Source organism: Phaseolus vulgaris, chromosome 1 (assembly GCF_000499845.2).
Source record: "Phaseolus vulgaris cultivar G19833 chromosome 1, P. vulgaris v2.0, whole genome shotgun sequence".
NCBI classification, from domain to species: Eukaryota; Viridiplantae; Streptophyta; class Magnoliopsida; order Fabales; family Fabaceae; genus Phaseolus; species Phaseolus vulgaris.
This window is the reverse complement of record NC_023759.2, coordinates 29,588,195-29,660,283: the sequence shown is the minus strand read 5'-3', so window position 1 is coordinate 29,660,283 and position 72,089 is coordinate 29,588,195. Positions and strand designations below refer to the sequence as shown.

Genomic DNA, 72,089 nt, shown 5'->3' with positions numbered 1-72,089 from the left:
TACGTTAAACCCCTCGACTCTTACGCTCCTTTCACTGTTTCATTCCTTCTCTTAAGCATTTTTCAAACATTTCTACCTCTCAAACACTCTGTCTTCTTCCCCAAAACGCTTCGCCTCTTCAAAGCATAATTACTTAAAGGTATGTTCTTTACTCCATAACTGTCTTTGCCTGGTAATTTTGATATTCTTAATTTGCTTTAACTATTCTGGGACTGTTTATCTTTTTCTCATTTACGATCGCTGTTCTTCGTTTTTCTATTTATCTGTTTTCCTTTCTAGGGCGCGCACACTTCTCCTTCTAAACTTTGCATTTCTTCTTCTTCTTTGTTTTAGCTTTTCCTCAGAAGATGGATCAAGCAAACCCAACTCCTCCCTCCCCCGACTATAAATTCCTATACCGTTGGGCACCTGACAACCTTTTAGAGGAAACCTCTAGTTTTACCACCCATGCGAGCATAGTGACCTATAAGAAGAGCGAGGATTGCCATAAGTCCCACATCTTTGGGAGGGAGCATGACAAATTTGTGAGGGTTGTGCCTTGTAGGATAGGTGAACCTGTTTGCTGCGATGAGTCTTCGGACCCGGAGGGGTCATTCTGTTTTATCTATTCCACCATGTTCAAAAAACTCTCCCTCTGCTTACCCTTCACTGGCTTCGAGCGAGCCCTCCTCACCGAAATCAATGTCGCCCCTGCCTAACTACACCCTAACAGCTGGGCGTTTGTTAGGGCCTTCTCAATCCTGTACCACCACTTCGGCCATTCGCCGTTAGTGGATGTCTTCCTATACTTCTTCGAAGCCAAGAGCCCAGGCAAGAAGTTGTGGGTGAGCTTCAACGGAGTTGTTGGGAGAGTTCTATTGACACTTTTCCAGCAATCATATAAAAGGCTTCAAGGGGAAATTCTTCAAGGTTCGGTGCAACAGGAGAGACCCTACCCTCTTGGATGGGTTTCCCCTTTGCTGGGCGGAGAAGCCTAAGCTCAAGAAGCCCAAATTCCTCGAGGACTTACCCCCACGGGAACGAGAGGTGTGTGACTTCCTCTCCAGTCTCCAAGCGGAGTTTAGCACGGTTGAGCTACTTAAGCTTGAATTCAGCCCTGCACCTCTTAAGGGTTGCATTGGTATCCCCTTTTTCCCCTACTCCTGCTAGTGTTGTTCTTGCTTGTTTGGACTCTTATGTATTTTTATTTCTTATGCAGGCATGGTGCTTAATGCGGAGAAGATGAGGCATTTGGCTGTTGTGGCAGCTCAAATGAAGACCGCACCAGGCCCCTCTACCAAAGATAAGAGGCTCAAGGGAGTGGCTAAAGCAGCCGAGGTCGCTCCTTCCGAGGACGATGATACTTGTTCAGGCCTTGTCTTCAAAAGGAAACGCAAGGTTGATGCTACCGTTCCTGCGCAATCGGGCTCTGATGGTCAAGCCCCTTCTTACAGGGAGTGTCCTCCAGTGTCTCTTCTCCCCGCGACATCGTGGTGCAAGAAGGTGGGGGGTGACCATGGTGACTCCCTTGTTGATCTGCCAGCCTTCCTCCAGCGGGCGCTGCAATCCTTCCGATCCTAGGAGAGGCTGGAGAACTTGGAGGATGACCCCCTGCTGGAGCACGTGTCGAGGCACCTTGCGGAGACCCTTGTCAGATCTAAGGAGCTTAAACTTCGTGAGAATGGTATGATTTTAAAGATAGCGGAACTTCGCAAATCTGATCAAGAGACTAAGAAACTTTTGTTCGAGAAGTCCCAAGAAACTCTAAGGATTTATGCTAGGAACCTGATCTTCGGCTAAAGTGGATGGTCTGAAGGAGACACTTGGCAGTAGGGACGAAGAGGTGACCCAACTGAAGGAGAGGTTGGCCAAGCTAGAAAAGGAGTTGGTCCGCAAGGATGAACAATTCCTCCAAACTAAAGATGAGCTTATCCGCGATGCCGCTGAGTCCTACGCAGCAAGGTTTGAGGATGCCATGACTCAAGTTGTCCGTATGCATCCTAGGGTGGATCTTTCTTAGACTTAATAATTAATTAATTTTTTACATGTGTGCATTTTGTTTATAAAGTTAAAATGAAAATTGATAAAATTAGAATATAGAAAATTTATCGTTGACTTATTTCAATATAAAATCTTAAAAGACTGATAAGAACCCAAAAAAGTATGTTTAAAAGTATACACATTGAATATTTGTTTTTAATATTTCTCTTGCTGGCATAAGTGTGATCAGACATGAATAAATCATAATAAGTATCAATGGAAAACAATAAACGCCTTTTTAAAGTTTTTCCTTTAAATTAACTAAGAAAAAGGTTTATTTTTGTTGTAAGAAAACATTACTCATTTTTTAGATATAAAAATATTCTTATCAAATAATTTAAAGGCAGAAATTTTAATATGTTGATGCTTTACTTGAAAATAATAATGAGAGATATTTTCATTAAAGTATTTAATGTTTTATGTATCAAAGGTTTATTCTTTTAACTAATTAAGAAAATTATCATAACAAAGATAATATTGCTTTAAAGTATATAATTTTTTTTCTCAAATAATGTTTTTTGTTGAACGGATTAATAATAAAAGGATAATGTTTTTCGTTCAAATATATATGTGTCGATATCTATAAACTATTGTGTGTTAATTTTGGTCTAATTTATATTTCATTTCTTAAAAAATTACTATTTTATTTTAATATTAATAAAATGAGTTTTTTTTTATGTTTTAGAATATCTTTTTTTCTTTTCATCCTGTTAATTTTTAAAAGCTTATTTTAAAATAAATAAATAAATAAATAAATAAAAATTTATTTTAGAGATACAAAACCTTTTTGAGATATGTTGACGTCGTACATAAACAGAGGTAAGTAATTTTTTATTTTATTTTTTTAGCAAAGAATTAATAAAATTAAATTGAGGGATACTTTAGGGGTGTCCCAACCCTTTTAAAAAAACCAAAAACCAAACCTAACAGATAGATTAAACTAACCTACACAAACAAACATGCCTAGGCATCCAGAATAAACAGGCCCAACAACATACAAGACTAACTCCTCTAAAAAAACCTCAAACCACTCTACCTAAAGGTATCAGAGTTGCCCATCATTACCTTAAAAAATTCACACGTACACCTATACCACCCTCTTTTAACTGATCCTAAAAAGCATATACTCACCCCAACTCAAGATTTAGCTATAGATTACAAGGCACCTTCACATTTCCAAGTTCAGTAAAAGCCTTGCTACTTGGCTGCAGCATCGGGCTCGAGACTTCCTAAGCAGAAAGTCCAACTTCTTGTTTCGGTCAGATGAAAAAATTGCTGCAATGCCCAGCACTAGTCTAACACCGTTGGTTGACCAGAACACCCTACAGAGCCATCCAACTACTTAGATAAATTTTGATGTACCACAGTATCACCACAACATTCTTTTGCAATGATCTTTCATGAACATTCCACTTTTCGTAAATTCTTCTTTAAAACCTCTGCTTAATTCTACTTCCAGCTTTTTCTTCGGCATCATTCCAATATCTCCCAGAAAAAAACTCTTTCTTCCAAACCTTATGTGACGTTGTATACATGGGAACTACGCCTTCCTTCAAAGTGCTTTTCTCTCATCCTACTCCTTAACCGAAATAAATCCCTGCTCCCCACGGCTTAACCTGCATCAAAAAGAAACAACCTTCCCCTCCACACAAATCTAAAACAAAGAAACCAGAACAGCAAAATATGTATGAATTGAACACACCAATAAAACAAGTAAAAAAGCTGCACTTACCTTGTTACCATATTGACACAGGTTAATGGTGATAAAATCCAGTCTGAAAAGGAGAATGTGACTTTCTTATCTTTATGTTTCATCCAAACCCATGATTGTACTTGTGCCATAGTGAAGACTTCCTCTGCATCTACCTTTGCTTGGTTAAAAGTGACCCTATTTCTATGCTTCCATATACTCCATACAATTGAAACCCAAAGACTCTTCCAAAGTCTATTGCCTTCCTTGTTAAAACAAATACTAGAAAATTGTTCAAAATGATGATACAACTCATTGTGGTTCATCGAACTAATTCCCATCCAGCTAAAGCACATATTCCATACTTTACTTGATTCCCTACATGAAAGGAGAATGTGTGTGGTTGTCTCCTCTTCCTTTTCGCATAAAGCACATAAAGTGACACTTAGAGACACACCCCTTTTACTCAGATTATGTTTTGTCGCGATCCTATTCGAAAGGGCTCTCCACACATAAAACATAGCTGAGGGCAGAACCTTCAGACTCCAGAGAGAACCGAACACTGATTCCCCCCAGGCTTGTAATTAACTAACTTATTATAAGCAGATTTAACCGAGAAAGTGTATGATGGAGGGTCGTTCCATATCCTTACATCCTCATTTTCAGGTTGAATTATCACCAATGATATTAAAGACATAAAATCCTCCACCATAGTCTTCTCTCATTCAAACCATTCCCTTCTCTAGCTGAACTTCCACTCCCATCTGTCTGTGTTCCAACTGCCAAAACTTCCAATATTCTTATCTTTAAGCTCAGAATTGTTGTATATTCTTTCGTACCTTGCTTTGAGTTGACCAATTGTTAACCATTTATCTTCCCAAAATTTGATCTTTTCCCCTAATCCTATTTTCCAAGTTGTATTCTGATTAAACCAATTGTCGCCTTGGTCTGAGAGACCTACTTTACATAAGTCAATCCACCATCTTGATGTAAGCCTACTTCGTTTCGGTGCATGTAAGTTCGACAACCCCCTCAAATCATATTTGGATTCCAACACCTCCTTCCAGAGTCTGCACTCTGTGCAATGTAATCTCTATAACCACTTTGCCAAGAGAGCCTTATTAAACAAGTTGATACGTCTAATTCCTAGACCTCCCTCCTCTTTCTCTTTACAGATATTTTCCCAACTCGTCCAAACGATTTTCCTCCCTTCCGATCCCCACCCCCACAAAAACTTCCTCTGTAATTTGATAATTTCCTTACACACTCCAGTTGGGGCTTTAAAGAATGATAGAAAAAAGAGTGGTACGACATTGATAACAGATTTTATGAGACAGACTCTTCCCGCAAAAGACAGATTCCTACCCTTCCATACGAATAGTTTCTTTCTTATCTTAGATAACACTAGTTCCCAAAGAGCACACCTAGCTGGGTTGCCGCCAATAGGTAGGCCTAAGTATGTGAACGGTATATCCATTAGACTGCAATGGAGTATTTCTGAATACATTTTCACCTTGTACCTATCTACTTCAATTGCTCTAATCTTACTCTTATAGAAGTTTACTTTGAGGCCCGAGCTTAATTCAAAACATCTTAAAATAGCCTTGATGCACATAATATTCTGCACATTTGATTCACATACGAAAAGGGTATCATCCGCAAATTGTAGTAAATTCACCTCTACCTTTTTATCCCCTATTTTAACACCCGAGAGCAAGTTTTTTCTTGTCGCTTGTTTTACTAACCCAGCTAAGCCTTGAGCGACAATCAGAAACAAGAACGGTGTCAGCGGATCATCTTGTCTAAGACCTCTAGTTGGTTTGAATTCCTTTGTCAGACTACCATTTACCAAGACCGAAACTGTAGCTGATTCAAGGCAGGTTCTAATCCACTGAACCTATTTCCTGCAAAACCCTAGTCTTCCCATCATATAAAATAAGAACTCCCAACTTATCGAATCATATGCCTTCTCAAACTCAAGTTTCACAATCACCCCGCTTTTCCTCATTTTTTTCAAGTCGTCCACAACCTCATTCATTACGAGGACACTGTCTAACAAGCCTCTATTAGACAGAAAAGCTGATTGCGAACCATCTATCACATTCTCGATGACCTTTTTAATCCTATTAGCTAGCACTTTTGTCAGAATTTTCTACAAACAACCGATAAGAGATATAGGTCTGTACTCTTCAAGGGATTGAGGATTCTCTGACTTTGGGATCAACGTTATGAAAGATTCATTACAACCCTTTGGGATCGTCCCTTCTTTATGAAAGAATTTTACGGCCCCCAACATGTCTTTTTCTAAAAAACTCCAATTATTTTTAATGAAGCTGAAAGTTACACCATCTGGGTCAGGACTTTTATGACTATCACAATTCCATATGGCTTCCTTTATTTCTTTATCATCAAACGGATCTGTCAAGAACCTATTTTTAGATTCAGATATCTCCTTGAAAACCACATTATCTAACCTAACTCCAATATCTTCGGTAGCCGACATCTTATTTTTGTAGAAATCCAAAACCATCTCTTTTACCTTGTTTGGTTCTTCCACACAGTTCCCAGATAGATTAAAATTAACTCCTTTTATCTCATTCCTCATCCTCCTCCATTTGATCGAAGCATGAAAGAATTTAGAGTTCGAGTCCCCCTGTTTAATCCATAATGCTCTTAATTATTTATGTAAAAGGGATTCGTTTCTCTCATTTATGACCTGTAATTGGCTCAGAAGCTCTCTTCTTTCTATGATCTTGTTTTCATCCAAACCGCCTTCATCGTCTCTCAAATCCAACTCTTGTATTTTCCTCAAAATCTCATATTTTATCTTATCAGTAAACCCAAAAACATCTTTATTCCAACCTTTGAGGTCGCTCTTCAACATTTTCAGTTTCTCTTTTAGCACCAAGATTTCATTACCTTGAACCAAGTAATTGTCCCACTTACTTCTAACACAATCTTCAAACTCTTTATTTTCCTGCCAAATGTCAAGAATGTTGAACCAAGTGGTGTTCAAACTTTGAAGAATCCAAATCCTTTGAAGGATGTTGAACCCTCTGCTGTGCTTGATGTTGTTGTGCTGGTTTAGCTTAGTTCTGGGGTAGTTTATATGTTGTAATCCACCCTTTGATTAAATCAAAAGCATTAGTATTCTCAATCTTTGTGAAAGTAAAATGTTTTCAAACGAAGTTAAAACAACCGATTGTTTAGTCGAAACAACCGATTGTTTGTACTTAGGTGTTTTAAGAAAAAGATTGAAAACTGTTTTTAAAATGGTTGAACTATTAAGTACCAAAACAACCGATTGATTCGAGGAAACAACCGATTGTTTGTTTTGGGAGCATAACAAAAAAACTGTTTTCTGTTTGACTGAGCTTTAAATGATTTAACTACTTACGCTCCAGTCATTAAATGCTTTGACCAATCTTTTAATGCAATTTAAGAGTTTGTTAAGATTTGATAACAAACTACATTTTTGAATAAATTCAGAAAAACAGATTTGACAATTAATCTTTGACAAGTTTTTGCTAAGAGTTTTTGAGTTTTTCAAAGAGCTGAGATTGCTAAGAGTTTGTAATTGATCAAAGTGTATGGAATAGGATTATGCTTGTATTGATTTCAGATTATCTTCTGTAACAAGTGTAATCCTTGTACTCTGTTGAACAAGTATTCGTTTCTGTGTTTTGCTGAGATTGGCTGTGTGTTCTTGAGGGGATCAAGATCAGCAATCTTAGTGTTGGTGTCTTGACCAAGGAGAGTGTGTTTCTTGAGGTGTTCAAGGTCATTCTCTTGGTTGTTGTGTAAGTGATCAAGTGGTGATTACTTAGTGGATCTCCTCAGGGTTTCTGAGAAGACTAGATGTAGCTCTGGGTTTGGAGTGAACCAGTATAAACAACTGTGTACAATCTCTCTATCTCTAACTCTTTAAATTCAGTTTATTTGTTGTTTGCTGGTATAAACAACCGATTGTTTCTGCGAAACAACCGATTGTTTTTCTGGTACTACAGCTTTTGCTTGTTGTTTTGGCGAACTGAATTTCTGAATCAATTATTTCCTGAGATAAATTCATTATCCTATGTTTTTGTCTCTGCCATCATGGAATCAACTCCTCCCATCTCAAAGAGAGTCAAAACCAGGGCTGTAAGGTCTGGAGGAAGGCTAGAAGGCTGGTTTTCTGGAGACAATGATCTTATTGAGAAGTATAGGTATAAAACAAGTATCAAGAAGATAAACAACCCCAAGGTTGTATGCTTTGATTGGCTGAAAAGTCAAAAGCTTGATAATGTGAGAAGGCTGCTCAAGGATCAATCTCTCAGAAAGTTCCTGGAGATGAAGGGAAACATATATCCAGATTTGGTGAGGGTGTTCTACACAAACCTAAAGTTTGAGGGAAACAATCTAGTTTCTCATGTGAAGGGTGTAGAAATGGAGATAACTCATGAAGTATGGACTGTTGTTGCTGGTCTCAAGTTCTCTGGTCTTAGAATCAACAAGGGAAACCTTGGAGTGGTGGAGGATTTTAACAAAATCCAATTCTACAAAAGTTTCTTGAAGAATAAACATGCTCAAGTTAGTACATGCTCGGTTGGAGGTTTGAAGCTTGATGAGAGATTGCTTGCTCTCATTGTAACTTGGATTCTAACTCCAAGAGGGAGTAATCATTCTCTGCTAACTGAAGAAGATTTGGTTTATATCTTCTGCATCACCAAGAAAATCAAGATCAATTGGATCCATATCATCAAAGAACACATGCAAAAAGCCATGAGGTTAGGTGATTATCATTATCCATATGTTGTTTTGATATCTAAATTTCTACTCTATTTTGAAGTTAACCTTGAAGATGAAACTTCTGAGTTGGTCAAGTCAACTCAAGAGTTGAACAATGGATCACTAAGCAAGATGGGTTTTACAAAAGTAGGTGGAAAATGGATAAACAAGGATGGTGATCATGGTGCCTCATCTAGTGGTGCTGCTAATCTTGAACAAGATGAACCTGCTGATATGGATGTTCAAAATGAAAATCCACCTGAAGATTATCAAGATGCTGGACCTAGTGCTGGTGCTAGAGATCAGGAAGATGGAATGCCAACCATGTCTTCTTTTGAAAGATACATGATCAATAGGCTTGATACTTTTGGGGAGAATCAAAGGAATCTTCATGATATGTGTGTTAGCAACTTCCAGAACATTGATAACAGATTCAACAACATGGATGCAAGGTTCATGACTCTGGATGAACAGATTGAAGCTGTTCAGAATCAAATTTTTTATCTTTAGTTTGCTGATGAAGAAGAGTGAAGGAAAAACAACCGATTAGTTATCGGAACAATCGATTGTTTTCTTGCTGTTATATCTGGTTTTTAAATTTCTTTCTTTCTGTTGTTGCTTCTTTAATTCTGATGTAATCCAAACAATATCTTGTTTTATCTCTTATATTTGTCTATTTGTGAAGACAAATAGGGGGAGATATATGTTGTGTTTAAGTTTCTGTTTTTATTTGTTAAAACAGTTTGGGATATGTAATATTTTTTTTTTATATTTAGCTCTGAAGTTTATTACTGATTATCTGTGCTAACAAAATATCAAAAGTTCTATGCTTTGTTCAAAGTTCTATTGCGGAACTGCTTCAGATTTAATCAGGTACAACACAAGCATCAGGGATTTGTCTTCATCAAATAGGGGGAGATTGTTGAACCAAGTGTTGTCTAAGCTTTGAAGAATCTAAATCCTTTGAAGGATGTTGAAGCCTCTGTTGTGCTTGATGTTGCTGTGCTAGTTTAGCTTAGTTCTAGGGTAGTTTATATGTTGTAATCCACCCTTTGATTAAATCTAAAGCATTAGCATTCTCAATCTTTGTGAAAGTAAAATGCTTTCAAACTAAGTTAAAACAACCGATTGTTTTGTCGAAACAACCGATTGTTTGTACTTAGGTGTTTTGAGAAAAAGATTGAAAATTGTTTTTAAAATTGTTGAACTGTTAAGTACCAAAACAACCGATTGATTCGAGGAAACAACCGATTGTTTGTTTTGGGACCATAACAGAAAAACTGTTTTCTGTTTGACTGAGCTTTAAATGATTTAACTGCTTCCGCTCCAGTCATTAAATGCTTTGACCAATCTTTTAATGCAATTTAAGAGTTTGTTAAGATTTGATAACAAACTACATCTTTGAATAAATTCAGAAAAACAGATTTGACAATTAATCTTTGACAAGTTTTTGCTAAGAGTTTTTGAGTTTTTCAAAGAGCTGAGATTGCTAAGAGTTTGTAATTGATCAAAGTGTATGGAATAGGATTATGCTTGTATTGATTTCATATTATCTTCTGTAACAAGTGTAATCCTTGTACTCTGTTGAACAAGTATTCGTTTCTGTGTTTTGCTGAGATTGACTGTGTGTTCTTGAGGGGATCAAGATCAGCAATCTTAGTGTTGGTGTCTTGACCAAGGAGAGTGTGTTTCTTGAGGTGTTCAAGGTCATTCTCTTGGTTGTTGTGTAAGTGATCAAGTGGTGATTACTTAGTGGATTTCCTCAGGGTTTCTGAGAAGACTGGATGTAGCTCTAGGTTTGGAGTGAACCAGTATAAACAATTGTGTACAATCTCTCTATCTCTAACTCTTTAAATTCAGTTTATTTGTTGTTTGCTGGTATAAACAACCGATTGTTTCTGCGAAACAACCGATTGTTTTTCTGGTACTACAGCTTTTGCTTGCTGTTTTGGCGAACTGAATTTCTGAATCAATTGTTTCCTGAGATAAATTCATTCTTGTTTTAAAAGTTTGCGAAAACCCTCTTTAAACAATTCACCCCCTTCTAGTTTAAAGCCATCTTTTCTAACAAAGAAACCTAAAAGGTTTTGGACCCCAATCTGCCACGTTTGATTTTAGCACTAGCGCGCAGTGATCAGATATTTGTGTCTCTGTAATGTATTGCTTACTCCCTGGCCAATGTTGTAACCATTCAAAAGACAACAAAAACCTATCAAGCCTACTCTTTGCTTTACCATTAGGTCTATACCAAGTGTATTTTCTTCCAATACAGGGTATATCAACCAGCTCCATATTATCAATAAAGTTATTAAAACCTTGCATTTCTCTCTTATTGCCTCTTACACTATTAACCCCCTTTCGTTCCCTTTCATTTCTTATGGAGTTGAAGTCCCCCAATATACACCAAGAATTACACGGGTCCCTTTGTCTAATTTCCAATAGCTCTTTCCACATTTGCGTTTTCTCATGTAGAATACAGGAAGAGTACACATTTACAATAACGACAGAGATATTACATGGAATAATAACTTGACATTTTTCTTAATATATGTCATACATATATGAGTCACATGAAAATAAAAACTTGAAATAAAGTTTCAATCTTTTGATCATCAAAACTACAAAAATTATATTAAACTTAAACTTAAAATTAATAATTTATTCAAATGATATTTAAACTTATTTTTCAATATTTTATATATTTTCTTTCCATATATATATAATATATATATATATATATATCATTTATTTGTTCGTAATAATATAGTCAAAGTTTTTTTAAAATAAATCTGGTTAAATATGAGGGTAAATTCCCTATCTAGCATCATTTACACTTTTATTTCTCTATATAGCACCCTTTTGTTTTTATTCCCCTATCTAACACCCTTTTGCATCTATTTCCCTATCTAGCACCCTTTTATTTTTTATTTCCCTATCTAGCACCATTTCAAAAATAAATAAATAAAATAATAAATTAACTTTTTTTTATAATTTTAATTTTGAATGCATTAAAAAATAAATATTTTTAATGTTTAAAATAGTTAGAAATATAATTAATGAATAAAGAAAGGAGTTTTTATAAAATAAAAATAAAAAAGTAATAAATTTAAAATGTTTAGTTTAAAATTATTTTTTTTAAAATGAAGAAAAAAAAATTAAACCCTACAACAACGTAAAAGTTGAATCTATAAACATAAATTAGTATTTATTTGTATTATTATTAATGATGTAACATGTTAATTTCAAGTAAAAAATACAGGACATAATTATTAAAAAACCAAACACAATTAGTATTAATTAATAGTGGACACACAAATAATATTGAAGTGTCTACCCTAAATGCAAAAACATAAAAAAAAACTAATGCAAATGTTACACTTAATGCTTAAAAATGAGAAGAAAAAGAATGCAAAAATAAATAAGTCTAGAAAATAAAAACAGCAACAATAAAATAAAAACAAAAAACAGAAATAAATAAAGAATGGTAAAAAAAAATAATAATAAATCAAAACATAAAAGATATAAAATAAAGGCAAAACAAAATTAAATAATGATAAACGATATAAAAAAATCCAAATAAGATAAATATAAGAGATATAAGGCAATACTAAATAAGTATATGTTGATCATAAAAAGGAAAATAAATCAAAGATGATCATTCATTTAATATTTTATTCAATAGTGCGAAATGAAACATAATTAATGACGAGAAGTGCACAATCCAGTAATGTTGGGACATGTTCTTTATGTGTGTCCTAGTGTTTGACAATATGAACATTTTTTTTGTTCGATCATGTTGTTCTCTTATGTTCATATCAATCCTTATTCAACTTGATTTCTTTTATAATTATGTCTTGTATTTTTTACTTGAAATTAAGATGATTACATTATCAATAATAATAAAAATAAATATTAATTTATGTTTATAGATTCAACTTTTATGTTGTTGTAGAGTTTAATTTTTTATTTTCTTCATTCTTAAAAAACAATTAAACTAAGCCTTTTAAATTTATTACTTTTTTATTTTTATTTTATAAAAACTCATTTCTTTATTCATTAATTATATTTCTAACTATTTTAAACATTAAAAATATTTTTTAATGCATTTAAAATTAAAATTATCAAAAAAAAATTATTGTTTTTTTTTAAATGGTGTTAGATAGGGAAATAAAAAATAAAAGGGTGTTAGATAGAGAAATAAAAATAAAAGTGTGCTAGATAGGGAAATAAAAGTGTAAATGGTGCTAGATAGGGAATTTACCCTAAATATGAAGTTTAAACTAATTATTTTGGTCTCTAAAAATTGGTTTCTATTTCATGATTTTCTTGTAGGGTTTGATTCTTACAAGCCTTCATTAGGTATTATCTTATTACTATTTTATATATTATCTAATTATTATTTTATAAACACTTGTAAAAGATGAAATATAAAAGTTATAACTAAAAAAATATCGAATTAATTTTTAAAGAATAGTGTTGGTTAAAATGTAATTTTTTTAAACGTATATATTTGTTAAACCAACACTAAAGAATGTGATAAATTAACATTAAAGCAATGTGTCTGCTTAATGTTAGAAAATAATAGAATAATTTTAATTATTTTAACATGACATTAATTATTTTTAATTTATTTTTCAATAAATAAAATTATTTTGTGTTATTGTTAAATTAGTTTTAGTTTGATTGATGTTAACTAAAATAAATAAAGACAGATAAGAAAGTCAACAAATATGTTTAAAAATATTGAAGATTTGTCGACTCCACTTCCATCATGCAAAAACTACAGAAGTTTCTATCAACCGAAACCCCACACCTTTCCAAGTTAACTTTCATAGCAACCGAATTAATCAACACCCTCCAAGCCGTAAATGTTGAAGATAGGAGTTTTGATGTTTCAAATCCAAGATGAAGCTTGAAGCCTTGCTGCTTTTGGTTTGGGTATAGTTTAGAGTGTTTAGAATTTATGTAAGATTAGTCTTGATTCTCAAGCAAAGCCTATTTTAATTTGTTTAAAAGATTAAAGTGTTTTCCATGCAAAGGGAAAAACAACCAATTAAAGTTTCGAGACAATCGGTTGTTTGTCACTTAGCTGGCAAAGGAGTTTTTGTAACTGTTTTTTGAATCATTTGTATAATTGTCAAAACCATTCAACCGGTTAAATAGCAGTTTTAACCGACTGAATTTCGGTGAAGAGAGATCTCAAAACCAGTGAAAGGTAGGCGGAGGGAGATTTTTTTAAAGACGATTGAATAGATTAAGCAAAAGGATCCCTCCGATTCCGATGACTCATCACAGCATACCGATTCCCCTACCCTACTGAGCACTACCTTCACAAACCTGTCGTGCTCCTTCCCAAAGATGCGAGACTTAGGGCAATCCTCGCTCTTCCTATAGGTCACTATGCTCGCATGGGTGGTAAAGCTAGAGATTTCCTCTAAAAGGTTGTCAAGTGCCCAGCTGTATAGGGATTTATAGTCGGGGGAGGGAGGAGTTGGGTTTGTTTAAGCCATCTTAGGGAGAGAAACTAAAACAAAGAAGAAGAAAAAAAGAAGAAAAACGCAAAGTTCAGAGGAGGAAACGAATGCACTTCAGAAAGGAAAGCAAATAATTAGGAAAACGAAGAACAACAAACATAAATGCGAAAAGCATAAACAGTCCCAGAACAGTTAAAACAAATTAAGAGCATCGGAATTGCAAGGCGAAGGCAATTATGGAGTAAAGAGCATACCTTGAAATGATTATGCTTTGAGGAGGCGAAATGTTATGGGGAAGAAGACATAGCGTTTGAGAGGCAGAAATGTTTGAGAAATGCTTAAGGGCAGGAATGAAACAATGAAAGGAGCATAAGAGTCGAAGGGGTTTAACGTATAAGAGGAGCACAAGCGGCAATAAGCCTCGACCGTTGAATCTGGCCACGTGTACGCTGATAAAAAGGTATGGTGAAACGTCACTTCGGCGCACTTTGCACGTCCTGTCACTCATTCGCCATGTAGGTCGCCATGGGCGATCATTTAGCCTTTTCACTAAAATAAGTTACAGCTCGAGCCTGGGGGGCTTGTGTACTGGCCAGACCTCAGACATCGACATCAGACATTGACATCAGACATCGATGGTCTGGTCACGATGTTGGGCCATGTAAGCGGGGCCCTAGAAATAGTATGTATTGAAACCTAGATATCAAAAAGACCTAAATCACGGGAGGGTCCATACATGTGGTGTGTATAGTGTTGATTAAGAGTATCAAGTGCTTTGAAGAATCCAAATCCTCTGTGCTTGATGCAAGGCTGTGTTGTTGCTGTGTTTTGGGAGGGATCTGGGTAGTTTTATATGTAATCCACTCCTTTGTTGAATCTAAAGCTAATGTGTTTTAAATCCTTTTTCAAATAAAGTGTTTTTCAAACTAAGTGAAAAACAACCTGTTGTTTTGTCGAATCAACCGGTTGTTTTACTCTTAGAAGTTTTTGAAAAGTTTCCAAACTGTTTAAGTTTGGTTGACTTAACTGCCAAACCAAACAATCTGTTGTTTCATGGTTTCAACCAATTGTTTCTTTGAAAATCCTAACAAAATTTTGTTTGGTGGTTGAATGTGCTTTAAATGATTTCCAACTGAATACACTCCTTCATTAAATGCATTGACCAATCTTTGGAAAATATAAATAGTTTGTTTATGTTTTCAAACAATGTAAGAAACAGATTTGAGTTTTTCAGTTGTGAAAAAGTTGATTCAAGATTTGAACATTCACATCAAAGCTTTGGGTTTTCTAAGAGAGTGGAATAGGATTTCATTTTGTATTGATTTCAGATAGTTTTGTAAACAAGTGTAATCTCTTCTCAACCTTCTGTATTTCTGGTGTTGTGTTGCCAAGGAGTGTTGTGTGCTCTTGAGGAGGTCAAGATCAATACTCTTGGTGTGTGAATTGCAAAAGTGAGTGTGTTTCTTGAAGGGTTCAATACTCTTGGTGTTTATACTCTTGACTGCTTTGGTGGATTGTGTGTTGTAATCTGGTTTGATTACTCAGTGGATTACCCAGTGGTTTTCTGGGGACTGGATGTAACTCTTGGTTTAAGAGTGAACCAGTATAAACTGTTGGTGTATCTTTCTCTTACCCTTAAACTCATTTACATTTTGTTTTTAGTTTTTACTGGTATAAACAACCGATTGTTTCATAGAAACACCCAATTGTTTTTCTGCTACTTTGCTGTTTTATTGATCTTGTTCTTGGCTAACCTGATTTCTGTTCTGGATTCATACAAAGAATTTTGTTAAAGATTAAAAAATTTCAAAAAACCCTCTTAAACAATTCATCCCCGCTCTCGTTTAAGGCCATATATTCTAACATATAGTACATTTAGGCCTAGCACAAGCAAGTATTCCTTGAAGGCCCCTAAGCCCACAAGCGTTAGGCTTTCCAAGGAATGTTGCATGCATGACACGTGAAGAATTAGGGCACCTACAGAACAAATGAGTGCGCAACGTTGGTACATGAGTTGGTACCCTAGGCGCCATACTGTTAGTCTTTGCACTCCATAAAAGGAAGGTTCAGTGTCGCTGTTGTGTTAAGATTGCATAACAACGCATACGAAATGTCTTCCTAGTAACCCTAGTTTCACTAGAATAGAAGTTCTAGTAAGACAGGAAAGTTGACCTAAAAACAGCCTATAAAAGGGAGTTGAGATCCCTGGTAAAGGTACGTCGTTTCTAAAACTGAAACTGTTTTACATACTTATTGTTTCTTAACCTAGTACTGACTTGATCGTCAGAGTGCAATCAATAGGTAGGGGTTCCTCTGTTTCAACTGAGTCACTCTCTATCACTTGAAGGGAGAACAGAAACCACTCGAAATAGGAGGAGCCACCACCTGCCTCTGAAGTCTACAGCAGCTGAGTCAACCGACAAGAACAAATTTTAATTATTTTAAGAATTAACAAACTAACTATAAATTTAGCTTATTCCAACAAAAATAAATAGATAAAATATTAAATTTTGTAATAGCATAGCCATCTTCCAAAAAATGAATAATTACACCATATATGCTGTTCGTGCCATATTGTGTAATGCATTAAACCAAATCGGTGAGAGCGGGGACTCTCCCATTAATGAATGAGGTGCTTTTTGTGCACTCCTCCATATCGAGAAAAAAAGTTCGTAATGAACGGATCTCCGATGGTCAACCCGAGTGGTGTTAGGCTTTTTTTTTCTGCTTGCTGTTTGAGTTCTCGCCCTTTTTAGTTTGAGTTATGCAAAATTATTTTTTTTAATCTTTTTTATCCTTTATTACTTGAAAACCAATGATACAAACTGGGTACAAATACTTTTTCATACTGCGCTTCTCATTCCGAAATTTAATTTTTTTCTATTTAAATATCGACTTGGTAGTTAAAATTGAATTCGGATTTGTATATCAAATTATACAAACTGGTTTGTAGATGATAAAAAAAAGGATTTGTGTAATTTGATATACAACTTCAGATCTAATTTCAACTATTAAATTATACAAGCTGATATTGAAAATAAAATAAAATAAAAAAAGTTGTTCAGATTAACCTGTATAAAATAAGGTGTTCAGGTTTATATTTGACTTTTTAAAACTATATGAGATACAAAATTATAAGCATCAGCTGAGATTAGAACGTAATTAGAATGGATCAAATTAATACTAAGGGACAGAAAATAAATAATGTGGATCAAGTTCATTCTAAAAACACGCTTAATAAAGAAAACAAAAAGAAATTACGTAACTAGACCGATGTGAATTTTTTAATTATTTTAAAAGAGTAATATTGAATGGAACGACGCACAATATTTGTGTGTATTTTAATTTATTTTATTTTATTTAGTCGTGGGGACTTGGCTAACTAATAGTACGGGAATTTTACAAAGTGGTGTATTTTTTTTTTTATTTACGTAAATGGGCAGATTCAGAAAATATTACAAGAATGGGCATTTTTTGTCAAAGTTGTCAAGGGTGTAGACAACATAAATTAAATTCATTAACCCCTCTACTTTTCTTTTTTAATTAAAGTTTTCAACCTGATTGGCAACTTCAGTTTAAATAAAATTGAATACTGGGTTAACAACTTTAATTTAAATAAAATTGAATATTGGATTGAAAACTTCAATGTATTTTATCTCAAATGAAATTTCCAATTTTGTTGGCAAGTTTAGCTGATTTTTTAAAATAATTAATATTTTTTAAAAATGAAACATGTATATAATAATAATTTAAAAATTATTTAAATTTACATGAAGTGAATAAAAATAAGAATATTGAGAAAAATTGTATTTTTATAGATAATTAATATTAAAAAATTAAACTAAATTTTGTTTTCACAAAAAACAAAGTTACCTAAAATTAAGTTGGATTTAAAATAGGTTGTGTAATAAATGTAAAATATTTAGTACTTTTTAAATATTATTAAAATTAAAAATATTTTTGTTGTTTTTAAAAATTTGAAATTACGTTTGTGAAATAACGTTTATAGTTGATAAAATTATAAATAAAAAGGGTAGCGTTTAAACAATATTTATAAAATGATATTATACATGATTAGAAAATTGAAATATAGGAAAAGTTGTCATCTATGAGAAGCTGTGCCACATGGTGGTCTTCTTCGTTGTCTTCGTGGTCGTCCTTGTGGTTGTTGTTCGGACCGAAGGGTAGGAGGGGGCGAAGGTGGAATGTCATCATCAGGGCCTTCGATTTCATTGTCATCACTCTGATTTGCGGACACTTGTGAAGACATTGTTGGTCGATAATACTGCATAGATGACATTGGATTGTAGGCAGATGGGGGGTCATGGTAGAGGTTGCAAGGGATTTGACGGTCCAACAAACAATTGTTGTTGAGATGGAAATGTTGAGTAGTTGAAAGGTGGTTGATGGAATGATGATTGGAATGACATGTGAGATTGATCCCTATATCCGAACAACTGGGTCGGTTGAACACCTGGTGGACGAAAAGATTGTTGTTCAAATGATTGAACTTGAGAAGAAGACCCGACGTGATGTTGATAGTGAGGTTGTGTAGTCTCATGTGACATATCATACTGTTTTGAAAATATGTGTTAATTTTGGATGAGTGAATGAAGAATAATAAATAATTTTGTAATTGAACTTACATCATCATCAGACGATGACTGTATAGGCGTGATGTAGCGGATAGTATGGTTGATGTACCATTGCATGTATGTTGAGTTGTCATGCAAAAGGTCATTTCCGTTAAACTGATTTCCGTGAATTAGATGATTACGAAGGTCATTCCACATAGCTATCCATGCGACATGATATTGTGGCCAGTATCGATCAGTTCGTCCTCTCATATCCTCTTTGTGAAGTTGATCAAGGTTGAATGGGTCACTTGGAATACTCTGTCGAAATCCAAATTGACGTATAACCCTATCAACCTGATGAAATTCAACAGTTGCAAAACATATGAGAGGAACTACAGCCCGTGCAGTTGGGGAAACCTCAATAGTGATCAAGCGCCTAACATATTCCACTTGATATGGAGTCCAAAGAAACTGTAAATAAATGTTTGAAACATCAGTAATATGAAATATTTAGTTAAAATGATATGTTAGTTTATATATTTGTCACAACCTCTTTAGCTTTAATGCCATCAAATATTGCTCGTATTTGTGGAACAGTGGTTCCTCCTATGTGCGTCCTATGCATCCTCCGAGTCCACCTAACGTAAGCAAAGAAATATTAAGAACTTCGTTTTCTTATCTCGAAAATTAATACAAAAATAACATACCTTTTACGAGTGGGAAACCAACTCCTTGTTGAACTTCTTCATCGGTCAATGGTTGAAGTTGTGGAGAAATGCATGTTAGGCGTTCCCATGCCCAACACTGTAAAAGCAGCGTGCAACCTCCAATATTATCTTGATTAAAGTCTATTCCGTGATCGAGCGCACGATACAAAGAAGCCAATACAGCTGACCCCCAACTATAATTCCTTACGTTGTTCAAGTCAGCCAACAATAATAGATACATTAAATGTACCTTACTACCTGAAGAATCAGGCTTCAATAGACTCCCAATAAGTGTTAATATGTGGGCTCGAGCATGTTGAGCAATAACATCATCGGTTGCATTATGTGGTAGTTCCTGAAAAGTGTTGTTAAGCCAAGACAACTTAATTGCATTTCCTTTTACCACTGTTGAGGGTGGTATAAATCCGAACAACTGGTCACAGAAAGATACTAAATCACTAGTAGTAATCCCGGTGACAACCTGTCCATCAATAGGTAAACCCAATATTAATTCCACATCTTCCAAAGTAACAATTGTTTCACCGAGAGGAAAGTGAAAGGTATGAGTCTCTGTTCTCCATCTTTCCACTAATGCTGTAATTAGTACATGGTTGAAGTCAATGTGCTTAAATTTTAACAAATGTCCAAAATCAGAATGATCAATTAACCGTTTGACTCGTTGGTCAAGTATATCCTCATGCTTTAGTACCCAACTTACATGTCTTCTGGGTCTCAATAGTCTTTCATTACCTTCCCATACGTGTTTAGTAACATGTTTCTCTTGGACTCGCAATATAGACATCTTCGCGGGAAGACGATGAGATGCCATAAAATTCTAATAAAATGATTTCTGAAAATACAACAAATTTTTAGAATACCTTTATAGATAATTCCTATTAAAATGATATTATCAATAAACATTAATTTTCTTAAATTAAAGATAACTAAAAGATATTTACACATACTAATTAAAGAGTACTGAGTATAACATATTATAAAAATATTGATTGAAAGTAATATATTATGTACAAACAATAAAAATATAAGAAAAATAAAATAAAAATATATTTTTTAGCAATTGTTTGTCAATATTTAATATCAATTAATTATATTAACTTGCTTTTTTTTATAAGTTGATAATAATTAAATTTCATGTTTTAAAGTATCATTTTTAAATTCCTTTAACAGAGTATAAGTATTAAGTATTAAATATTGTTTGTGTGTGGATAACTATTAAAATATAAGTATTCAAAGTGGTAAATTAAATTTAATGAAAAATTAATGGTTATCTGTATATCTTACCCTCTCAGTTTTCTTTCTTTTTATTTTTTTGTTTTAACTCTCCAATAAAAGATTAACAGGTTTTGTTTCTTTTTGCTTTTGCACTTTCGTTTTTGGTCTATACTGAAGAAGAAACCGTGAACTGAATAGACAAGCAGTGCTATTTCGCTAACAAACAACGCTGGATTTAATATTCCATGCAATTCTAACCTAACACTCATGATAAGTCTTCCGCGACTTCATTCACTTTTGTTCCCTCACGCCACAAACCATGGCTATCACCACCTCCTTAACACTCTTCTTCCTTCTACACTTCTCCGTACATCTCTAGGACGTACACTTATGATGTTACAGTATGGTTGATGTTTCAAAGGCTAGAACCAAAGTAAAGGGTAAAATATAACCTATATTACATGTAACTTTTTTGTCATTTAATTCATTCAACCATATTCTTTTCTGTGCATGGATAACAAGTGGAGAATAGCATGGATAACTCTTTTGCCCATTGGCTCTTTCTCTGCTCCATCAGATATTCTTATTCTATTTCTTAAATAAAATACTTATTGTTTATAAAATACACTTACTTATTGACTATAATGAAGACATTGTATGAAAATAAAAAACAAAAAATATTAGTTGAGTTTTGTTAATGTTTTTAAAACAGATTTCAAGTAGTTAATTTTGTTTACAAATTTAAAGATATTAGTATATTAGAACTAAATTATTATAACTAAATTCTTTTACATGTAATTTTCTCTCATATATATATAACTAAATTTTAGTTAAAACAAAGATATAATTTTCTTCTGGAATGAACAAGGGTTCATGAGTAATGTCACCATGTAATACAAAAATACATACAGATCCATCCACAGAAAATACAAAAACAACTTATGAGAGCTAAAATATACTGATAATCTTTGTTAGCATGTGCATGTGTTTGCTACTACAATTAAATAAATAATTAAAATATTAGAGAGAACTTACCTTTGTGGTTGAATGTCACCCTTAAGCACTCTGGAACAATGGCTAAGCTTGAGAGTGTTTTGCATAGGACACATACTCTATTAAATAGAGTTGCTTGTGTGAGTTTCAAAAAATGAAAGCTTGAATTCAAACTTCATTTTCAAAAAGAATCTCTACCATGAAAAAAGAATCTCTGCCATGAAAACTATAGTCATGACATAAAGCTAGACACAAAATAAAGTATTGTTTGGTGGTGCACGAAATTGCAAATGAAGTTGCCAATGGTGTGTGAACTTTTTTCATTTGGTGCCTATACAAAGTTGTCACCCATGAAGGCAACTTTTAATATAAGTTGCCAATGGTGAATGCAACTTCTTCCAAAGTTGCCAATGGTGAAGTCAACTTCTTTGTTATGAAATTAGAAAAAATAAAAATAAACCAAGTGTAGCGTGGAGTGATGGCTTTCTGACACAATTACATGAGGACTTGACTTATGAATAAAAATTATTGTAGTCATACAAAACATTTGTTATATAATGGAACAACAATGCAACTTTCTAGCCTTGCATTCCTTCTTTGTTCTACACTTTTTCTTCTCTTGATTTATGCATCCAAGTTAAAAAAATTGAGGACAAGGTTTGTGAGATATATTATTTTCTCCTTCTAGTTTAAAGTTGTAAAGGTAATGTAAATTTTCCGTAACATTCTTGTTTATCATGTTTTTTTTAAAATGCAGATGGACACGTGGAATGTCAGTGGAACGTCACTAAGCCAGCATGAAGAACCAATAATTACAGACATCGTGGACGACATAAGTGAAGATGGATATAACTACGACTTTGATTTGGATGATGAAGATGAGTTCAACAGATCTTCACAATATATTCTGTCTGGCAGTCAATCCGGACATAACATCGATTGCGAACTCAATGAACACATGTCTTTCATATCAAAGGAGGCGACATTGAATGCCATAAAACGATACCACATAGACAACGGTTACAAATTTGTTGTCGTGAAATCAAAGCCAAACAGATATGTGGCTCGGTGCATACATGATGTAGGGTGCGAATGGAGATTATGAGCATCTTTTAGTAAAATCCGAAGTCAATGGGAGATAAAAAAAATTGATGCACAACATACTTGTTTGTCAACAAATCTTACGACAGACCATGTTAATTTGGATTCAACCCATATTGCGTCCATGGTGCTGACTTCAGTCAAAGCAAACCCTTCCGTCCCAATTAAAAGCTTAATTGCATAAATAAAAAATCTGCATGGCTATACTATCACGTATAGAAAAGCTTGGTTGGGAAAACAAAAAGCTCTTGCTTTGGCATTTGGCGATTGGGAACAGTCCTACAATGATCTTCCTAGATGGTTGGAAGCAGTAAAAGAAAGCAATCCAGGGACAATTATGCATTATATTGCTTCTCCTTGTATGGTTGATGGTATTCAAGACAATTCTTGTTACACGTTGGATCGGGTATTTTGGTCTTTCAAGCCTTGTATCAATGGTTTCAATTTTTGCAAGCCCATTGTACAAGTTGATGGGACATTTCTAACTGGAAGATACCATGGAACATTGTTGACCGCAACCGCTCAAGATGGGAATCGAAACATATTTCCATTGGCGTTTGCGATTGTTGAAGGCGAGACTCGGGAGGCTTTAATTTGGTTCTTCCAATTATTGCGACAATATGTGACACCTCAGCCGAATTTGTGCATGATTACTAATAGAGGAACCAGTATAATTTCAGCATTACAATTCGAAGAAGTTGGATGGGAAGGAGACGACCTCGTTTTTGTGTATTGCATAAGCCATATCACATCGAATTTCAACAAAAAAATTCAAAAATGCTGAGCTGAAACAGCAATTGATTAACATGGGTAATGACATTCCTTACCTTCTCTCACAGATAATTACAAAATTTTACCATTTAACTAATTTCATTTACTTCTTTATGACAGCTTATGAGATGAAACAACCCATAGTACAGGCAAAGCTATCAGTTATGCGATCTGAGTTCAAGCAAGCATTTTCCTGGATAGATCACATACCATTAGAGAAATGGACTCAAACATATGATGGGGGAAAGAGGTATGGTCATATGACCACAAATCTAGCAGAATGCATTAACTTCGTGCTTAAGAGAGCTCGTTCTTTGCCGATTTCCGCTTTGGTTAAGGAAACTTTTGAAAAAACAAAAACATGGTTTGTTGAACGAGTCTTCAAAATAGACACCATGTTACGCGCAGGTCATTATTATTCAGAAGATATCATAACCTTACTTAGAAAAAATCAACAAGATTCGTCTATGTGTTTTGTGGAAAGGTTTAATGCAGAAAATTCTGAATTTGATGTCCAAGAATTAGCCACCCCCCAACATGGTCGGTGACCTCAATCATATACAATTAGATTAAATGATTGGTGGTGTGATTGTGGCCACTTCCAAGCTCTTCGACTTCCCTGTCGTCATGTTATTGCCGTTTGTTCCTCTTGTCATTTACAAATGACGACATTCATTGATCCAGTTTACAACCTCCACACGATTAGAAAGGCATATCAAGTTGAATTTCACCCCGTTCGAAACGAGGATTATTGGTCTACTTATACCGGGCCAAATTTCATACCAAAACCCCACATGCGACGTAAAAACTCGGGACGACCAATTACGACTCGTTTGCATAATGAAATGGATCAGTCAATTCAGAACAAGACAAAAAAAATGTTCTTACTGTCGCAATGAAGGTCACAACAGAAGAAATTGTCCATTTAGACAGTAGAGTCATGCTTTGTAATGTTGTTCTCATCAAATATTTTAATATCATCTTCTTTTAATGACTTATATTGAATAATTTATTTTATTTTTAATACATTTATTTTACATAAATACATGTATATTATTACTTTTTACATATTATATAATTTATACTTTCATATATTATATAATCTAAAAATTTATACATAAATTATATCACATTTTTATAAGTGTATTTTTATAATTTATACTTTCATATATTATATAATCTAAAAATTTATACATAAATTATATCACATTTTTATAAGTGTATTTTTAACTTTAACGATATTTAAAAAGTACTAAATATTTTTAATTTATCAAACAAATCATTTTTAATCCAATTTATTTAAAATTATTGTAAAAAATATTCATTTTAATTATTCAACTTTTTATATCATTTTCTTAAATAAATAAAAATTAAATTTTGGTATTATTTATAAAATACTTTTTTTAATTATATATTTTTATTTTTAAAATATTAATTATCATTTCTTTAAAAAAAATAAAATCAATGGCAATTGAATTGACAACTTTAATTGAGATAAAATACATTGAAGTTGTCAATCCAGTATTCAATTTTATTTAAACTGAAATTGTCAATCCGATTAGAAATTTTAATTAAAAGAAGAAAAGTAGGAGGGTTAAGGAATTTAATTTATGCAACTTTGAAAAAAAATACCCATTCTTATAATATTTTCTGAATCTGTCCATTTACGTAAATCTAAACAAAAACTGCACCATTTTGATAAAATTCCCGAATAATACTTAATTTATATTTACTTTTTTTCAGCATGCATGACGACGCATATATTTTTATTCATATTTAATTTTTTTAATAGCGTAGGACTATCCTAACAGACGTGTTATATTTTTATTTAAATTTTCTTTTATAATTGCGTCTCTCGAGCTGCTTTTAGTGCTTTTTTATTTACTTTTTAAAAGTTATATATCTTTTTTTTTATTTTGAAAATTAATTTTACATAAATTAATTGATCTAATAAGTGTTAATTAAATTTAATTTTTATTTATTTTAAAATAAATTATTGATTTCTTTTAGATAATGTGAGTTTATTTTCTAAATTTGCATTTTTAAATTTTTAATGCATGTAAGTTTCACATTACATCATGTAATAAAACAATAATTACTTTCATTTTGTAATGTTAGTTTTTTAGTTTAAATTACATTAAAAAAATACCCAAATACTAAAAGGATGCAATAATTTTTTTTAATAAATGTTGATGATGGAATAAACAATCATGAAAGAGATGTAAAGAACTTGAAGATAGTGAATATAGTTGACATAAGAAAGTAGTGAAGAGATAGTTGAAGACAAGTCTTTTCATTAGCTTTTCCTACTCTTCCATTCCCAAAATGATATATGAGAATTTTCTGTTTGTAAACCTTATTTCATAGACAACCCACTTCATGCTCTTTCTAACTTCCTATCTCAATAATGCAATTCTTATTTAATCCTTTTAACAATAACTTAGCTTCTTTTTTTTGTTTTGAGTTGAATATGTGACTCAAAAATTGTTTGTTTCTGATTGAAGTTCATTTCCTTAACTTACTTTCGGAATAACCTCTACCATATGAAAATTTCAGTAAAAAAAAAAAAGTGTCTGCAAACTTGATGGACAAATAACTCACTATTATACGAAACCATATAAATATTATTCACAGTGCAACATTGTTTAATTACATGACAAAGTATACTAGATATGATTCAAATCTTTACAGTGAGTTGCATTACAGCTGATTCATATAATCCATTGCTTCCACTTTATTTTTTCTTCTGCTCTTTGGTCTTTTTGGTCAAATTTTTCATGCGTTAAATAGAAGACCTCGTACAAGAAGAATTGCTCCCATTCATCCTCAGATTACTGGATTCTTTCAGCAAATCAAATGATGTGAACGAACGTGGAGGGATTGTGACATTCAGGTCCTTCCCAACATTCTGGAGTCTACTCTGAATTGGCGCCACCTGGTTTCATAATAGAAGAATCAACAAAATCATAAGCTAATGTTTTGACATGGGGGTGAACAAGTTAGCTAAATTTTGAAAAGATTGGAAAGAGTGAAGCTTGATGTACCTTCCTGGGCTGTGAGAAGGAGTTCTCATCCATTACATTTCCAGATGTGAGCACAGTTCTTGTTGACCCAGATAACTGCAATGAATCTGGTTCTAGTCCTTCAAGAGAGATTTTGAGGTTCACCGCACTGGTGCCAAAATTCACAACCTGCAAAAGTCAAGTGATTCTGAGTGATGACAGTGCTAATGAAAGAATTTACAACAAAATAATTGTTTAGTTTGTTGGGTTTTTCTAGGGAAATACAGCAGATTTAACACCAAGAGTAATGAGTCAACCATATAAGAGATCATAATGTCACTTGACCCAAAACCTTAAGGTTAAGGTTAAGTGTTTGTGGATGTTTTTTTCCTTATATGTCAGTCAACTAAGTGTTTGAGTCTTTTTTCCTTTTATGTCACTCAACTTTCTCATTTTTACTTATTGCCGAGACTTTCAACTCACTTTTGAATTTGTTGCATACTTCTCTGCTCACCAAGTGTCTCTGGTTTACACTAGTTTTCCTAATTAGGCCCATCAAGGACACACATATACACACAATATAATAATGTGTCACTTATACGGGAAACAATGGAAGTTTCAATCCATTTCACTTTTAGCAACCAGTACTCCTTATGTTTAAAATATTTTTATGCTCAATTTTGATTCACGACTTCAAAAAAAGCATAATGGTTTACCATATGCCTTGACATTCCATACGTTCTTAAAACCTTTGACATTTCATAGCAATGTCAACTTCCAGAAAATATGGAATAAATAAGGAGATAAGAATACTTGCATTTTAAAATATAAATGTTTCTGGAAATTCAACGTTATGCCATTAACTATAACTGCAGAAATAGAACTGATTCTTAATTTTTTTTAAATTACAGAAATAAGAGTAACTGAAGCAAAAGTTGTTTGTTACCTTTATTCGTATGTAATTTTTCTTATCTACAGAACTTTGAAATGTTATTGCTGATGCAATGACTGAATTGGAGGAATTAGATTGAAGTGATGTATTTAGAAGTGTTGCTCCACTTGACTCTGAGAAAAATAATTGCACCCAATAGCTAGGAGTTCCATAGGCCTGAAAGGAGTTGAATACAATTGCATCTGGGTTCCACCTAATGACAGAAATAGACACAATCTTATTTTGGCCGTCAACGAGGAACAATTCAACGTAATTTGTTAACCACCTTAGCATATGAATTGAAAACATCTTTCTTCTCAGAATATTTAGAGCAATAAAATTCCTCTGAAAGCACCTTTTCTTTTCTAAATTTATTTGTTCTTCAAGCAATTCTTTAGCTGAACAAAAAATGTTAATGATCTACTTCATCATCCTTTTAGCTAAAAGGTTCCGTAACAAGTTATCTGTTTACAAGGAGAGAGTAAATACTGCAATTTATTTTTATTTCTAGCTTAATAGTGAAGGCTGATCTTAAAAAGAAAAGGTTCTAAAGCCAGTCATCTGAATGAAATCGCAAAACGGGGTGGGAGTAGTCCATCATGGGCTTCATTTTTTCACAACTACAACCATGTCTCCACGGAGAAATCAACAAAAGTTATGTCTAATTTCGGGTGGAAACTTTTCATAAACTTCTACTCAGAAAAGAACATAGTGCACAATAAGGCTAGACTAAAGGGCAAACAAGATGAAAAGATAATAGAAATTTCCTGGTAAAAATCATTAGAAAAATTACCTCCTGTCATTGGCATTTACAAAAAGTGGAGCATAGCTGACCATTTCAATAACATCACTGCGCCAGAAAGAAAAATGAAAATGGTGAGTACTAACTATTAAGTGGACTGGATCAGAAACTCAGATGTCATAATGCTAAGAACCAAATATAAAAATGTAAAAGAAAGATTTTATGCTCTGTGGCTTGTAGGACACTTGGACCTTCTTTCTATTAAATGCTATATTTAGAGTATGATGCAAGTGCTAAGTGCATTGAGAGTATAAGATAAAAGCTGTGAAGACACAAGTAAATGGATTAAAAGAAAAAGGGTCACCCTAGGCATGAAACTTCAACCTAATGACAGAGGCTAGATGCATCCATCCACATTCTTGCAAACAGAGACTACTTATACAGGATTTAAATCCGTTAATATTGAACAAAATATACATATATATATATATTGTGTGTGTGTGAAAAGTTACTTGCTAAGCATAAGGGCATCAGAGAAAATTCATTTGAAAGAAAAGTGACAGTAAAGCTTCAAGTGAATCTTGTTTAACAGATAGGTCAAACTTTTTTAACACTCACAATTGACTTGATTTACTTAATATATGTAGCCTGTCTGGGCTCAATTATGGCATTGCCAAAAGCCTAGTTAATATAGAAAATTTTACCAATATGCTTTGCATATTTGGTTTGGGAAAAAGTGCAAGATTTCAAGCTTGACCCTTAGATAAAATAACATCATAAGAAGTCCCATTAAACCTGTTCTTTTCGAGTCCAATAAGGAACCCAGCTTCAGCCAGAGCTGCCAAAAGGCTTCCTGTCCCAGCATCTTTTCCAGTCACAGCATACTCACTTACAAAAGCCTATAAAAGTGTCCAAAATAAATTGAGTACAAATGGAAATGCCAACAATAACTAATTAAGGAGAGGTGGTTGATAAAGATCATAAAACCTTTGGACCATTTCGTGATGTGCGATCAAATGCATTAGCTCTAGAAAACATGTCATTCGCATTTGTATAAACCTAAGAATAGAAACAAAGTATATGAGAGATCATTTTTTTAAAATCAAGTTAAGAATGTTATTGCATCACTATACAGGTTATAATTCTAACTAGGTTGGCATTAACTTGTATCAATCATATGCAGCATTCTTGATATTGTTATTAAGAAAGAGAGGGAAATACAAAAGAAATTGTGTGAAAGGATTTGTATTCAAAGACACGTGTGAAGACATTACATGATAATCGTACATATCAGCTGGATGATCTAAAGGTCGAGAAGAACCATCACAGTTTGAGATAATTTGGATATCTGGATAAGCACTTCTTATTGCATGATAGAATTTCAGGTAGTTTCCTGGCAGTCAAAGATGTAACATAAAAGGAAGTGGCATCAGATTACTCTGCTTCAATTAGAAATGGGGAAAAAATATGAAATCCAGAACTATCCATTAGAATGAATAAGAAAAATACGCATACCTTGATATTTCGGTTTTCCACAATCTTCATTCCCAACAGCAACATATCTTAGATCAAATGGCTCAGGGTGTCCCATAGCAGCTCTAAGAGAACCCCATTTTGAAGTGGGATCACCTCTTGCGAACTCAATTCCATCAAGGGCTTCCTACAATAAAAATTTCAAGACTTTTTTACATACATTTAACTCAGGTTTGTTTCAAAAAAATAATGGAAAAGTAATTGATAAGAGTGGGAAAAAGGGTAGAAGTGTGTAATAACATACTTGCACAAGAGGTAAGACCACAGATGTATCAACTTCATCATTATGGCTGACACCTAAAACGAAATATTCAATTAGAAAACAAATACAATTTTGTCCTTTCACCTTGTTAGTAAGAGAAACTTATGTTTGGTTTAACTATTTTGATGAAAATAATAGCTTATTTTTGGCAGCTTCTTGAGAGAGCTTTTGACAAAATGGAGACTATTTCCTTTAAAAAAGAAACCAAACAAGCACTTGGTTAATAGAGATAAACATAAAATTACCATTATTAAATACCCATATTGGTAAAGCCCCCAAGTCCTCTGCAAGCTGTTCAACAAAAATAGCAACAATAATAATAATATATCATTTACCAGTATAACAAAAAATTAAAGTAAATTCAACTAGATAGGAATAAATAATCCTTGGCTTGGCCACAATATATGAAAAGTGGCACTTACTTGGAGAAACTCAAAGTAGCCAAGTCCATCATCAGTCCAGTACATCCAAACATCACCAAAGTGCCCAGGTCTCTCCTCCCATGGTCCAACAGTTGCCTTCCATCGAAATGCATTTCTTAACCATTCTCCTTCAACAAAACAGCCACCTAATCCAATGTAATGAAATAGCATTCCCAGATGTTACTTATCTACAAACTTTAGTAAAATGGAATGTGAGATTGTCAAATGATGCTTACTCACACTATAATATGCACTAAAGAAAGTGAATAAATAAAACACCTTAGTAGACTCAAAAAGCTATACCAAGATCAACTGCCTTACAGAAAAAAATCAATGAAACATAAACCACAATTTAGTCTATTACAGATGCAAACTAGTTTACACTTTGACACTGGAAAAAAAGCAGGGTAGTTTAAAATACATTAATCTTTTCTTTATTTTGTATACTCTACCAAGTATTTATGAGTAATTATAACTAAACAAATTCCGTTTCTCACTTTTCTCAATCTGAACCACAGTATCCTTACCTGGAAATCTGATAAATTTGGGTTTCAAATCTGACAGCATTTCAAAAAGTTCAGTTCGGAAACCATGTCCCTGCATCATGTCAAGGTTGAAGATATTATTGATAGGGTGGGAGAACTGGATGGTACTTGCGTCATTGGAACTGATAATTAACTATTTTCATTATAAAATATTTTATTACGAAAGAATGGCTATCTTTTTGGTAGGAAAGATAATTCACATAAAGTGGTAAAGTCTATGTAAATATCTTTTTAATATTGTTAGAGATCTAGATAAAACCAATTTAAAGTATATAAGTCAGAGCAATCCTCACCTTACTTTTGCTCATTTTGTGAGGATGAGTTAATTTTGTGAGAACGATTTAGGCTTAAAATCACTTTTTAATATTTAATAAAAGTCAATCCCAAATATCTAGTCTCGCGTACAAGATGTATATGCCTCAGCGGTGTGTTTGTGAGGATAAATTATGCTTAAACTCACTTCTTAATAGATAATGTTCATGTCATGCATATGAAAAGGTGTGCAACCACGTAAACATATGAAGCGAAATATAGGATTTAGTTAAGGATGTTGTAAAATAAATAAAAAATTGAGGGAAGAAAACTGTAGATATGAAGAACCTAGATACCTAAAAAGAATTTGAGAGAACAATTAATTCTCCTTACCACCACATGTATTTGTGAGTAAACAAGGTTTTAGTATCATCAGCACACCTTAATGTCAATGATTAGAAAAGTAATGGTTACATAAAATCAATGCACTGCATAAAAGTTAAGTTTTGACGCCGATACCTAGTTGGCCATAAAACGGTTATGGGTTCAAATCAAAGAATATAAAGCTGTCCATTTACAAGGCTTCTACCATCATGAAGTTATGTGGCATTTGATATATGTAAACTTGCCCCAACGGGTGCATTGTGTGGAGAGACTATCTCCGCAAGTAGCACATGAGAAAATTTATCCTTTGTTCAAACACATGAAGAAAAGGATACAAAATAATTACTTTAATATGCACACAACTCTGTTAGGGTGTAAGATATATTTAATCTGCTAAAGGTAAATTATTTCAGGATGTAACACAACCTTATATGTGTCCAGTGGCATAGCAGACACTTGGTCCAACCATATCACACCTTTGGTGGTGGTCGTGAATTGAAGTCTTGAGTTATGATCCGTTGCCTTGGCAACCAATAAAGTCTCCTTCTTTGTCCAGTTTGAAAAATCAGCAGCATTACCGCTGAAAGATCAGTATCAATATCAATCTTAGGTGCATTATGATAGTTTATGAAATTAAAACTACAGCATGTAGAGTCTCTGTAGCAGTCTCTGCAGTACAAAAAATTGGAGCTCACGTGATTGTGGATGAAGCCAGGTTCCCTACACTACTTTGTCCAATCAATGAAACTGTTAGATTAAGTGATTCGGTTGAACGAACATAGAAGATCACTTTGTACTTCTTCCCTTGCTCAATATTCTGAAAGAAGATCAAAGTAGTAAATATTTTACTTGCAGTATCAGTAAAAATACAAAAAATCTCAACGATGTGACAATAGAAGGACCTAATAAAATTTGCAACCAAACAATTGAAATGAAATAGCAGTTTATACTTTAAGACTATAATTTGTTATTCCGTTATTTTTTCATTTGTTTTCCATTCAGCAAATATATGCATGTAGGATTTATGATCAATTAGATGCAAGGGTATCAATTAGCCTCACCATGCCCCAGAAACCAGGGTTATAAACACCAACACCTTCAGCTGGGCAGATGTTATCACCTTCACTGTCACATAACACCTCCAATCGAAGTGCAACCTTATTACGGTCAAAGCAAGAGGTACGATCAGTTTCAACAATTATTGATGATTCATTTCCAATAATTGTCCAAGGATCAATATTTGAAGGAGTGTTAGGGCCCCCAGCTTCAAATCCTATAACAAGAATTCATAATATTTAAGCTTTACTTTAAAACAGAGACCTACCTATAACAATAAAACAAAGTAAACAGCAAACCCTCCATTTCGTTTACATTTGAAGATTGATAAAGTAGTATCATCCATAATATCTAAAACAGAAACTCAAGAAAATGATACAAAAACACGTCAGGCCTCTCCTTTTCATCAAATATTAGGATTAGGATAGGAAGTTTGAGGGAACCACAAATTAAAAAGTGTGAGAATAAAAGGAAATCAATAGTCAGTTAAAATCATGATGAACTTTAAATCAAGGTAGATATACCTTTACTTGTCCACTTTTATCTCATGAATTCTATGTTCTCGTATTGTCTTCTATTTTGTTTCAGCTATTATCACGCTTCGTATCAAGTACAACTGATCGAAGGAATACTGTGCTTGTGCATGTGAACATGTAACTTGCATGAAAATACCAGAAATAAAAACCTAGAGAAACCTTCTACTGCTACTATTGTCATTAAAAAGTGTGAAGAATATGAAAATGACCTCTGTTGCTCACAAGCTCAGCCCATAATCCCCCAGCTCCAGCATGATTGATCTCCTGAAGATGAAATTCAAGAAATTGGTCATTTTCTGATATTTGCATGTCAGGCATCAATCAAATTGAATACAGAATTTAAGGTACAATAGAATCCCATAATCCTAACATTTGATTAATTGTTTCATGTTACATCTTCATGCTTATCTCTTAGAGCTCATGCATAGCACATGTTCTATCCTAGTCCATTTAAAAAAACACTCTCATAATACACCAGAAATAATAGAAAGGGAGTGAAGAAAATAAATGACAACAAGTGCTAGACACCAGTTTATACTCACCTCAAAGAAGATGCCAAAAAGTGTCTCTGGTATTGGCCTTCCAATTGCATTAGAAGCATCTACTACTAGAGTTGTTCTCGGGTCAGTGTGTCTTCTAGTAGCAAAGCATTGGAAGACAAGGCAAAACACTATGAACAATTGGAGCAGAGAAACACTGCATATGGCCTTGAATGAACCCATTGTTCACAACATTCAATCTATCTGCAAACTGAAACAACACAAGGTAACGGAAACGAACAGATACTTAGATTATAAAGGAGGAAAAGGGAAAAAAAATAAAAAATAAAGCAATCATTATATCAGGTAATCAGATACTGGACAAAAAAGAAACATGCAACAAACACGTTTACTATCACCACCGCTTGATCCTACAATATAACAATAAAAACTAACCATTTTCTCGCCTTTTTTTTTCATTGGGTGCATGAATATCAAAGCTAAGACTTATCCAAAATCTCACCCCAGATAAAACGGGAGTCAGAGATAGTAATAATAATAACAAAGAAAGAAAGACATCATATTTCAATAATTACACGGAACTGTTCCAGTCAACTTTATCCCAAAAATCCAAAATCGAGAAGTTCTTAAAGAATTTGGTTAATTTATCACAAAGAACACAAAACAAACAAAATAAGAATTTAGTAAATCACAGTAGGAAGCCTGAGCTCGATTTGAGGTTCTGAATGCAATTATTACTATGCCTTATGACACGTATTGTGTGAATTCAAAATAAATGTCCAAAAAACCAAAGAAATGAAGGGTGAATTATTGCAGGTAGCTGCACCCATGCCATGTTTTCTGATAATAGCAATAAATAATCCACAGATTACGAAACCGTTCTCACCCATAACACAATAAAGTTTTAAGAAAAAAACAAAAAAGAGAATCATTAGCAAGAGAAAGGGTCTTGAATTGGGTGGTTTGAGAGCTAAAAAACACTCACGGTTATGCTTGATTGAAGCAGAGTTAAATTGTGTGGAGTGGTTGGTCTGAATCTGCTAGTGTTTTACATCTCTTTATAGAGAAACATTGGATCAGTGAGAGTGAAGCAAAAGGGATGGTGCAAATATCTCGGTGGGTAATTTGCCTTTGCTTCCACGGTTGAAAGAGGAACTGTGTTGTGTTCATTTATGAGTTCTGAATCGATTTCTTTTAAGATTTTCTTCTGTGCGGTGTGCGGGACCCACCTCTGTGTGCCGTGCTAACATCATCGCGTGGCGTAACCACTTAACAGACAACCTCAATTTTTTTCATCTATTTTATTTTTTTATTATGTCGATCATTATTTTTTGAGCAATGATATATGGACAACTTACTTCACTATACAACTCTTTATTTATGATATAAAAAAAGGGTATTTTTGTCATTTCATACAAAAAATTGAAATTTTAAGTAAAGAAAGAGAGTTGTACAGTGGAGCAAGGTTGTCATTGTATCATTTTCCTTATTTTTTTCAGTAGAGTTTATCCACTCATAGGAACATACTGTAGCAGCCTTTTAATAATATTTTAATGTTCTGAATATTTTATAATATCGTATAGAAATCATTAGTTATAACTTGTATCTCATGTTGGCTTTTACAACAACTTTAATGTTATTTTTATATTTTTAAAGTATTTTTATTTTTATGATTCACTTTAATTAGTTTAGAACTGGCATAATTAATTAATAGGAATTAAAATTAAAGTAATAATAATTTTGGACTAAAATAATTATATTATTTGTGGGATTTAATTAAATAATATTTTTTATTTTATATAAATAAAATAATTAATTTTTTTTAAAAGTTTTAACATACCCGCACTAATTTTATTATAATTAATATATTCTTAATTTTATTCACTTATATGACTAAATAATTTTTTAAATATACACATATATATATAGTTTAATATATTACTTTTATATTACTCGTTTTAAATTTCTTTTTTTAAATAAAGTATTGTAAAGTTACATTTAGCATGTGAAATAACTATTTTATTTCCTATTTTATTTTATTAAGAGGGTTTTTATCTCCAAAGTGACTCCGATTTTTCGAATTCATCTATCCTTGCATAGTTTCTATATATTATTATTAGAATGCAATTTGTAAGCCGTGAGGTTTTAGTAGACACAAATTTTACATAGATAACTTCATTATTTATTTTATATTCTATTTCTTTAATATATACTAGTACGTTGCGTTGCACGAGAATTTTTCCAATATTTTATATGTAAATATTAATACTAAAATTAATAATTTAATTTATATATATATATATATAAATTATGAAGTTGATGAAATAAAATTAAATATAGTATAATAGTATAAGTTTACATATTTTTAGTATATTAATGAATTTAATATAACATAACATAAATAAGTAAAAATTAATGAATAGATTTTTGCTATAATAAAAACATTACAATACAATAACAATATAATACAATAATTTGAACAAATACATTATATAAATATTTATCTAATACTATGTTCCCATAACGTATTTATGGTGAAAATGAAGTCCTCTTCACTAACCTCATGCTGTAATTTAATATGAAAAAAAAACTCTTCAAAAAAATTATTGTAATTAAAAAAAAGAATTCATTATATTATACCAAGTACAATTATTGCAAAAAACTATCAGTAAATGTGTGTTTCTTCCCGAAACATATTGTAGGAAAAATCATATTAAATTATGAAGTCACCTTTTATGATATAAATTAAATTAAAATGTAATATAATACAAATAAAACATGATGAAATATAAATACAATGAAATACTATTTATATAAATAACTAAAGATCTTAAACACATATCATCAGGTTTTTAGATAAAAACAGTAACCATTAATACTTCAATGACAAATTAATAATAAACAATATACAAAGAATAAAATGAATATAAGCATTCTATAATATTAACACAAAATATATAAAATAAAAAATATGATCAAAGATTTTTATGACTTTAATATACTGACAATTGTTATAGCGTTAAGCATATGTAATAATGTCAACCTATTATAAATATACTAGATAATGAAATAAAATTGTAATAATTTATGTATTCACATTGCAAGAAATGCATGAACAACGAATATTACTAAACAGAAACATATAGTGAATATAATATAAACATAAAGAGTACCTAACTGTTTAGGTTTCCAAAAAAGTCTAAGCAGAAAAATAAATAGAAGTAGGTCATTATCCTATGAGAATAATAAAAGAAATTATGCAGTATAGCTTAAACTGTGAATAGAAGTAAGTAACAAAATCCTGATATGAGAAGAAGGATTTCTCGTATCACATTCAAAGATAATCTTGTCTCGTTCTCGAATAGAATAAAGACGACAGAAATTCTTCCACCCTTTGCCAAGTTTAATCCGTTTAGAATGAGACTTCCCTTTCAACACCTTGCATTCCACATCCATTAGTAGACCATGCAGAGTAACCTTATTGAATCTCCCTTGTCGAATATATTGTGAAAATGGAGCAAGAAGATCCTACAACAATATCGAAATAATAAGTAAATAGAAATGAAGTAGAATATAATACATGACATTTTTAAATAAATGAATGGTATACTAACCAGATAACTGAGTTTGATACTTAATCGAGACAACTTTATGGAAAAATGGTTAAAAGGACCAATGCTTAAGGGTTCCTTCCCTTCAATTTCGTCCAAATAACGACTTATTCCACTCTGAGGGACGTCATCCATATAAACAATTATATGGAAAGCGTTGTGACCCACATAACGAAATAAAATGTAGTTATCATCTATGAAACCATAAAAATCAAACAAATTAAACCATCCACTCAATATTTTCGGCCACAATAAATTTTCGTTATATTCCACTATATGGACGTTTCCTTCTGAATTAGCTAGGGTCCACTCCTGTCCAAGTTCTTTTTGAAACTCGATGGCGAAAGCCTGATCTACATAACCAAGTTATTGATTTTCAAATAAAGAAAAAAAAATGTCAGGAAATGAAGAAAATGTTTAAAAGAAGAAATTTTTGAAAAAAAAAAATATACATACTTCACCACGGCTGTTCATGCACCAAAAGACTCCTCTTGTTTGAAGTCTAATGATTTCTTCAACACTAGACGCCATTAAATGAGTAATGGAGAAAACACCAAAAAGAAAGTAGTAGAGCAGTAGAAAGAAAGTAGTAGATGAGAGAAGATTTTATAGAAGATTTAAGTAGAAAAGAGTACGGCTGTGAATAATAAAAAACACAACAATGTTATGACCTTTGGTTTGTCTAGGGTCTCTTTCATTTCAAGTACAACATTAATTAATATTAATTAATTAATAATCATTTAATAATATTAAAAAATAACAATTAAAATGAATTATAACAGGCATACTTCAATATAATAATACAGAATACATAATTATATAATATATATAATATTATATATTATGTATATAAAATTTATTATATTTAATTATAATAAAAATAAAGTTAAATTTTAAATAATATTGAAATTGAATTAAATTTTAATTCTATAAAAAAATGATTGTAGGGAAGTGAAATTTAAATTTAAACTATTAATGTTTAATGTTGAAATGAAATGATTATCTATATCTACCAAATCTGATAGAGAAGAGAAATGAATATTCTGAAAATTGTGTAAGAAAAACTACATTAGCCACGTGTATCTGAAAAAAAATAATACAAAATCAAGTATGTCAGAGTGAATCTAAAAAAGTACAAATCAAGTAGGTGACCGTATCTGTAAATTTCTGAGTTGATTGTTATCAGATATATGGAAAGGAAGCATGTATCAATAAATAAAGCCTTTAAATATTCTTTTTTTATTTAATCAAATTGTTTTATTTAATAAATGTTTTGGAATAATGAATTTGTTCATTTTTAAGAAGTTTGATGATGAGAAATATAACATAAAAAGAAGTCGCCCCAGAAAAAAAAAATCATTACAGACAACATATAATTATTTTACATAAATAATAATAATAATAATAATAAGTTGTAAATCCAAAGGTCAAAATTTAAATAATGTTTAAAAAAATAAATTCTGTAAAAAAATAAATTTGGAAATCCTATAATTTGGAATTTGGGATGAAATGATTACCTGCTTCATTAACTCTGCATAGAAAGAGTCAATTAAATTTCAAAAAAAGTGTAAAAGGAAAATACAAAGGGCACACTCTATCTCAAAAAGAATAAAATAAATTATTAAGTTAATTATTTTGACACCTATTTAGTAAAACCATGTATCAATAAACAAAAGCCTTGAAAATAAGAAATGATCTACCTTGTATCTTGTATGATCTACCTTGTATCTTGTTGAGCATAATGTGGATATATACTGACCAGAGTAACTTATATAATGCATTTAAGGTATAAGTTATAAGTAATAAAAATAGTGCATGATTAAATAACAAATCATTGTTAGACATAGCATGCAATTTGTCGTAACAATATTCTATTCAATTTTAAACCATTTAAATAATAATTTGTTATTCAATGTAGTACATGTATTTGAAGAATAAGTATAAGGTAATTGACATACTTGTAAAGTTTCTAATGACAAACAATGTTACCTAAAATTTTCATAAAATTAATTTATTATATTATTATATCAGTTATAAATAAAAAATTGATTAAAGTAACATTTTAACTCCAATATTTTGTTCAATGATGAAACCAACACATTAAACAAAGAAATATTAAAGAATAATTCTACTAATAAATCAAAATATGTTCTCAATAGAAATTAAATAATATGTACTGAGTAACGAATATAAACTAAAACTGTCCAAATAGTAAAACCGCTAAAAATTAATAAAACACATTGTTATTACTAATAAAACACATTGTTATTACTAATAAAACAAACTGTTAAAATGTACACAAAAATGATGACAATAAGAGAAAATAATTTTATAAAAGTTATGAAAAAATCATGAATAATAGATTTTTAGGAAACAAAGTAATTTTACATTCCTTTAACAATTGTTTGACAAATAGTTCTAAAAATTAGTACATGTGATCTGAAGAATAAGTATAAGGTAATATACATACTAGTAAAGTTTCTTGAAACAAATAACTTACCTAAAATATTCAAGATATAAAATTATTATATCAGTTATAAATAAATAAAAATGATTAAAATAACATAATAATAAAAATTTATATATATAATATATAAATGTATTGAAGGCTAAGAAATTGTTTTTGTTGGGTTTAATAGTGACAAAGTTCAAGAGAGGGGTGAATTGACCTTTTAAAAGTTTCGCGCAGAATCAGATTTTATCACAGTACACAGAAAATAAATCGATTTATTTGACAATGAATAGATTTATTTTTACACTGTTTATGTTTTACAACGTTTATATCAGCCAAGTAATTCTTGAAGTTATGCAGATTAATTTGCAAGTCACACACACACTGATTTTAAAGAGAATCCTATGAACAGCAAAAACAATACCCTTCAATTTTTAAGCAAGAGATAAAGGTTCAATTATTAGTTTGTCAATCAATTGGGTAACCTATCACAATTAAACTGTTCCAGTTGTAATTAACAGTTCATATATCTTCTTCACAGAACCAAACTGATTTTCCAGAAAATAAGAACTGATCCTGCCTGTTGACCAGAACGCTGGAAACTGCCTCGTCAAAGGATCGACGTGTGCACCGCTTCACACCTCCGTTCCTCTTCGAGATCCACCTCAAGAACCTGCAAAGAAACAGAGCGGCGCCGCTGCGGCCGATCGCACTCCAACGCCCAAGTCAGTGACCGAATCACCAAATACTAAGAGAACAAGAACCGTGCAAATCCTCTCTCACAGTAAGCTCTATAACTCGCAAGCGTAAAGAATGTATTCTGAACGTGCGTATCTCAGAAAGTTCGTTGAGAACTCTTATATACCTGGTTACTTTCTCTCTCCTGGCAGTTACAGACTTGGACACGTGGCTCGCATCCGACTATACACGTGCCATCATCTAGAGCCTCCTTGACTTGGGCGCTGCTCCTGACTCTCTCTTTGGCTAAGTTATTTATGCATGGTGCTGCCCAGTACATAGCTAACTTGGGAGTGCGATCTCTACTGGTACTGGCGAGTTAGGGTGCCTTCATACACCTTCCCTGTGGTCTCGCCGGCCGCCTTCATAATCTGCACCACCTTCATCTCTGGCGATGTGCTTTCTCTGGCGATCTCCAATCTCAAGGTCGCCTGAGTTTACATCTGGCGACTTCATCTCCAACCTGGTGATCGCCGGTTCTGGTATGCTGGAGATCGGAACACACCAACTTAATAACTGGCGACTTCACGAGCCCCCCGACTTCCTTCCCTTCTGCCAACCTGGCGCCTTGTCAACACGCCTATACTGTAGCTTGATGCCACGTCATCACTTCCGACTACCAGGGCGGTACACAAGCCCGCCAGTCTTAAGCGAAGACTTGTCCAGCGAAAAGACTAGAAGAGTCACGTCAACACCGGTCTACGTGGCACTGACACAGAATTCCAAGGGGTTGTACCTGCTGCTTCTCTAACGCTCCACCAAACCCCTCACCCATCGTTCGACACGTGGCTTCATCAACGGCTACCTTCAGCTACCGTTTGCGCTTCCCAAACCCATTTCGAAAAAACTCTTAAACCCATTTCACTCCACACTGTTCCATCACTTTTCTTCGTATTCACAAACGCTCTAACTTCCTTCTGCAAAAAAACTCTCAGCGCTCTCCAACATTCTGAATCACCATCATCCTTCATCATCTTCCTGATCATCAAAAGGTACCTACTTTCCTTCTTCTGCTGGTTTTCCTTGCATTTTAACCGATTTGCATCATCCTGTAACTGCCTGGTGCATACGCTGTGGGTTGCTTTTTCCATTTCTCCTTCTACGTAACTTAGGGCTTTGTCAATCATCGCAACGAACCTACATTCGTTCGTTTTTCACCTTCCTTCCATGATCGAGTCAGCCTCTGTAACCCCTGATCATTTTTCCTTTTCTTCTTCCTTTGCAGCTGCAACAATGACTTGCACAAAGATCACCCCGAATCCTCCTCCTTCATCACGAAACCCCCCTTCACAAGCACACGACCCACCACGAGTTCGTGGCGCTTCATCTTCCCAGGCTGAGAGGCCTGCGTCTTCCCGCCCTAACCTGGCCCAGGCGACTCCACCTATCGCCGGAGGAGCCCCCGTTCCCTTGCCAAACTTCAAAACCCTGTATCCCTGGGCCAACTCGACCCTTCTGAGGGAGACATCTTCTGTGAACACTGCTGGAGCAGTTTTACGGCTGACTAAGGGGGATGAGCTTCATCAATCATTTCATAAGGAGCACGATGAAAAGATGATAGTGCTACCTTGCCCCCCCGATCTGCCCGTTTGCGCCGACGATAAGGTGAGCGTTGACGGGCCCTTCTGCTTCGTCTACACAACCTTATTCAAGAAGGTGAAGCTCAAGTTCCCTTTCACCCGTTTCGAAAGGGAGCTCCTTACCGAGCTCAACATCGCCGCCGCCCAGCTCCATCCCAACAGCTGGGCGTTTGTGCGAGCGTTCCAAGTGATGTGCGACCATCTGGGGTTGCCCGCATCCGTGGACGTATTTTTGTTTCTCTTCGAAGCCAAGCACCCAGGAGACCGCCTGTGGGTTAGCTTGAATGCAATTGCTGGGAGGTCAATCTTCTCCTTCTTCCAGCAATCCTATAAGGACTGGAAAGGGAAGTTCGCCTAAGTGCGCCCTAACGACAAAGACGCCTCCCTACTCGACGGCTTCCCCTTGTACTGGGTGGACAAGGGGAAGAAAGAGTCCAAGAGCTGCTTCAGGAGACCCAGAAGTCCTGACAGCATGGGAGCGTTGGACCGAGATCTCTGCCTTTTCTGGAAAAGGGTCGCAGATACCAACATCACTTTCCTTACCACCACCCTGATCTGCTTCGAATTCTACGAGGACCAACTCGAAATTCGAATAGGTTAGAACATTTAAACTGTTGTTTTAATACTGCTTCTATTTGACTGTTTCTGGGCGTCTTGTGCGTTATGCGCAAGACTTTGGTTTTATTTTTCCTGCACCGATCATCTGCTTTGCTGCATACTGCCTTATGCACTTATTTTCTTTCCGAGTTAACCCATGCATTTTCGTTCCATGCAGATAACATGCTGGGCAAGGGTATGCTCGCTGAGTTGAGGGCGCTCGCCCGAACCCACGGGTTGGCGACGGGCTCTCAAACAGTGCCAAATTCTATGGTGGAGATCGTCGCCACTCAGGGCCGATCGCCACCTAAGGGCCCAGCACCCTCCGACGTCCAACCCGCCGCCCAGCGGAAGAAACTTGTCCTTAAGAGGGCTAAGAGGAAAGCTCCCCAGATAATCCAAGAGGATGAGGAAGAAGATGACGAGGTCACCAAAGATGGCCTCGTTACAAAGAGGAAGAGGGTGGCACCTTCTTCACCACCTGCACCACCCCCTCTTCCCTCGTCAACGCCACCATCCACACCTGCTCCTCCTCCATCATCGCCACCCCCTCAAGCTCCTGTTTCACCAGTCCAAGCGATCCCGCTGGCCACTGTGCCACCCGCGGTTGAGGTCCAAGAGCCAAACTTCATGGAGGACCCCCGAGCGCCTCCACGCCACATGTATCAGCTGGAGGGGGTCCCCCTTCAAATGCCTCAGCCGCAGAGGTTGCTCCAATCGGGGATGAGGTCGCTCATACCTCACCGATTCTGATCACTGAATCCCCGATGTCGTCACCATGCCGAGATGTGCCCACTGAAGAACCAGCTAAGGAAGGTGGCGATGAAAACCCACAACAGGCCCCCACAGCGCCTCTAGTGCCTCTACAAGCAGCAAACCTCCCCCTTGAGGTCACGAGGATGTGGGAGCCTCTATCTGCTAAGCTAAAGACGATAGCAGAAGACATCCCTGCCATCATCACCAGAGCTGTGGAGAGCTCCACCAGGAGGCTCCAAGACGACCTCTTCAACCTCAAGACAGAGAACAGCACCATGAGGGTTGAGGTGGAGAAGTTGTCTTTCAACTTGACGCTCGCGGAGATTGAACACTCCCGAGTGGAGGACGCAATGAGCACCGAGCTCAGGTTGGCGCGCAAAGAGGCCACTGATCTCCGCCACAAAGTGCAACAACTTGCTTAAGAAAAGATCGAACTAGAGAGCAAGATTGTGCCTTACCGCGTCAGGGTGGCTGACCTGGAGGCTCTCATAAAGGCCGACGCCGCCAAGGTGCAGAAATTAGAGAAAAGGTCAGCCGAGCGAGAGACCCTCCTTGGGCAGGTGGAAAAGGCAAGGGACGACGCCATAGCTGATCTCGCCAAGGCCAACGAAGAGAAGGGAAAGGTAGCTGCTGAATTGGCCCAAGTGCAAGCGGAATCCAAGAAGGTTGCTGAAGACCTTCTCCAGGCTCAAGAGACCAATGAACAACTCAAGAAGCAGGTTGAAGAGCTGGAGCAACAGAATAAGGAGCTGAAAGAGCAAACTGAAGATCTCAAGAAGCGGATTGAGGAATTTCAGAAGCATATTGAAGAACTCAAGCTGAACTCTGCTCAAATTCTGGCCGCTGGATTCGAAGCTGCACGGGAACAATTTGCCTGCTTGTTCCCCAACCTGGATCTCAGCATGGTGTCACTGAATAATGAAGTGGTGGATGGAAAAGTGGTGCCCGCCGAAGACTGATCAATTTAATCCATCCATTGCTTTTATACTTTCCCTTGTATACAGCTTGCAACAGACTTTATGCCTTTTCGTATATATGTTTTGAACTGATATTAACTGTTAATGACAAAGGTCTACGTTCTTCCTCTTATAACTTCTTTAATTGCTTCAACTTTCCTTGTTTGCTTAACTCCAAAGAAAAGACTTAGGAAAACTGTAGGCACGACCTTTGACTTAACTGCTTCGAATCACTTCAGCCCTAAACAACAATCATTTTAACAATTCGCAAACTTAAGGCAATTAACCTTATCGTAAAAAGATTCCTCAAGCAACAAACTTTGACTCAGCTACTGGCTTAAACACTGCTTCACCCGATCTGCTCCATCAAAACGGGTCTTTTAACTTTTTCGCCACTGTTTGAACTTTTCCTGGTCGCCAGAAACTCTTGGCGATTAGCTTCTTTCTGGCTTCATGCCTTGGCCATTGTTCTTTGATCTGGGGGTAGAGACGCCTTTCGGATCCTTCTCTACCGCCTTGTGCTTCAGAGCAAGAGATCGGGTGGCTAGGCGTTCTCTTCGAACCTACCTTAGCCACCCTCAGAACTTCTTCCACCCTCTACATCGTACCTGAACTCGTTCGAGACGAGAAGGATTTTATCTTGCCTGAGCTCGCTCATAGGCGAGAAGGTCTTTAACTCGCCTGAACTCGCTCATAGGCGAGGAGGTCTTTTACTCGCCTGAACTCGCTCACAGGCGAGAAGGTCTTTGAATCATGCCTCTTCATTGCCCCAGGGGTTACATCTTCTCGCCCCCAGAAACGCGGAGGACTTTTACTTGCCTCTACATTGCCCCGGGGGTTACATCTTCTCGCCCCCAGAAACATTGAGGACTTTCACTTGCCTCTACATTGCCCCAGGGGTTACATCTTCTCGCCCCCAGAAACACGGAGGACTTTTACTTGCCTCTACATTGCCCCGGGGGTTACATCTTCTCGCCTCCAGAAACACTGAGGACTTTCACTCTTTCTCTCCTGCACTCGCTCGACGGCGAGGAGGTCTTTTACTTGCCTCTACATTGCCCCAGGGGTTACATCTTCTCGCCCCCAGAAACACTGAGGACTTTTACTCTTTCTCGCCTGCACTCGCTCGACGGCGAGGAGGTCTTTAACTTGCCTCAGGACGCGCGAGGGCGTTGAGGTCTTTTAACCGGTGCCTCCGATCGCCGAAAGACGATGAGGACTTAAAAACTTTAACTGATGCCTCCAATTGCCGGAAAACGATGAGGACTTAAAAACTTTTCAGAAAGCATGCAATATATCTTTACTCGCCTTAAATCACGTATAAGTGACAAGGTCTTTCTTCAAAACTTTTTGGAAAATAGCAAGCATGCAATCTGAAAACGCCTTATACTTCGAAAACTCTTCTTTTATTGGGTGGCCTCATTAAAAACCCTCTTTAGGGAAAAAAGAGTGCCCCCTTCAAACTGTTTCATCAGAGACATTGTAATATAACTTTTGTGTTTGTCTTTACTTACAAAGCTCTTAACTATAGTACAACTTCAGGTGTGTGGCGTTCCAGGTGCGAGGAATCGCCCCTCCTTCCAGCGTCTCTATGCGGTAGGCGCCGTTCCCGAGCGCCTCGGTTATTCTGAACGGTCCAGTCCACTTGGGCGACAGTTTATTCTCCATCTCGTACTGGTGGGCCTTCCTCATCACCAGGTCGCCTTCTCTAAACTGCCTTGGCATCACCTTCGAGTTATATCTTCGTTCAATCCTCCTCTTCACCGCCTCAGCCTTCAATCTCGCTTCCTCTCTAACCTCATCCAGTAGATCCAGGTTCAGCCTTCTCTCTTCATTCGAGTCTTCCTCTACAAAGTTCTGGAATCTCGGCGAGCTCTCCTGAATCTCTACTGGAATCATCGCATCACACCCATAGACTAGGCTGAACGGGGTCTCATGGGTTCCTGACTGCTCGGTGGTATGGTATGCCCAGACTATACGGGGCACCTCCTCAGCCCAGCTTCCCTTGGCTTTTTCTAGCCTTCTCTTCAAACCTCTCAACAACACCCGATTAGCTGACTCCACCTGGCCATTTGTCTGAGGGTGCTCGACGGATGCAAACACTTGTTGAATTCCCACCCCTTCGCAAAGCTTCTTCAACAGGTGGCTTGCAAATTGAGTCTCATTATCCGACACCAGGCGTTTAGGCACTCCAAACCGGCACACGATGTTCTTCCACACGAAACCTTCGATCTTGTGTGCGGTGATCTGGGCCACTGGTTCTGCTTCGATCCACTTGGTGAAATACTCGATTGCCACCACCAAGTACTTCATCTGCCTGATCGCCAGCGGAAAAGGTCCCAGGATGTCGATTCCCCAAGTATGAATCGGCGTGCTGTTGGCATTGTTTGCAACATTGGGCATACTTCTTGCAATCTTCTCTCATCGATGGCCAGTAGTATCCTGCACGGAGAGTCCTCGCGGCCAGAGCTCGACCCCCGACGTGGCTTCCTCATATACCTTCGTGGAGCTCCGCCATGATTCTCGTGCACTTCTCGCCATGTATACATTCCAGGAGCGGGTGGGTGAACCCAAACCTGTACAGATCGCCATCAATCAGGGTGTACTTGCTAGAATTCTTCTTTACCTTCCTAGCCTCAGTCGGATCCAGCGGGAGAAGGCCATCTGCCAGGCACCGCTTGTACTGGGTTATCCAAGTGTCTGGCTCATGGGTAGCGCAGACCTGCATCACGTTCACCTTCTCTCCCCGACATGCTCTGATTCTCGGCGATTTCAGAGTTTCTTGCGTCAGGGACTTATGGCTTCTCGTGGCTTTCTCCGTCGACTTGCTTATCTGAAGGACCAGGTGATCTGCCACAAATACTCTCGGCGTCTTCAGAGTTTCTTGAATCACCGTCCTCTGCCTACCCCCCTTACCTGAACTGGCGAGCTTAGCTAGCAAGTCAGCTCGGGCATTTTGCTCTCTGGGCACATGCACTACTTCAAAGGAGGCAAAAGAACTCTTCAACTCCTGCACATATTCCAGATAGGCCACCATTTGTGGATCTTTAGCCTGGAACTCGCCTGTTACTTGCCCTGTGACTAGCAGCGAGTCACTCTTAGCCATCAGCACCCTAGCTCCCATCTCCTTGGCCAGCAAAATTCCGGCGATCAGCGCCTCATACTCTGCTTGATTGTTACTGGCTTTGAAGGCAAACCTCAGAGATTGTTCGATCAGCACGCCGTTGGATCCTTCCAATATGACTCCAGCACCGCTGCCCTGCTGGTTCGACGATCCATCCACCGAAAGTACCCAACGGAAATCGTCCCCTTCAACTTGCATTGCCTCAGATGAGAGCTCGACCACGAAATCTGCAAAGATTTGCCCCTTAATCGGGCCTCGGGGCTCACACTTGATATCAAACTCTGACAATTCTACTGCCCACTTCACCATCCTTCCTGCAACGTCAGGCTTCTTCAAGACCTTCTGGATGGGCAGGTCAGTCATCACCAGTATTGTGAAGCTATGGAAATAGTGGCGCAACCTCCTCGCCGAAAATACCACAGCCAGCGCAGCCTTCTCCAGGGCCTGATATCTCGTTTCGGGGCCCTGCAACACCTTGCTCACAAAATAAATAGGCTTCCCTGACCTTGATCCTGGGCGAGCACCGCACTCACCGCCCTCTCAGTTACAGCAAAATACAACCTGAGAGGGGTTCCTACCAGCGGTTTGCACAGAACCGGCGGGCTCGCCAGATACTCCTTCAGCTTGACGAAAGCTTCCTCGCACTCTTTCGTCCAGACAAACTTATTGTTGCGCCTCAGGCACTGAAAATAGGGATGGCCCTTTTCTCCGCTAGCGGACACGAAGCGGGACAGGGCTGCCATCCGACCTGTTAGCTGTTGAACCTCCTTCACCGTAGCTGGGCTCCTCATCGCCAAGATGGCGGCACACTTATCAGGGTTGGCCTCTATGCCTCTTTCAGTCAAGAGGAAACCCAAAAACTTCCCAGCTTCCACGCCGAAAATACATTTCTCTGGATTCAGCTTCAATCTGAACTTGGCGATCGTCGTGAACAATTCCTCCAAGTTGGCAACGTGCTTGCTCTTTTCCGGCGAGGTCACGACCATGTCATCGACGTACGCTTGCACGTTCCTTCCCAGCATTGGTGCCAGTACTCGATCCATCAGCCTCTGGTACGTGGCCCCCGCGTTCTTCAGCCCAAACGGCATCACCTTGTAGCAATAGCACGACCTCTCCGTCATGAAGGCTGTCTTCTCCTCATCCATGGGATGCATCTTGATCTGATTATACCCCGAGAAGGCATCCAGGAAACTCAGCAACTTACACCCTGCAACACTGTCAACCAGGGCGTCTATACTTGGCAAAGGAATCCTTTGGGCAAGCTTTGTTCAGGTCGGTGAAATCGACGCACATGCGCCATTTCCCGTTACTCTTCTTCACCAGCACGACATTCGCCAGCCATTCAGGGTACTGGACTTCCCTGATGTGGCCTGCAGCAAGGAGCTTCTGTGTTTCATCTCTAATCGCCTGCCTCCTCTCCTCGTTGAACTTTCTTCTTCTTTGTCGCACTGGTCTCACCAAGTTGTCCATCGCCAGATGATGGCACAAGAAGTCGGGATCAATCCCGGGCATGTCCGAGGCGGACCATGCAAACGCGTCCAGATGCCGCTCAATCACCTTGGCGATCTGGTCCTGGAGCTCGACCTCCAGAGATCTTCCCAGCTTGAAGATCTTTCCCCCGATCTCTTTCTCGAGCCACTGCTCGACAGGTTTTGGCCTGGATTCTCGGGCGATCACCGCCCTGGCGATTCCCTGCTCTCTCGCTTCCTCAGGGCGATTCCGCGCTTCTTCCTCCTCCAAACCAGCGTTTCCCTCCACTAGCTCAGCGTCCACCATCTCCACGTCCCTTCCGACGGTCTCTTCCGCTACCGTCGATCTGGGCTTCACGCCGGGAGGCGGGGTGGTTGTTACATAACTCACTGATCTCTTGTTTTTCAGGCTATTTTCATAGCACTTTTTTGCTTCTTTCTGATCAGACTTGATCGTGATCACCACCCCCTCCATAGACGGCAACTTTACCTTCATGTGCCGAGTCGAGGGAATGGTGCCTATCCTGTTAAGCGTGGGCCTTCCCAACAGGATGTTGTATGCTGAAGGAGCGTTTACGATGAGGTACTTGATTTTCTCCGTCCTCGAACCAGCCTCATCTGTAAACGTGGTTCTCAACTCAATATACCCCCTGACCTCCACCTGGTCACCAGCGAACCCACACAGGCACCCTCCATAGGGCCTTAGCTGGTCAAGGGGCAACTCCAGCTGCGTGAAAGTCGGCCAGAACATCACGTCTGCCGAACTTCCCTGGTCCACCAGAACTCTGTGGACCTTCCTTCCCGCCGTAACCAACGAAATGACTATGGGATCGTTGTCATGGGGCACAACGTCCCGAAGATCCTGCTTGGTGAACGTAATGTCTACCTCCGGCGAGTGATCTTCAAACATATCCACTGTCATCACCGACCGCGCGTACTTCTTCCTCTGCGATGCGGTGCATCCACCACCTGAGAAGCCTCCTGCAATGGTGTGGATTTCCCCGTGGATAGGCATCTCGTGTTGCTGGGCTTCTCCACCTGCTGGCTGGGAACTCGACGCTTCCCCCGTCCTCCTATCCAGCAGATAGTCATTTAGGAACCCGCTCTTAACCAGATCATCGAGCTGATACCCTAAGGACAAACACGAGTCCAAAGTGTGGCCAAAGCCTTGGTGAAACTCACACCAGGCGTCTGGCTTTGGTCCCAGCACCTTGTCGCCCACCTTCTCAGGCGCTTTCAACCTGGCAGATATATTGGGAATGGCGATCAGGTCCGCCAATCCCAAAACAAACTTGTGCTTAGGCGGGCGATTGTATTCCCGGCGTGCTGGCTGCTGGCGTCCCTGGCCCCTCCCCTTGTTCCTCCTATCATAAGGATGGCGAGTCCTCTGGTCCTTCCTGGCCGCCGCCGCTGTCTCCAGTACCCTTTGCGGCTGGATCCTGGTCTGGGCGCGTGGCCTAGCGGGAGCCACGCTCCCTCTCTTCTCGGCGACCTCACTCTCGTCGGCGATGTGAGCCACCGCAAGTCGCCTGACCTCAGCAAACGTTGCAGGGTGAGCCCTGATCAAGGCCTCGCAGAATGGTCCTGGCAGCACGCCCTTCTTGAATGCATAGACCAGCATTTCTTCATCTTTGGCTGGCGATCTGACCATCTGCGCTCCAAAGCGATTCAGGTAGTCTCTGAGGGACTCTCCCTGGTACTGCCTTATATCAAACAGATCATAAGACACCCTGGGCGGTGCCTTGTTCACGATGTATTGCTCGACGAAAACCTTCGAGAACTGCTGAAAACTGGTTATGTGACCGTTAGGTAGGCTCACAAACCACTCCAACGCCGTTCCTTGGAGCGTGCTTACGAACATCTTGCAATACACGGCGTCTGACCCTACCGACAGCATCATCTGCGTATGGAACGTGGTCAGATGGGCCTCTGGATCCTCCACGCCGGTAAAGACAGCCTTAACCGGAACCACGCTCGTAGGAATAGGCGTGTCAGTAATCGCCTGAACAAAAGGCATAGGGAAAACACGAGGTGGCGATGACGGCGCCACCTCTTCAGCAGAAGAACGCCCTTGCTGCTCCTGAAGAGCTTGACGCAGCTCCTCAGTCACCTTGTTGAGCTCCTCATTCCTGGCGCGAGAGGCGACCAGGTCCTCATGCATTCTCGCCTGCTCTATGCGTGAGGCTTCCACAGTTGCCTGCAACGAACGCATCATCTCTGCCATCTGCACCATGGTCATGGCAGCGGCGCCTTCAACAGCGACGGGCGCAACTGGACTTGAGCGATTGCTTCTCATTTTTCTCATGAAACTCTAGCGAATCACAGAATGCGGCGAACAACACTTACTTTAGCTACGATTGAGTCAGCGATCAATCGGAAAAACTGTGCGAAACTCCGCGAGAAAACTCAAGAACATCGCGAACCTTCAAAGAAACTTGCAACTTCACCAGAAACCACTGCTCTTCCCACGGACAACCGAACGAGCGAAAGAACTCAACTCCACCGAACAAATTACGCGTAAACAGCAGGAAAACCTCACTTCACCGATCGAAAACCCAAGCGAACAGTGTAAAACGCGAATTCATCGAACAAATTTCAAGCAAACAGCGAACGATGGTTGCACCAGCACACAACCACGCAGAAAACTTCGAAAACCTCCAAGAACTCACGCTGTGGATGGGAGCAAGTTTTACACAGCCCCACGGTGGGCGCCTGATGATCCTGCCTGTTGACCAGAACGCTGGAAACTGCCTCGTCAAAGGATCGACGTGTGCACCGCTTCACACCTCCGTTCCTCTTCGAGATCCACCTCAAGAACCTGCAAAGAAACAGAGCGGCGCCACTGCGGCCGATCACACTCCAACGCCCAAGTCAGTGACCGAATCACCAAATACTAAGAGAACAAGAACCGTGCAAATCCTCTCTCACAGTAAGCTCTATAACTCGCAAGCGTAAAGAATGTATTCTGAACGTGCGTACCTCAGAAAGTTCGTTGAGAACTCTTATATACCTGGTTACTTTCTCTCTCCTGGCAGTTACAGACTTGGACACGTGGCTCGCATCCAACTGTACACGTGCCATCATCTGGAGCCTCCTTGACTTGGGCGCTGCTCCTGACTCTTTCTTTGGCTAAGTTATTTATGCATGGTGCTGCCCAGTACAAAACTAACTTGGGAGTGCGATCTCTACTGGTACTGGCGAGTTAGGGTGCCTTCATACACCTTCCCTGTGGTCTTGTCGGCCGCCTTCATAATCTGCACCACCTTCATCTCTGGCGATGTGCTTTCTCTGGTGATCTCCAATCTCAAGGTCGCCTGAGTTTACATCTGGCGACTTCATCTCCAACCTGGTGATCGCCGGTTCTGGTATGCTAGAGATCGGAACACGCCAACTTAATAACTGGCGACTTCACGAGCCCCCCGACTTCCTTCCCTTCTGCCAACCTGGCGCCTTGTCAACACGCCTATACTGTAGCTTGATGCCACGTCATCACTTCCGACTACCAGGGCGGTACAAGAACTATATGAACAAGCCCAGAAAGAACAGATTTATTTTTAATTGAACAGATTCAATTTCTGGCAGATTAACAGATAAGCAAGAATTCGAGTGCAGGGATGAAGAGAAATGAACACACAACAGTTATACTGGTTCACTCAAATGAGCTACATCCAGTCTCACCTAATCCAAGGTGAAATCTGTTGAAACAAGTGGTGTTCATGTTTTGAAGAATCCAAATCCTTTGAAGGATGTTGAAGCCTCTGCTATGCTTGTTGTTGTTGTGCTGGTTTAAGCTTTGTTCTGGGGTAGTTTATATGTTGTAATCCACCCTGTGATTAAATCTAAAGCATTAACATTCTCAATCTTTGTGAAAGTAAAATGTTTTCAAACTAAGTTAAAACAACCGATTGTTTTGTCGAAACAACCGATTGTTTATACTTAGGTGTTTTGAGAAAAAGATTGAAAACTGTTTTGAATGGTTGAACTGTTAAGTACCAAAACAACCGATTGATTCGAGTTAACAACCGATTGTTTGTTTTGGGACCATAACAGAAAAACTGTTTTCTTGTTGACTTAGCTTTAAATGTTTTAACTGCTTACGCTCCAGTCATTGACCAATCTTTTAATGCAATTTAAGAGTTTGTTAAGATTTGATAACAAACTACATCTTTGAATAAATTCAGAAAAACAGATTTGACAATTAAGAATCTGTGACAAAGTTTTTCAAAAGATTTTTTCAAAGTGTTGAGATTGCTAAGAGTTTGTGATTGATCAAAGTGTTGGAATAGGATTCTGCTTGTATTGATTTCAGATTATCTTCTGTAACAAGTGTAATCCTTGTACTCTGTTGAACAATTCGTTTTCTGTGTTTGCTGAGATTGGCTGTGTGTTCTTGAGGTGTTTTCAAGATCAGCAATCTTAGTGTTGGCCAAGGAGAGTGTGTTTCTTGAGGTGTTCAAGGTCATTCTCTTGGTTGTTGTGTAAGTGATGAAGTGGTGATTGCTTAGTGGATATCCTCAGGGTTTCTGAGAAGACTGGATGTAGCTCTTTGGTTTGGAGTCAACCAGTATAAACAACTGTGTACAATCTCTCTATCTCTAACTCTTTAAATTCAGTTTATTTGTTGTTTACTAGTATAAACAACAGATTGTTTTTCTGGTACTATAGCTTTTGCTTGCTGTTTTGGCTAACTAAATTGCTGAATCAATTGGTTCCTGAGATAAATTCATTATAGTTTTGAAAAGTTTGCGAAAATCCTCTTTAAACAATTCACCCCCCCTCTAGTTTAAAACCATCTTTTCTAACAAAATCTACTAAACAAAATGTATCAAACACACTTACACAGCCACTGTTCTTGAACCCTACAAGAAACTTGACACACTTGCTGAAAAACACTATTTCAGCACACACACTCTTCAAGAAACCCTATCAAGAAGAGTTTACAATCACACTTTTACAAGAAAAGAAATATGAAACGTATATACCTGATAGAGGACATATTTTTTGTGTGATTCCAGTGCCTAATTTGAGATAACATCTTGAAGTTTCAGTGATTTAAATTTCAGATTCCAGTTTGCATTATCTAGTTTACCATAAATCTGTAAAGTCACGCACATTTTATACATATTTCCAGTAGTGTTGTTTTTTGGTTTTCTTCATCCCATTCTAGTGTTTTTCTCTAGGTTCCTTTTGTGTGTTATCTTTTAATTGAGTACCTTATTTTCTTGATTGTATTTTCATTTAATATTCTTTGAGTTTGTCATATATCTTGTATTCCTTTTGCTACATCCTTTTCTTGTTTACACCTTCTCTTGATTGTCTTTTATTGTTCCTTAAAGTTTTGTGGTGTTTTGGCGTTGAGAAAGAGTGGGTTGCTTTGAAATCTTTCATTTGAGAATTATTCAAACCCCAAGAGAAGCTTCGTTGAGGAACGAATTATTTCTTGGAGTGCTTTGAGTGCCTTTTACTTTCCATTACTGCAACATAATTGTTCAATTTTCTAACCTTGTTTTCTTGAAATTGTTTGTTCATTGTGTTTGTTGTTTTCATTTTGGCAATGGCTACCTATTCAAGTGGTGAATCTTCCAAACCACACTCTCCACAAAGAGCATTTATTCTTGGTGAATTGAAGGAGGCAAAACGCTCCCCTACACAAAAAGATGAAGCCATAAAACAATTGGAGGAAACATTACAAAGACTTGAAGTGACTCATGATAGGTCCAACCATTCCAACCATGGAAGCCGCCATTCTCATAGACATTCTTCAAGAAGTTCTTCCACTGCTCATGGCCATGAAGAAGAAAGTGGAAGGAGGAGGCATCATCATCATCATCATGAAGATAGGCGCTAAAATGTGGCAAAGCCTTATTTTCCATTTGTAAAATTACCTAGTTTTAGTGGAGATGGTAATCCTAATGTATATTTGGGTTGGGAGGCAAAGGTTGAGCAAATTTTTCATGTACATGAGGTCCTAGAAGCCCAAATGGTTATACTAGCTTCTTTAGAATTTTTAGACTATGCCATGCATTGGTGGCATAAGACTCTTATGGACATTGGACTAAACAAGAGACCTTCTGTGGTTTCTTGGAACGATTTAAAAGAGTGTATGCGCGCGAGGTTTGTTCCTTTTCCTTCTAGGAAGGAACACTTCTTGAAGTTCCAAAGGCTTCCTCAAGGACATAGGACAGTAGATGAATACTTTGAAGATTTTGAAACAACTTTGACTACAATGAATATGCATGCTAATGAAGAGTCAAAGATAAAATGGTTTGTAAGTGGTTTAAGAAGCGAAATTAAAGATTTTGTAAAATTACATGAGTACTCTTCGTTAAAGAAAGTGGTTCACCTAGCCATCAAGATGGAATCATACCTTTTGAAAACAACTTTCAAAAATACTCATGATATACATATTAGGATCACTATCTCCACTAAAGCTAGGTAACTTTACAAATGGAAAAATAAGGATTTGCCGCATTTTGGCGCCTATCTTCATGATGATGATGATGCCTCCTCCATACACTTTCTTCTTCATGGCTGTGAGAATTGGAAGAACTTCTTGAAGAATGTCTATGAGAATGGCGGCTTCCATGGTTGGAATGGTTGGTCCTATCATGAGTCACTTCAAGTCTTTGTAATCTTTCCTCCAATTCTTTTATGGCTTCATTCGTGCGGGATACTATTGGCCAACCATAAGGGAAGACTGCACGAGGTACGCACAGCAGTGCAAGCAATGTTAGTGACATGTTGACTGGCACAAGTCGCCACTAGAAGAACTCAGGTCGATTTATAGCCCCTGACCGTTCCATACCTGGGGAATCGATATACTGGGACTTTTCCCTTTGGCGATACGACAGATGAAATACCTCGTGGTCGCCATAGAGGATTTCACGTAGTGGATAGACGTTGAGCTAGTGGCGCAGATCACGACCCACAAGATTCATCACTTCGTGTGGAAGAACATAGTCTGCCGTTTCGAAGTACCAAAACAGTTGGTGTCTGACAATGGCACCCAGTTCGCAAGCCAACAACTGAGAAAGTTGTGTACATAAATTGGGACAAAACAGGTGTTCGCATCAGTCGAGCACCCCCAAATGAATGAGCAGGTTGAGTCTCCCAACTGAGTCCTGCTCAGAGGTCTGAAGAGAAGGCTCGAGAAGGCCAAAGGGACTTGGGTAGATGAGGTCCTTAGAATTGTGTGGGCTTACCACACCACCCCCAGTCCACCACCAGAGAAACACCCTTCAACTTGGTGTATGGGTCGGACGTGATGATTCCCGTAGAGATCCAGGAGAACTCGCCACACTTCCAGAACTTCGTGGCTGAAGATTCCAACGAAGAAAGAAAGGTGAACCTGGATCTACTGGATGAGGTAAGGGAGGAAGCAAGAATCAAAGCTGAAGCCTTGAAGGGAATGGTGGAGTACAAGTACAGCTCCAAGTTGAGACCTCGCCAATTCCAGGTCGCCGACCAGGTGATGCGAAAGGCCCACCCGTACCAGCTAGAAAACAAGTTGTCCCCCAAGTGGACTGGTCCTTTCAGAGTGACAGAGGCCCTTGGGAATGGGGCATACAGGCTTCAGACGTTGGAGGGAGGCGCGATTCGTCGTACATGGAATGCGGCCAACCTCAAGTTTTACTTCAGTTGAACTTTTAGCATTGTACATAGTTTTTAAGGGACACTCTTTTTCCCTTCCAAGGGTTTTTTTAACGAGGTCATCCAATAAATTTCGATTGAAGTATATTCTCAAATATTTTGTACAATGCAGTTACGAATTGTTCACTTGGGTTAGAAGTCTCGAGAGCAGGAAAGGTAGGTTCGCAGAGATCACCTCCCCCTCGAGTGAGAACGCCAAGGCTGAACGATATAGTTCGCCAATAAAATCCTCTTTCGCCTTTGCGCGAAGATGAGGTCAGTTACGAACTGTTCACGTGGGCTAGAGGTCTCGAGACCGGGAAAGGTAGGTTCGCAGAGGACACCTCCCCCTCGAGTGAGAACACCAAGGCTGAATGATATGGTTCTCCAGTAAAGTCCTCTTTCACCTTTGCACGAAGATGAGGTCAGTTCAGAACCTTCCCCGTGGGTTAGAAGTCTCAAGGGTGGGTATGATGGTTCGTAGAGAACGTCTCCCTCTTTTGAGTGAGAACGTCAGGGGTAAGAAGTAAGTTTCGATAGTTAATCCTCATCTGCCTTGGAGGGGTAAGAACGAGGTCAGTTATGAACCTTTCCGCCTGGTGTAGAAGTCTTAATGGAGGGCAGAACGGTTCATAGAGAACGCCTCCCCCTTTGAGTGAGAACGCCAGGGCTGGGAAGCACGGTTCACCAGTTAAACCCTCCTTTGACTTCATATAGCAAGGATGAGGTCAGTTGTGAGTTTCTCCTTGGGCTAGAAGTCTTGAGATTGGTTAGGACGGTTCGCAGAGAACGCCCCCCCTCCCTTGAGTGAGAGCGCCGTGATGGAGACAATATGGTCCAACGGGTGAACCCTCCTCAACCCTAGTATGGTCAGATTGAGGTCAGATACGATCTTCTCCTTGGGGTAGAAGAGTTGAAGCGGGATAGCGCAGAGAGCGCCTCCCTCTTCAGTGAGAACGTCAAGGTGAAGACAGCACGGTTCACCAGCGGCATCAGCAAGGCATCGCCTTACCCAACAAAGTAGGAGTGAAGCCAGTCAGTAGGTCCCTTTCTCTCTTTCTCTTGTCATGTAAGGCAGGTTTGGAGGGCTCCTATAAAACTTTCCCTTGTCTTTGCGTAACGAGGAGAGGCCAGTTAGGGTTCGTGAGCATATCACCGCTACCTTAAGCCACAATGAAGAAGGTAAGGTAGAGCGGGTGGTGGACAAGCGCGCTACCTAGAGTATGGGTGATTGTCAGATGTGTTGTTAGCAAAGTTTAGCGCGAAGCACAACAATAAACAACCAAGACGAAGAAAGCGAATCAAAAGCAAGTTAAAGGGTTAAAGGCAAGCAGATTTATAAATAATGCAAGGTACTTATACATATTAAACATTGTTCATAAGAAGACCAAAGTTCTAAGCATTGTAAAGTAAGTTTTTGGGCGCGAGCTGCTCATCAACGACTCGTTTTGACACAGCGAAGGGTGAGATGTCAATCTCAGGGTGCACGCACGCAACCTGAGCAAGGGCATCCTCGAACCCTCCTACATATGCATCAGCGGCGTCTTTGATGAGCTCAGCCTGTTGGGCAAGCTCACCCTCTACACGGCCAAGTTGAACTTCTTGGTTGGTGGCCCTTTCCTCCAGTTTGACCATCTTGGCCTTAGTCTCTTCTGCCTGCTCCTCCAGTGCAATCACTCTAGTATGCAGAGGCAGGATCTTTGACTCCAGTTGGACAACCTCCTGACCCTTGTCGAAAAGCTACTTCTTGGCATCTTTCTCCGATTGGCGGAGGCTGCTCAACTCTTGGGTCAAGGCAGTTTCGTGAGTGGCAAAGACCCGGGTCTGGAGGGCAAGCTCCTCTTTCATCCTTGTCTCCACCAAGGCAAGTTCCTCCTTCATCCTCGCCTCTGCCTGGCTCACGAAGGCGCTTGAGTGGACAAGGAACTCCCCGAGACCGTGGCCATGCGTTCCCTTAGCATGTCCCCGTCCAAGGCCTCTGTTGCCTCTTTCTCCTAGAAGCTCTTGAGGGCGTGTTGGAGGACAGCGGGAAGCTCAGGTGCAGAGGGCACTTGGTCATCCTTAGGAGTTCTCTTCCTACCACCTTCGAGTGCGAGGAGTGCGTGAGGAGAGGAGGCGCTGGGGGGATGGTCCCTGAATGATGGAGGGCGGCCATCGGTGGCAAAATGTGAGATCGCCACTATGACCACCCTTCGCCTCTTGAAGATGATGCCCTCCTCAGTGTTTTCGTCTTCAAAATCGATTGCCACCATCCCTTTGTTCTTGTCAGCAGGAGGTGGATTGGGCAAGTCTTGGGCAACAGGAAGAGGAACAGCGGGGGCTGACCCACCTGCACCTTCAAGTGCCGCTTGGCGACGGGTGATCACCTCCACCAGTCTGCTCCTTTTCTCCTCAGTGAGCACCATACGTACACCAAGAAAACATGAGAGGATAGTCTACACAATATAAACACAAGAGCCACAGTATGCAAAGGGTAAACTAGTGGATGCACAAGCATGAAAGCAAGATATGTGATGTATAAGCTAATGCAAAGCAAGGCGAAGGAAGAGAAGTACCAATGTAACCCTTGAGGGCCTCAACATCGTATTCGTGCTTGATCAGTTGAGCAGTGTTAAACACTGCTCCCAAGCTTGCAAGGACCTGGCACAGTTCATGATCAAGGGGGGGCAGTTCTTCAAGACCCTTGGGTTTCTTAAGCTTTAACTTCCCCACCCAGTAGAGTGGGAACCCATCTAGCAGGGTGGGGTCATGTGCGCTACAACACACCCTAAAGAACTTCCCTTTGAAGCCCTTATAAGATTGTTGGAAGAGGGTTAGGAGGACTCTTCCCGCCACTCCACTAAAGCTTACCTAGAGATTTTTCCCAGGACTCTTGGCCTCGAAGAAATGAAGGAAGACGTCCACCGAAGGAGTGTGCCCAAAATGGTTACACAAAATGGCGAATGCCCTCATGAATGACAAGCTGTTGGGGTGCAGTTGGGTAGGGGCCACATTTATCTTCGTCAGGGTCGCCCTCTCGAAACCCGTGAGTGGTAGACGAAGTTTGATGCGTTTGAAGACAGTGGCGTAGAGGAAGAAGAAGGGTTCCCCCTCGTTAGCGCGATCATCAACGCATACAGGTTCACCCTTTGCATAGGGACAAACCGAAACGTATGCATTGCTCTCCCTCCCGAATACACGCCCCTTGGAGTCAGGCTCTTTGTCTCGATGCTTCCTCACGTCCTCGCTGGAGGTGAGTGTGGAGGTCTCGGCGAGGAGTTCAGGGGAGGCCCAGGAGTAGAGGGCTTTGTAGTCAATGTTGGGAGGAGAGTTGGAGGTGGTTTTTGTTCGGGCCATCTCAAGGAGAAAGCTAAAAAGAGAAAAAAGAAGAAAGAAACGAGGGTTTAGAAGAAGGTGATGGCGCGACTCAATAAACCCAGAAAAATAAAGATTCACAGAGAAAACCTAAATGAAGAAACTTTAAACAGTCCCATAACAGTTTATCATATGTTATGAATGGCAAAATCGTAAGATAAGAGCAATCAATGCATAAAGATCATACCTTTTGATCGAAGTAGGTTGGGAGTTCTGAGTTTCGAAGAAGGAAAGTGAGAGCGTTTGAAGAAAAGAGAGAAACGATTGAAAGAGAGTTTCAGAGAAGTGATGGAACAGTGACGAAGCGCGCTTTTTTGAAAAACTTAACGTAAAAAAGGAAGCGCAAGCGGCGATAAGTCCTGGTCGTTGATCTAGCCACGTGTGCAAAGATTAAAATAGGTACGGAGAAGTGTCACTTCGGTGCACTGTTCACGTCCCTTCACACAGTGCCACGTAGGTCGCCAAGGGAGATGACTTAGTCTCTTCGCTGAACAAGTTAACAACTCGAGACTAGGGGGCTTGTGTACCGACCAGTTCTCGGACGTCGTTGACTGCGAGTGACGGTGGGCCACGTAAGCTTGGTCCCACAAGTAGCATGCGCCAGTGACTCACAAGCGGCGTGCATTAGGGGGCCGATGAGTGGTCAAACGTCGATCAAAAGGATGGGTCGATGTGTCTTCGGCAGCAGAGTGAGGGCGATGTGAGATCGAGCATCAGTGACTCAAACAGCAGTACTGGACCACGAGAGGTGGGTCCCAGACAGCACATCAATTATCACTAATACCATCCATAGTTAAAGGGAAGTCCTAGGTCACAGAGAGCTCATGCGTGTGGTGTGAATAGGGCATTCAGGTGCGTCACAAGTAAATAACCACTGGAAGCATTAAGGCCCATTAGGATTGTGTTCCAGGGGTAGGCTGCATGCATGGCACGTGAATAGCTAGGCCACCCGCAAGACGGATGGACCCAGAGGTTAGGTGCACATGTTGGTACTCAGATGGCCATTCCGTCAAAGGTTGTACTCTAGTAAGGGAGCCTTACGCGCTAGATTGCCCTAAGATTGGGTGATAGCGGCGCTAGGGCATACCCTCAGAAAACCCTAAATGCGGGTAGCAGAAACAGCGAAAACCCTAGACTATATAAGGGTAGTAAGAAACCTAACAAGGTACGCAACTTTGACGCAGTTCTTGAGACTATAACTAAGATACACTTTTCTGTTTCTTTGCCCCAGTATTGACTTGAGCGTCGGAGTGCAAACGACCTCTAGGGCGCCCCTTTGTCTTTGCAGGTACAGGGTGTTTGATCGAAGTAAAGCACGAACCTAGGCAGAGAGAATTGGGCGTGTGATCGTCGTTAGAAGTACGAAGGCAATCGAGTCAACCGGCAAGAACAATACTACATAGAATTGATGACATTTTGGGAGAAACATGACTTGACAAAACTTATGTGGATTGAAAAAGAAAAATGACTCAAACACAATTAATTTGTACCAACTAAAAACAACAATAAAGACTCAAATACATTAAAAACAGAACAACACACACAAAAAGGAACCTAAAAAGAATTATGCACAAAATAAGGTGGTGGAAAATAAATTTCAACTCAAAACAAGAACAAACCCATGGCTCATGATACCACATGATGTGAGTTGAGTGGGAGATGAAACATCATATGACACTTTCAAGAATTGGATCAAGATTCTATAAACAATTCAAGAACACAAATCAAGAAACCCATGGGAAACCCATTTCAAAAAATGAACCGAATAGAACATCAACAAGTAATTCCAACCGATTAAAACAAGAACCAATGACAAACTATTGATTAGAAAGATTCAATAGCAACATTTGACCGATTGAAAATCAAGAACAAGAAACAAAACATGTTTTAGAGTTTTTGATATGGAATGGGTATGGAAGAAGTAGATGAAGAGTTGAAGAAACTTATGTGGTTGAAGACAATGGGAGTGATCACACCACTTGGATCGTGGAAGGCTCCAAGATGAGTGAGAGTGCCGCCACTTGAGGATTCCCAAGACCCACAAGATAAGACAAAGAGATGAAGAGCAAGTCTCACAAAGAACCCACTCAAATTCAAGAGAGTGACTTCACTTTCAATTTCAATATTCAACTTTCAACTTTTTATTCAAGGTACCAAGCACCCTTATTTATAATGGAGAGGGTCGGTCATTGTATAAGGGAAAGGAGTTGGAAAAGTCACTATTCTAGCTCCTTCTAGCGCCTAAGAGAGAAAGGAGTAGGAAGAGTCACTTCTTCCAACTTCCCCTAAAAAAAATGCGCCTATAATGCCTTATAATGAGAGGTATCTTTTGGTTTTCCTCTTTTGGCATTTTCCTAAGGCTACTCCTATATTAAGAACATTAATAGGAAGAACTTCAAGTGTTGTGGTCCTTGACCATTCCTCCTATTGATGGCATGTTTAAATGCATGTTGAGATGACCCTTCAAGTATAACATCCTTGGTCATCTTCATGTATTTTTTATTCTCATCACATTGTATTTGATATCAAACTTTTGTATATTGTTTTAAAAGAAAATCCATATTTATAGCACACAAAACTAGCCGTTCTGGGCAGCATTTATGACCCAAAGCAGTTTTGATTCACATCCAAAACAGATTAACAAGTTTTCAAAAAGCTGTTTTGAAATCTCACAATCAACCAGTTGAAAAGTCGTTTTAACCGGTTGAATTTGTTAGGCAGTTACTTAACCAACTGAAAAACAGTTTTAAAACCTTCAAACAAGCCAAGTGACAAACAATCGATTATTTCGAGGTTTCAATCGGTTGTTTTTCTCTTAGCTTAGAAAAACACTTTTCTCTTTTAAAAAAGATTGAGCAAGCTTGTGCAAGGGACTAGGAAAGATCTTTACAAAGATTCTAAACACCCTAGACTAAACCCAAACCAAAAGCAACACAACTTCAACCTTCATCATGGATTTGAAACATCAAAGCTCCCATGTTCTACAGGTTGGTTTTAGGTACTAAAAAATAACTTCCTCGTGTGAAATAGGAAACTCGAAGTATTGAAAATACATTTCCTTTTTCAAGTGTTGAACCCTCCTTTAAATCTTTTGTAACCAAATATCTTTCTAAAATTCGTGTTGAGTTGTCTCTAGATCAATATAGATCGACCTATAGGCAATCAACAATTCAATTGAGCCTAATTGCTGACCTAATTGCTCTTTAGTGAAAGCTCCAAGTTTTAAAATGAATTTGTAAGCATTGAATTTTGATCAACCATGACTTCATGATGTGACTCTATCCAATTTGTTTAATTATAACAATACACAGTTTATCAACCTTGAGCCAAACTAGGAAAAACTACATTTAAAAAGAGATGTTATTCGACTTTTGGATGTTCAACATATCAATGATGGTACATATCCTTCTAGCCTTGAGTCAGACTAGGCAAAAAGTGATGTGATTCCAATAGCCACATAGAACAAGATTCTTGACATTTTTAGGAATCACCTTGAGCTGGAAAATATAGAGGCACTTTTCTTAGAGTTGGATCATTGTTCTAAGACAAGAACTCACCAATAACTAGTACCAAATCCCAAACTCATTTGGATGAACCAAATATTGTCAAATTGAATCAACAAAGAGATTAAAACTGGAATTGACCGAACAGAATTGAACAAATGATCAAATGAACCGAACCAAAACAGAAATTAAAAACAGAAACAGAACATAGTGCTGGAAAATAGAAAAACCGAAACTGAAAAAAACTCAAGAACACAAAGCAACATGAATAATTGAAGAAGAAGAAAGGAAGGAGAAGAGAATGCTCATGAAGATGGAAGGAGGATGGATGATCTCGCCACTAGAAGTGTGGAATGCTCCTAGATGAGAGTGATGCCGCCACTTGAGGACTCCATTGATCCATCAAGATAAGACTAGAGAAGAAGGCTCCAAAAGCTCTCCAAAGGTCACTCAAAATTTGAGTAGAGTTTTCTTAGATTAATTCCAATATCAATTTTACAAAGAGAGCACCTCTATTTATAGCCTAAGGTGCTGAAAATGTAAGCTAAACATTTCAAAAATTCCCTCCTAAAACTAGCTAAAACCGGCGCCTAAAACATGCATCCTTTGGCACCTCCTATTCTACTCCTACACCTATCTACTAATACACCCCCCCTAAGACTCTTAACTAAAGACTAAAAGATGCTTTAACAATAGAGGTTTCTAATGTTTCCCTCTAAGCACCTTTCTAAACAATATTTATTTAAAACTTGGCCTTGCCCTTCATGGGATGGTCTTTGGGCTTTTGTGGGCTTTGGCCTTCTTGGGCTTGGGCTTGGGCTTTATCTTTTGCAAAGATTAACAAGAAAAACTTTAAATGTAAAGGCGAATGATCTTGTTCTTCATTATAAAAAGCCACCTTTAGTTGATTCTTAACTAGTTTTGGAAGCTTCCATAAGAACTATCAATCGTGATGTCTTCACATGTACCTTTCCACGTGGATAGGTGGGATTCGCACATGGTTTGAACAATTACAATGTTCACTCCAACTCCTTGCATTGTATCTAAACCCTAAACTCTAAAGGGAAAAGAAACCACTTCATTACTTTATTTCTTCTTCTGCACAATCTCCCAGAAGAAAATTGAACAGGCCAGACCTCGAACCTCGGCTGAAGAAGAGGTCGACATCGGATCTCGGTGGTCCATCAGTAATAATGGGCCACGTAAGTTGGGCCCCACAAACAATATGAGTTAACACCCAGATACTAGAAAGACCTAAGTCACGAGAGGATCATGCATGGGGTGTGTATAGTACATTCGGGTACGACACAAGCAAGTATTCCTTGGAGGCACTAAGGCCCGTTAGGGTTAGGGTTTCCAGAGAAAGAGTACATGCATGGCACGTGAATACTTAGGGCACCTACATAATAGATGATGTCGTAGCGCTAGTACATGAGTAGGTACCCTAGCGGCTAGGCTGTTAGAAAGATTGCACTCCAGAAGAGGCAAGTCTTACGCCGCGGTTGCGCTAAGCTTGCGCAACGCGTCACAGGATAACTCACTAGTGAACCCTAATTCCACTTAAGGAAAGAACCTTGAGGGATAGGGAAGTTGACCTAATACAGCCTATATAAAGGGTGGTAATAACCCTAGAAAAGGCACACTGTTTTTAAGAACGAAACTGCTTTACTCACTTATTGTTTCTTTGCCCAGTACTGACTTGATCGTCGGAGTGCAATTTACAGGTAGGGCCCCCTCTGTTTCAACGGAGCCACTCTCAGCTACCTAAGGAGAGAGTAGAAACCACGAGGAGATAGGAGGCCATCATTTGTCTTTGAAGTCAACGACGGCTGAGTCAACCGGCGAGAACAAAAATGGTTTGTCACATTAAGGAAATGAAGGTCGTAAAAGACACAAAGAAAAGTTGTTGCTGGGAAGGTCCTGGTCATGGGGTTCGACGAAGCTGAGGCAACCCCATCAAATCCCTCAAGAGAAAATGGGTGAGGAAGACCATAAAGGCCAAGGAATCGGTCCCTATGCACTTTGCTAAATCAAAGTTTGATTACCATAGACCAGAGCTGGAGATGATAACTTGGGAGAACTAGAATCCTCAAGGGCTTATTAATAGAGAAAAAAAGGAATTTTTGGTATTCACATTTCAGCCATTCCACCCATAACTCTTCCCACAACTTGTTGAGATGAGATGTTGTAGCCTTAGAGAAGCAAAACTTAGTTTCTCTCGGTGAAGCTATTCAAGGCTTGCTCAACAAAGTGGTTGAGAATGGAAAACTAGTAGATGAATAGATTTTAAAAGTTTTTTTTTTGTTTAAACTATTAACTTTTATTAATTATGCTAAACTTGATGTGAGTTTATTTTTAGCAGTTTTCATTTAGGTGACACTTTACTTTTAGGATTGAGATTTTAGGAATTTAAGAGTTAAAACCTTAGGAAAATTCCCACTGGACACTAACTTAACCAAGTGGTTAAGTAAGTGTGAAGGTGCATTTCACATAGGCAAAGATAAAATACAATATATGGTGGGAATGCAAAGCTTAATTAAGCATGATAAAACCGAGAGCAAAAACCAAGGAAGATTACAAAGACAATGAACATAAATGGAAGGAGAAATGAAGGAGAATGGAAGAATGAAACTTATGGAAAAGGGAGTGATGATCACGCCACGTGATGGGTGGTAACCACCAAGATAAGTGGAAGGTCGTCACTTAAGAGCTTCATTCTCGTCAAGATAAGACCAAGGGAGAGGAGATAACACTCACTCAAGCTCACACAATATTTGTGTAGAGTAACTTTTCTATTCAATTCAACATCTCAAATACAATGGGTGAGCCTCCTATTTATAGGTGAAGGAGTCTTGGAAAACAAGCAAGTGGCGTAGGATGGGAAAAGGGAAAAAATGGGCAGCCTTAGGGTTTGACTTAGTCAAACCCGCATCCTAGGCTTGTCCTTCTAGAAACTAGGTCAAATTGCCTTCCTAAAACGCTAGTAACAAGCTAAAATGATACCTACACCCCCTATTATGCTAAAGGCACCTTATTCTAGCCTATCTTTGCTATTTGGACCCCTAAAGTGAGCCCAAATTATTTACAACTTGTTTTATTCTTTAAGAAGACCAGCAGGAAGAACATTAGATGCTTTGGTTTGTGTCTATTTCTTCCTCTGGTGAGGTCTTCCCTTGATTGTTGAGATGAATTCTTATAGTGTGCATCCTTGGTCATCTCCTTGTTGACTTGGTTTGCATCAAAACTTGATTACATTATTTTTATATCCATGTTACTTTTTATTATCATCATTTCGCCCGTTTTGCATTTTATTACACTAAACACAATTATCTTATTTTTATATCCATGTTACTTGTCATTATCATCCTCTCAGTCACTTTGCATGTTATTTCTTGTTTGGTCGGGTTGCCCCTGATATACCCATGTAACTTGTATATTTGGGTTTGTTAACCCCAACCTTCTCAAAGCAACTATAACCTATAACTTATGTATGTGTGTTCATAGCTTATAAATTCGAGCTTGTATGCCATTTTATCTTATATTTATGCATATCAACATTGTAAAAATAAAATATTTGGTGGCTACTTGGAATATATGCACATGTAGAAAATAGGATATTCAATAACCCATAATTGGAAAATAATTATAAGCTATAAATAATAAGCTCATCTTTTGGTGAATTGGTTAGATAAGGTCGTGCAAAGTCTGTCTTTCTGTTGTTGAACCTTAGTATCTTATCATCGACCTTAGTTCATTTAAGATTGGACCACAACCAAGTTGGAGTCGTTTTATCATTGACTTTAGTTCATCTAAGGTCGGATCCCGCTCAAGATGAAACCGTTTTATCATTGAACTTAGTTCTTCTAAGGTTTCGAACTCCACAAGAGTTGAAACAGTTTTATTGTAGACCTTAGTTAATCTAAGGTCAAATCCTAACTGAGCTAAAGCCATTTTATCGTTGACCTTAGTTAATCTAAGATCAGACCCCAGCTGAGCTGGAGCCATTTTATTGAAAACTTTTCAATGAGTTAGTCATGCAAAAAAATTAAAGATTTTATTTAAGTGACCAACCTCGTTAAGAAACCTTAAGAAAAACTTCCTGATGGAATAAAAAAACTCAAGGAAAAAGAGTATCATGCTATAATACATAGGAAAAGTTTAACTAAAATAAGAATGGAGACTTATTGAATTCCAAGTTACAGGGATTATCCTCTGTCCAAGGTTCCAAATTGTACGTCCCATTCCCGACAACTTCTTTGACTCTATTATGACCCACCATTTTGGAGACATTTTTGTTTTCTATCTTATTGGGTTGCACCTTTCATAAGATGATATCTAACAGTTTGAAACTTCTTGGCACCACTTTAGTCATGTACTTCAATTTCGTTCTCTAACCTCATCAATCATCATATGAGTCAAGTTTACTTACTTCTATCAACAACATGGCATCAGTCTTATAAATAAGGTTGAATGGTGTTTCGTGAGTAGTTGATTGAGGAGCATAATACTCAGGATACCTTGTTCGACCAATTTCCCTTTGTTATCCCTCTTTAGGCCTCGTAAAATCACTTGATTGGTGGCCTCTACTTGTCCATTTCTTTGCAAATGCTTTATCGATGTAAAATTTCACATTTGCTTAACTTCACTGCTTGCAAATTATGCCTCATTATTTGATATTATCAATCTTTAGGCCCCAAATCTGCATATAATGTTCTTTTATATCAAATTTTGAACCTTAAAGCAACTATCGTGGCCAATGAGTCTAGTTCAATCCACTTCGTAAAATACTCAATTATCACCATTAAGAATTTTAGCTACCAAACAGACTACAGGAAAGACCTCAATATGTCGATTGCCCATGTGTGAAAGGTCCATGGAGCACTGATGGAAAGTAAGTTAGTAGGTGGGGCAAGGTTCAAATCAGCATGTCTCTAACACTTGTCACACTTTTTATCATAGGCAATACTACCTTTTTAGGGTCAAACAATAATAATCGACCCGAATGACTTTATTTAATATAGATCATTCATTGATGTGACTTCTGCATATTCCTTCATGTAGCTTAACAAAAATCTGCTCGGGTTGACTTGGTTAAATTCCTCAATAAAGGTCTTGAGTACCACGTCGAAAAAGGTATCCGTTAATGAAGGTCAACCTGCAAGCACTTTTCCATAGTTTTTTTTTTGCATATGTTGGTACCACATTGTCAACTAATATCGTATGTAGGGAGTTATCCATGTATTTTCCTTATATACTTGTGGAACCAAAACATGTTCTTCCTTTTACTCACCCAATGCAACTCTTAGGACTATCAAGGTTTATTATATCACCAATTAGTGACTTTGTCAACCACTTGATATTAGCCAATTTAGATAGCAAATTGATTAAAGCTTTCTGATTTTTTCGTACATATAATTGTTCAAAAGATGAAAAAGTTTATACTAAGGAATACACATACCTTAGGTATTGGGCCAAATGAGGATCCCTGAAATTCTTCCGAGACTTGTCCAGTCACTAATTGGGAGTCACTTTTAGAAATGTGGTCTTCAACACCCATTTCTCTAGCAAGGAGCATATTGACTATTAATGTTTCATACTCAACTTGGTTCTTGTTAGCCTTGAAATGAAAATGAATGAATTGTTTGATGAGAATTCCATTGGTTCCCTCAAGAATAACCCATGCTCAGTTTCCCTTAAGGTTCGACGCCCCATCCATCGACAATCCATCTTGAGTGTCCCCTCATCGTCACATCAACAAAAGGGGTGAGTTCCACAATGAAGTTCACCAATATCTTCCCTTTGATGGCTCCTTGAGGTTCAAACTTTAGATCTTAATTAGATAATTGATAAGTGTCAGATTTCAGTAATATTTCATATTAAAATACAAACACTTATAAATATTAATTGATAAAATAACCATAATATAGCCCTTAATTATGAATTTATAACTTTTTTACATATTTTTTGGTTATAAATTGAATTAGAACGATTTATTCAAAATTTGTGTTAATTTCAAGACTCTAGGGAAGAATGGAGATGAAAGGGCACAAGGAGAATATACATAGCTTAAAAGGGAAAGCTCAACCGCACCAACACTCACCCAAGCTCGCCTAAACTCACCTATGCCAGATGCCCCAGAGGATCTCGCCCAAGCGAGCCCAATCTCAACCAGGCAAGATCACTCTAGTGACATTGGGCCTTTTTTTCGTGCAACTCGCCCAGGCGAGCCCAATCACACCTCGATGAGAAGTCACTTAGCCCAAGCCCAACTAGATTACATATGAGGCTTGAGCCACAACCCTATATATTATTGAGTGGATTGGAATCCAATTGGGAGAATATAAGGTGTTATAAACCCTAGAGGAGGCAGCCGTCAAGGAGAAACATCCTGGATCTTCTTTTCTTGTTCTCTATGCTTGTAATAGCCAACATGAGTGGCTAATTCTACCCTTTGGGATTGAGAGTAATATGTTCAAACTTTTATGTATTGAGATGATATTTAAATATAATATTTTATTCTTGATTGATGATTGGTATTATCATTTTATTTATAATGCTTGTTTTCTATGATCTAGATCCTTAGATTTAATTTGAAATATGCTTGGTATAAATTTGAAAAGTTAATTGCTATCAACGTATAATCGTAATGATAAGAAGTTTTTATAAATATGCAAGGAATCGATATTTAGGAGACTCTCTTAATAATTTTATATGCGAGGAATCGATATAAATGACTTTTATACGGACATCAATATGAATCAAAGGATAGAAAATTACCATGTTAATCAAAATACAAGAGTAAGAAGGATGAACCCCAATCCCAATTTTCTCAATTGAAACAACAAACTCTTTGACTTTTTTTCTTTTTAATAATTAAAATCATAACAAACTCCCAACAAAATTTATTATTTTGTTTTCAATTTAGTGAATCTCTTACTTGATAATTCAATTGTTCCTTGTGAGTTTGATGTCCATCCTTAGGACAAGTTATAACTTTTGAAAACACAGTGCAACTGTCGTCAATCATCATTGTCTTGACAAATTCTTTAAGTGTTTTTAAAATGTTTTAAGAAAACCAAAGCTGAAAAGTGAATATTCAAAACTTGAAAGCAATTTCTCACAACTGAAAAACTCAAATTTCTTTTTCTTGTTTTCAAATATTGGTCAAAGCATTTAAAACAGGAGCGTATTCAGTTGAAAAACATTTAAAGCTCACTCAACTAACAAAACAGATTTTGTTAGAATTTTCAAACAAAAAATGGATTGAAAGCACGAAACAATCGATTGTTTTGGTTTGACAGCAAGTGAACCAACCAAAACAGTTTTCAATCTTTTCAAAAACACCTAAGAGTAAAACAATCGGTTGTTTCGACAAAACAACAGGTTGTTTTTCACTTAGTTTGAAAAACACTTTAAACTTAAAAGATTTGAAAACACTTTAGCTTTAGATTTAACAAAGAGTGGATTACATAGATAAACTAACCAGATCTTATCCTAAACACAGCAGCAACTTCACCCTTGCATCAAACACATGGATTTGGATTCTTCAAAGCCTTTGATCACACTTGATTCAACACAAACGACCGTAAGGGTGCCCTTTGTCTCTACAGGTAAAGCATTCTTCAACCTGAAGAAGTGCGAGAGAAGAAGGAGACAGGAGGGCTTGAAGCTGTCGTTAGAGTCAACCGACAACCAAGTTAACTGACGAGAACACATACCAATGTCTTGTGCTGATTTCATGAACTACATACATTTGTGTAATCTGAAATCTAAGAATGAAGTTCTCGGTTCTATTTTGTTAAGAAAAATTGTTGCTTAATTACTGTGTATTCCATCTACTTTTTATACAATTGATATCCTGTAAGCAATACTGATTGGATACAACATGAGAAATTGAAAATCTGTTTTTTTTTTCATCATAATAGAAATTCAACCGATTGTTTCTTCGAAACAACCGATTGTTTTCTCTCTGACAAAAATTGGGCAAATCTGTTTTTAATTTTAAAATTCTGGTTTGTGATTTTGTTCAACCCAGTGACGTGTATGGTCAAGATTGTATTAATTGCATGGTTGAATACAGTTTAACTCTGTTGCATCTGCTATTAATAAATCAGATTCCTTTTATCTTGAAAATCATATTTTCCTTTAATACTTATTCATCCTTTCTGATTTGACTGACTATGTCAGCTTTATGGTTCAGATTTGATTCACTTTTTGTGTTAAAAACAACCAGCTTTGACCAGGTTTTCTCAACTATAAAACCAAGTGCATTTAGCTGCAGTTTCACACTCAAATAATTGGTTATTACAATTGTTATTGCAATTCTACTTCTTTCTAAACCCTTCTGTGCAGAAATTTCTTCTGATTTGAGCAATGGTTGGCTCTCCTCCCTCATCAAAAAGGATGAAATATAGGGGTGTTAAGAGCACTGGAAAGCTAGAAGAATGGTTTTCGAGTGATGCTACTCTCATCAACAAGTATCTACATGAAACAAGTAAAAAGAATGTGAACACACCAAAAGTGGTCTCCTTCACATGGATGAAACCGCAGAAGCTGGATTCTGTGAGAAGTATCCTCAAAGAACAGAAATGGAAGAAATCCTTAGAGCTCATTGGGAACATATATCCTGATCTAGTGAACGTATTTTACACTAACCTTTAATTTAGTGATGACTCGCTTATTTCACATGTCAAGGGTGTAGATATGGTCATCACAAGTGTTGTATGGTCTGATGTGACGGGGCTGAAATCCTCTGGATTGAGGATCAATAGGGGAAACCTTGGAGTAGTGGAAGAATTCAACAAAATCCAGTTTTACGAAGGT

The 72,089-nt window shown here is 37.7% G+C and overlaps 1 protein-coding gene across 5 annotated transcripts; it reads right to left on the bottom strand.

Annotated features, from left to right (window-relative positions):
* Window positions 1-25,917: 25,917 nt before the first annotated feature.
* On the bottom strand, window positions 25,918-34,813 carry LOC137813873 (alpha-L-arabinofuranosidase 1-like). 5 transcript variants are annotated; one of them, XM_068616335.1, is made up of 18 exons: window positions 34,483-34,813; window positions 33,540-33,747; window positions 33,207-33,261; window positions 32,467-32,678; window positions 32,101-32,222; window positions 31,832-31,985; window positions 30,752-30,821; window positions 30,225-30,370; window positions 30,048-30,093; window positions 29,785-29,837; window positions 29,523-29,667; window positions 29,282-29,400; window positions 28,995-29,066; window positions 28,803-28,906; window positions 28,059-28,115; window positions 27,281-27,479; window positions 26,377-26,523; window positions 25,918-26,267 (listed from the first exon to the last, which is right to left on the bottom strand). In XM_068616335.1, the coding sequence occupies exons 2-18, from the start codon at window positions 33,717-33,719 to the stop codon at window positions 26,115-26,117; spliced, it is 2,034 nt and encodes a 677-aa protein (XP_068472436.1). In that variant the 5' UTR covers window positions 33,720-33,747; window positions 34,483-34,813; the 3' UTR covers window positions 25,918-26,114. The 5 variants fall into 5 exon arrangements, with proteins under 5 accessions (XP_068472436.1, XP_068472437.1, XP_068472440.1 ...); XM_068616336.1 differs by having other exon boundaries at window positions 33,540-33,740; window positions 34,483-34,675; XM_068616339.1 differs by having other exon boundaries at window positions 32,986-33,261; window positions 34,483-34,665.
* Window positions 34,814-72,089: the final 37,276 nt, after the last annotated feature.

Coding starts and splice junctions, on each gene's coding strand:
- LOC137813873 (XM_068616335.1), bottom strand. CDS start 33,719: ATGGGTTCATTCAAGGCCATATGCAGTGTTTCTCTGCTCCAATTGTTC. Junction 32,223..32,466: donor ACCCTGGTTTCTGGGGCATG/GTGAGGCTAATT, acceptor ATCTTCTTTCAG/AATATTGAGCAAGGGAAGAA. Junction 26,268..26,376: donor CCTTCTCACAGCCCAGGAAG/GTACATCAAGCT, acceptor TTATGAAACCAG/GTGGCGCCAATTCAGAGTAG.